The sequence below is a fragment of the Lithobates pipiens genome, unplaced genomic scaffold, assembly GCF_037356315.1.
Source record: "Lithobates pipiens isolate NorthernLeopardFrog02 unplaced genomic scaffold, aLitPip1_a1.2 Scaffold_16, whole genome shotgun sequence".
NCBI lineage: Eukaryota > Metazoa > Chordata > Amphibia > Anura > Ranidae > Lithobates > Lithobates pipiens.
In genome coordinates this window covers 490,311,557-490,383,645 of record NW_027507748.1, presented here as the reverse complement: position 1 = coordinate 490,383,645, position 72,089 = coordinate 490,311,557, and positions in this window count along the sequence as shown.

Genomic DNA, 72,089 nt, shown 5'->3' with positions numbered 1-72,089 from the left:
GACGGGACTACGTTCAGGCTAGTAGCCAATAGCTTTGGTCTAGGAATTTGATCTAAGCATGTGTGGCACTTTGTCCGATTGGAATTCTCTACAAATGATCAGACAAAGTCTGATCGGAACATATTGTCGGAAAATTTTATAGCCCAGCTCTAAAACTTTGTCGTTCGGATATTCCGACGGAAACAGTCTGATGGAGCCCACACATGGTCGGATTATCCAACAACACGGTCTGATAAGACATCTTCCATCGGAATGTCCGACCGTGTGTACAAGGGCTAACAGTGTTCGTGTGTTCTGCCAAATTTTTTGTCTGTTCGCATGTTCCGCTGCGAACCGAACAGGAGGGTGTTCAGCTCATCCCCAGTTTACAATAATTAATTACATGTATTCTATTAGGTATAGATATTTAGCTTTAGATAATTAAAGATGCATTGGGTGGAGAGATAGAAATTTAGCTTCATCGCATTTTTGCATTTTACATTATCTTAGTGCTGCACATGTTTTATATTTAAAAATGTTTAACTTGGTAAATTTTAGGAACATATAACGTAAAATGACAGAAGATTGGATTTTAAGAGGTATTTATTACCTGATAATTAATGTTTATCATTAACTCATTAATTAATAATTTATTTATTTTTTTTATTATTTTGCAAAGTTCTTTTTATAAAGAAAACATACATTAGAGAAATGACTCGGCACAACACTGAGCCATTCACATGGCCAACATGGCCAACATTTACAGGTACATCAAAGATTCAGGCTAGCTAACAATAGCTCGAATTAAGCATTCAAGTGACAACCTTCCCCTTCACTTCTACACATGTAACCCCCGGACAAAAGTGCACCTGTTACTCAGTGTAATACCTCAAGGATTTTTGGCGTAGCGCCAATTAATCTCCAGTAGGGGGCTCAACTTCAATCAGTGCCAAAAATTCCTTGCTGTATATACAACCTCAGTATTCGCTTGGCCACAAGTATCTCCCAATTCCCACACAGATGTAATATAGGTTTCTATCCCACTGTAAGGTCAGAGTTATACCATGCCTGCCACACATTCTCAAATTTCTTCCCACATCCTCTAGCCAAGTATGTTGCTTTATAATACGGCATCATTGAATTAACTAGCCCTTTCCAGACTCTCACTCCGGGGGCCTCCGGCTTCCTCCAGTGTATAAAAATGGTCTTCCTACCATAAAACAAAAGGATATTATTTGGGTTCTGTGAGCCCGAGATGGGACTACCTCCATCAAGCCCAGGAGACACACTCTGATCATCAAAGGGATGGGTACCATTAGGACCTCTGATATGCAGAAGGTAACCTCAGTCCAAAATTGCTGGATCTGAGGACAACTCCAGAAGATATGATCATCAGCAGCTGCTGGCGATAAGGAACATCTCCAGCAACCTGCAACGTCATCAATTTCGAATCCGTCGGACTTTGGTGTGATTGTGTGTGGCCAAGTCCGTTCATTTGGAAAGTCTGTCGGAACTCCGCCAAAAGTCAGTCGGGAAGACCGTCCGTGGCATAGGTCAGAAGGAAAGGACTCAATGCTCTTGTCCATAAACTGGGCCTGGAATGCGTGATGGAATTGAAGATATCTAAAATATTGCAAAGGTCGTGTCTGTGTTTGAGCTGATCAAAAGTTAATAATTCCCCATCTCTTGTGATGTCTTTGTGCAGTTTGATTCCTCTAGACACCCATGCCATGGGATCATCAAAGAAATAAAAGTGTGATAATTTGGGATTTATCCTACAAAGGGGTTGAGGGTGAAAGGCCCTGATAACTGGGGCATGCAAGCCTAACCGCCTCCTCCCATGCTTTGATGGTGGCTTTCATAGATGTTGTAAGGGGAAATTTCAACTTAGTACCTCTATGAATGGCCAATCTTAAAGATTCATGCGATCCCAGGTGAGCTGCCTCTAGTACCATGACTGAATCTCCATGGTCAGAAACCAGCCAGCGGTGAGCAAATACCAACTGGCTAGCTATATAGTATTTTATCCAGTCTGGCAATGCTAAACCTCCCTGACCCCACAGCTCCTGAAGGACCCTTAGCCGTATCCTGGGGGGTTTAGGGGACCAAAAAAACAAGCTGATGATGCCATCTAATTTTTTAAAGAAGGATTTAGGAATCCATATGGGAGCATTCCTTCAAAAATATAAAATAACAGGGAAAATTTCCATCTTTAATAGGTTAATCCTCCTTAGTAATGATAAGGTTTTTTTTTGCCACTCTTGGACTTTCTGTTTAAAGAAGGTCAATAAGGGTATCAGGTTAAGGGGCATGTAATCAGCTACATCCGCCGTGACCTTGACTCCTAAGTATGTGATCTGGGAAACCTACCACAGTGGTAAGTCTGGGTCTGCAACCTCCATAGCACCTGCGTCAAGCGGTAAGATGGAGGACTTGTTCCAATTAACCCTCAAGCCCAAAAATGTAGTGAATTTATTCATAATTAGCAGTGCTGCAACTCTCTTGGGTCCCATAGGAATAGCAACAAGTCATCTGCGTATAGTGCCAGACCTTCATCAATGGTTCCCACCCTAATTGCCTTAACTTCTCTTGATGCTTTCAAAGCTACTGCCAGTGGTTCCATCATGAAACCGGAAGGGTGACAAGGGGCAACCCTGCCTCGTGCCCCTACCCACTGAAAAGAAGGGGGAAGTATTGATGCCATCCTAGGATTACTATACAGGAGTGAGATACACTTTCTAAAGATCAGGCAGAAACCCAATTTCTCAAGAATGTAGTGCTAGCCTATTGAATCAAAAGCCTTTTCAATATCAATAGACACTATGATTCTAGTAAGGGAATCAAGATTAGGAAGTTGTAGATGTGTAAATAGTCGTTTCAGATTTGTGTCCGTAGACTTGCCAAGCATAAAACCTGTCTGGTCAATATCTACCAGAAAGGAAAGAACTCCCGCAAGTCTCTTTGCCAATACTTTTGTTAAGATTTTCAGGTCCATGTTCAACAAGGCAATCAGCCTATATGAAGAACATTCTAGGGGAGTCCTTCCCTGGTTTTAGCAGGAGAATCATATATGCGTCTAGCATCCACTCAGGTAGTCTTTGCTGCTGCAAGTAGTAATTTAAAAGTGGAGTAAGTCTGGGTGCCAATTGGTCTATGTAAGATTTATAAATGTCAGTAGGAAACTGGCCTTATGGGGTGGGAAAGCAAAAATGGGAAAAATGGGAAAGCAAAAATAGCCAAACCCACCTCTTTGGTTGTAATCTTGGCCTCCAAAGCCATCCGATCTGAGTCTGACAAGCTCGGGAAGAACAAAATCCCCCAATAATGCATCCAGGGCCGACTGATCATATTTTGGGATGGGTGTATAGAGAGCTGATAAAAAATCTTGAAGTTCAGCCATAATAGCAGAAGGGTCACTAGCCAACTCCCCATTTCTACATTTGTTGACAGGGATATTCGCAATCTGGGCATAGTCAGCTACCAGCATAGCTAACAGTTTACCATTTTTGTCACCCTATGAAAACAGAGAATTAGCTCTATGACTAGCCTCCGTATGCACCAAGTTATTAAAATATAGGAAGAACAAACACCTGGCTTCTAATAGGGTGGAATAGGGGGAATCTGAGGGGCTACTGGTGTTGTCCTATGCACATTCCCTTTCCCTGTCTTGTAGTGAATGAATCTCAGCATTCTACTCTACCCGTACCATCTTTATAGCAGAAATACACTCCCCCTAACTACTGCTTTGAAGGCATCCCATGCAATCAGAGGATCTGCCGACTCAAGATTATCTGTCCAGTACGCAGTAATAAAATCTAGTAGGTGAGAAGACACCTGATCATTCTGCAGCCAAGCAGGAGAAAGATTCCAGCCCCTCGACCCCCTGCCAGTGGATAAAGTCAAGGAGAGGGAAAGAAGATTATGATCAGATATGCCCCAGCCAAATATTCAATCCCCTGCACAAATGACAGCAGGGCCGGGTTACCAAAAGCCAAATCTATCCTGGCAGAGGAATGATGTGACTGTGACGGATGTGAGTAGCATCTCTCAGTGGGGTTTTTATAGCACCACATTTCAGTCTGCCCAGTCACTGAGGCCCATGATAGAAATTCCGCAGATCCCATACTACCTGGATTCCACCAATTCCACATGTGTCCTAGAAGGACAAGTTCTGTTTGTTTATGTGTCTGTTTGTAAGGCGCATGTAATCAGTAGATGCTGCAAGTGCAATATTTTATACTGTAATAAATTTTAAAAGGATTTTACACCATGTGGAGCATTTTGTTTTTTTGGAGAAAACCTTCCATGTAACATGGTGCCAAGAACTGATCCTGTGCAGTAGAGTAGTCGGATTTGGGTTTTTATCACAACACTTGCGGATTGTTAATTAAATTCACTTTTTATTACAATTAAAATATGATCCGTTATATATGTTTAAAACTAAGCTTTCATTTTTCTTGTTGTGACTTTCAAAATAGCAATGTTGAGCTAGGTGATCAGTGAAAATGAATGTATAATGTCTCTACAGGCATATTTGATGTGCAAAATTTTAATTTAAATTTACTACAGGGTGCAGAAAAACACACATGAATTTTTTAAGAGAATGTGCAAACCCATGATCTAAATGTAAAGAGACAAATGAAAGGAGACTGTTCAAAGTGACTTACTATAAGTGCTTTGTTTAGAAATTGTTCCAGAAGGCTTGCCTTGAACAATGTTATTTCTGTATAAAGCCAAGCCAATATATTTATGATTTAAATTTAGCAAAAGCATTTCTACACTGTATGGGTTCATATCCTATTTTGTCATATCAGATGTTTAATTTCACTTTAACATACAGTTAATCTTATTATCAAATGTCAGAGGTTTGTAAATCCATCGTCAAACTAAACCAATATATTGGAATACATTTTTAAAATATTAAAATTAGATGAATAGAGGAGAAGTCATATAACAGAACAAAATATAAAAATGGAATTCCAAACATATGTTGACATATGCTTAGGTTGTGTGCTATTCTTGTAGCAGTTTTTTTATTTATTTATGTGTGTAAGAATAATCCCAGGAGCCAAAACATACATGTTGGCTAAATAGCATTCAAATAAACTAGGCACAATTGAATGTGCTTTGCGCTATCAAAAAAAGAGAAAATTACACCTTGACTCTGGACCACCATCCTATTCCTTCCAACCATTTCCACCCCTGCAAAGGAAAATGGCAACATTTTATAAACTCCAAGCAAAAAGTGGTCTTCAAAAATAGAAAAATTCAACATTGAGCTATGAAAAGACTAATATTTTTCTTTGGCGGAGCTATTTTATTTGGACATATATTTATATTTTGTTGCTGTTGGGATGTTGGCACAGTCGACAGGAGAGCATTCTTTTAATTTTTTCATAGGTGTTTTGTGTGTTCCTCTTTCCTGTTTTTTTTATATTTATGTCATTTATTTTGGTTTAGAAGTTTAGAATATTCAGTTTTTTTTTTTTTTTTTTGTTTTTTGGGACGACCTGATTCTTTGCAAAATCTTGAGGGTATATTAGAGAAATCCTTTTTCTTTTCATGGGTAGACAGTTTTATCTCATTAAAAGTAAGGAGTGTTATTTTTACACTTAGTTTAAGTTATAAATTTAAAGGAAAATGGCATAGTAAGTGAATATCAAGTATTTTATAAATTGTTAATGCTATATATATTACAATATATAACAAGTTCCTTTGTTTCTGGACAAGATATGATTCGTCTATTTGTTTTTGAGTTTTTGGTATTTTTTTTGGTTCTTGTAATACATAAAAATGTAATGAAAAAAAAATGCATATAACAGGGGATCTCAAAATAAATTATTATAGGTCCCACATACAAAAGGATCTACCTTAATGGAACAATGTTATGAAATATGTCAAATATTGATATGTTTTTGTACTATAGCCTAGCTGACATATTGGTTGCCGAATGCTAAGTTTATACAGCAAAGGTATTCATAAAGAAAAAAACACTTATTTTTTTTTTTTACAAAAGAATTAAATTCACTCTATTTTTAAATAAAAAGTGCCTACTTTCACAATACTGGTGCTGTCTCACTTTAAAATGAGCCATTATATATCAATCTACACAACCTTCATATGAGTTCACAATATGTTTTGTTTTATCATTTTCTACTGACCTTGTAATTGAGTTCTCCATTTGTTGAACCATAGGCCGCGTACACACGGGCGGATTGTCTGCCCAACTTAGTCCGCTGAACCGTGTTTCAGCGGACAATCCGCTCGTGTGTGGGCTTCAGCGGACTTTTTCAGCGGACAGTCTGGCGGACCAAGTCTTTCGGAATTTCCGTAATTTTGTCCGTCCAAACTTGGTTTTGTCCGTCCAAACTTGGTTTCAGCGGACAGTCCGCTCGTGTGTAGGCAAGTTGGACAGACTAAGTATGGCGCATGCTCAGAAAGGATTTACACGGCCGAAGGTTGCATTGCAGTGTATTGGACGTCGTATTTCTAGTCCCGTCATACGTGCTGTATACATCATCACGCAAGCTTTCAGCGGACTGTCTGTTCATCGTGTGTGGTCAAGTCCGTTCATTCAAAAGTTGAACGGACTGTCTGTCGGATTGTCTGATGAACTTAGTTGGGCAGACAATCCGCCCGTGTGTACGCGGCCATAGTCTCTCTGTTTGGTGCTAAAATCCAAGGGCTTCTCCATTTGTTACAATACTTACCTACCTCTGGTAGACTAGAGGACTTTATTTACCCATCTATTCACTCAATACCAACACCTTCTGCTTCTCCACATGACGGGAACCCCTTTATTCCCATTGACCCCTATCAAACCATGTACCAATTCATAAGGAAGGTCTTTGGATCCTTCCTTACCTCCGGAACACTACCTCTCCTCTCTTTTCTCCACTCTTAAGCCACGTACACACGTAGCCATCTGTCCGACGTACTTAGTCTGGCGGACGTCCGCCAAACTGTCCGTCGGAATTTTCGAATGGGCTACTTGCCCACACACGGCACTTTTTCAGCGGACTAATACGGCGTACTAAGTCCGCCGTACTTTCGAAATGAACGTACTCGCCCACACACGCGGAGGAAAGTCCGCTCATTTCGAGTGCGTCTCCAGGTAGGCGGGGCCCGCGAAGGAGACATCGCTGGCCCCACCGCCTGGTATGGACTTAAAGGGGAACCCCCAACGCTGAAAAAAATCGGCATGGGGGTCCCTCCCAAGTCCACAACAGACCCTTGTCCGAGCACGCTACCCGGCCGACCAGGAAAGGGGGGCGAGCGAGCGCCCCCCTCCTTAGCTGTACCAGGTCACGTGCCCTCAACATAGGGGGTGCCTTGGGGAAGGGGGGGCCGCGCGGCCCCCCCACCCCAAAGCACCTTGTCCCCATGTTGATGAGGACAAGGGCCTCTTCCCGACAACCCTGGCCGTTGGTTGTCGGGGTCTGCAGGCGGGGGGCTTATCGGAATCTGGGAGCCCCCTTTAATAAGGGGGCCCCCGGATACCGGCCCCCCCACCCTATGTGAATGAGTATGGAGTACAATGTACCCCTACCCATTCACCTGTAAAATAAAAGTAAAAAAAAAAAAACACAACACACGAGATAAAATACTTTATTGCACAGCTCCGGGGGGGTCTTCCGTCTTCGGGGGTCTTCTCTCCAGACTCCTCCGCTATCTTCTTGTAGCTCTTTTGCTAGCGGAGGAGTCCGGCTTTCTTCCTCGCCGCCGGCCTCTTCTCCCGACTTCGGGGGTCTTGTCCCCCTCTTCGGTTCTTCTGCCGGGCCACCGCGCCTTCTTATAGCTCTTTTACAGGCGGTGGCCCGGTCTTCTGTCGCCGCTGCCGCTGCCGCCTTCCGTTCTTCTTCTTCTTCTTCTCCTTCTTCTCCTGGAGATGTTGACTCGACGCTCTCTCCGGCCACAATGTCAGGGACGCGCTGCGTGGCCACTTATATAGGGACAAGGGGCGGTGTCACATGGCTTTATATCACATGGGTTGGTGTCACATGGTGACCCCGCCCCCTTACGATGTCACAGTCCCCATGTGACATCAACCCATGTGACCAACCCATGTGACATAAAGCCACGTGACACCGCCCCTTGTCCCTATATAAGTGGCCGCGCAGCGCGTCCCTGGCATTTTGGCCGGAGAGAGCGTCGAGTCAACATCTCTAGGAGAAGAAGAAGAAGAACGGAAGGCGGCAGCGGCGACAGAAGACCAGGCCACTGCCTGTAAAAGAGCTATAAGAAGGCGCGGTGGCCCGGCAGAAGAACCAAAGAGGGGGACAAGACCCCCGAAGTCGGGAGAAGAGGCCGGCGGCGAGGAAGAAAGCTGGACTCCTCCGCTAGCAAAAGAGCTACAAGAAGATAGAGGAGGAGTCCGGCGAGAAGACCCCCGAAGACGGAAGACCCCCGGAGCTGTGCAATAAAGTATTTTATCTCGTGTGTTGTGGTTTTTTTTTTGTGCTTTTATTTTACAGGTGAATGGGTAGGGGTACATTGTACCCCATACTCATTCACATAGGGTGGAGGGCCGGTATCCGGGGGCCCCCTTATTAAAGGGGGCTCCCGGATTCCGATAAGCCCCCCGCCCGCAGACCCCGACAACCAATGGCCAGGGTTGTCGGGAAGAGGCCCTTGTCCTCATCAACATGGGGACAAGGTACTTTGGGGTGGGGGGGGCCGCGCGGCCCCCCCTTCCCCAAGGCACCCCCCATGTTGAGGGCACGCGGCCTGGTACGGCTAAGGAGGGGGGGCGCTCGCTCGCCCCCCTTTCCTGGCCGGCCGGGTAGCGTGCTCGGACAAGGGTCTGTTGTGGACTTGGGGGGGAACCCCACGCCGATTTTTTTCGGCGTTGGGGTTCCCCTTTAAGTCCATACCAGGCGGCGGGGCCAGCGACGTCTCCTTCGCGGGCCCCGCCTACCTGGAGACCCGCTCGAAATTAGCGGACTTTTCTCCGGGCGGGAAAAGTCCGCTCATTTCAAAAGTACGGCGGACTGGCATATACACGGCCGGATTGTCTGCCGAAATGCGAGTACGGCGGGCAGATTGTTGTGCAAACCGAAGTTCTAAGTCCGCCGTACTGTCGGGTCAAAAAAGTATGCCGGAGGCTAAACTTCGGGGGGATTGTTTGGCGGACTTGAGTTTGCCGGACTTTTCCACCGAATTGTTTGATCGTGTGTACGCGGCATTAGTGGTACCCTTACTCACCCCTTCCCCATCCTACCCCCTTGTTATCACATCACCCTCTCCCCTCCCCCTGTTCTTTTGCCACTCTCTTCTCTCACCTTCTCCCCCCTTTTATTTATTTGTTATTTTTTTAATATAGATTTTTCCTTTCTCTTTCTCTCTATCTCTTCCTTCACCCTTCTCCTCCCTTCCTCCTCAGTCTCCGCTACCCCAATACCCCAATACCACAGTCACTGTCCTATCCCCCTGGATACTATTATGCTCACGACTTGCTCCTATTGATACTTAGGGGTGATAGTCAAAAAATACCTTGGATTTTTCTACATAATTATACCCCTACCCCACACATTATGTTAAATACAAGAGCTACCAAACAAACCATGCAAAAAGTAACCTCCCTAAACGTGAAAGGGCTCAATATCCCTGAGAAACTCAGCCAAGTCCTCTCCCAGATGCAAAAATTAAAAGCCAACATCGTCTTCCTACAAGAAACACATTTTTGCCCAGACAAGATCCCTAAGCTCGCAAACCATTTATTCCCCACTTCCTATCATTCAACTAACATACTTGCAAAAACTAAAGTTTTAATTCTGATCTCCAAAAACATTAACTAGGAACTCACTGACTCGCTTATAGACAAGGAAGGCAGATACATCTTTTTAAAAGGTAGGATTCAGGGCTAACCTGTAACTTTGTCCAATATTTACAGCCCTAACTTCACACAAGTCAGCTTTTTTGGGTCGATTTCCCAAACCCTGGCAGGTTTTTCCACAGGATTAACCATACTTTACTAATGTCGCCTTATACCCACTATTGGACACCTCATCAGGTTCCACATCTCTACCTTATAGGACCCTATGCCAAATCAAATTACAATTTCAAGCTACTCTTGCATAACACATGTCACACTCTCCATCCCAATGCAAAAGATTACACGTTCTTCTCCGCCCCTCATAGTAAATACTCTTGAATCGACTACCTGTTCCTTTCCCATACGGATCTCCCCTCCTTTCCAACGCTAATATCGAACCAATGCTCCTATCTGACTATCACCCAATCACTATAACATTGACCTTCCCAGACAAAAATCTCTTCTCAAAGATTTGGTGCCTAGATTCAGCTCTATTGACATCAGAAACTGATATGAAAGACATTAGGAAAGCCATACAATAATTCCTCTTAGATAATGACAATAAGCAAACAGCTCTGCTCACCCAATGGGAAGCCCACAAGTGCGTCTTAAGGGGAAAATTCCTTGCATTAAAAACCTCCCGGAAGAAGGCCCATCAAGCCAGAACCACAAACTTGATCCACAAAATTAAAGCCCTGGAGCTTGCTCATAAGCAGACTCAGGCACAACAGACATACCATGACCTTACACAGACCAGAGAGCTCCTAGTTGAAGAATTAAATCACAAAACGAGACGTAAATTTATTTTACAACAGAAACTATTCTATGAATTTGGGAACAAGTGTGGAAAGTATTTAACCAAAGCCATTCAAATGAACAAAGCAAACACCATCAGTCATACTATTAATGACTACCAGGGTAGGCTGAAAGTCATGGCCCCAGATATAGCATCCCAATTTGAAGTACAGTGGTGTGAAAAAGTGTTTGCCCCCTTCCTCATTTCCTGTTCCTCTGCATGTTTGTCACACTTAAGTGTTTCGGAACATCAAACCAATTTAAACAATAGTCAAGGACAACACAAGTAAACACAAAATGCAATTTGTAAATGAAGGTGTTTATTATTAAAGGTGAAAAAAAATCCAAACCATCATGGCCCTGTGTGAAAAAGTGATTGCCCTCTAAACCTAATAACTGGTTGGGCCACCCTTAGCAGCAACAACTGCAACCAAGCGTTTGCGATAACGTGCAATGAGGCTTTTACAGCGTCCTGGAGGAATTTTGGCCCACTCATCTTTGCAGAATTGTCCTAATTCAGTTACATTAGAGGGTTTTCGAGCATGAACGGCCTTTTTAAGGTCATACCACAACATCTCAATAGGATTCAGGTCAGGACTTTGGCTAGGCCACTCCAAAGTCTTCATTTTGTTTTTCTTCAGCCATTCGGTGGTGGACTTGCTGGTGTGTTTAGGATCATTGTCCTGCTGCAGAACCCAAGTTCGTTTCAGCTTGAGTACACGAACAGATGGTCGGACATTCTCCTTCAGGATCTCTTGGTAGACAGCAGAATTCATAGTTCCTTTTATCACGGCAAGTCTTCCAGGTCCTGAAGCAGCAAAACAGCCCCAGACCATCACACTACCACCACCATATTTTACTGTTGGTATAATGTTCTTTTTATGAAATGCAGTGTTCCTTCTACGCCAGATATACTTGGACACACACCTTCCAAAGAGTTCCACTTTTGTCTCATCGGTCCACAGAATGTTGTCCCAAAAGTCTTGGGGATCATCAAGATGTGTTGTGGAGAAATTGAGACGAGCTTTGATGTTCTTTTTGCTCAGCAGTGGTTTTCTCCTTGGAACTCTGCCATGCAGGCCATTTTTGCCCAGTCTTTTCCTAATGGTGGAGGCATGAACGCTGACCTTAACTGAGGCAAGTGAGGCCTGCAGTTCCTTGGACGTTGTTGTGGGGTCTTTTGTGACCTCTTGGATGAGTCGTCGCTGCGCTCTTGGGGTAATTTTGGGCGGCCGGCCACTCCTGGGAAGGTTCACCACTGTTTCATGTCTTTGCCATTTGTGGATAATGGCTCTCACTGTGGTTCGCTGGATTCCCAAAGCTTTGGAAATGGCTTTATAACCCTTTCCAGACTGATAGATCTCAATTACTTTCTTTCTCAATTGTTCCTGAATTTCTTTGGGTCTCGGCATGATGTGTAGCTTTTAAGGATCTTCTGGTGGACCTTACTGTGTCAAGCAGCTCCTATTTAAGTGATGCCTTGATTGTGAACAGGTGTGGCAATAATCAGGCCTGGGTGTGGCTAGAGAAATTGAACTCAGGTGTGGACAACCACAGTTATAGTATGTTTTAACAAGGGGGGCAATCACTTTTTCACACAGGGCTATGATGGTTTGGATTTTTTTTCACCTTTAATAATAAACACCTTAATTTACAAATTGCATTTTGTGTTTACTTGTGTTGTCCTTGACTATTGTTTAAATTGGTTTGATGTTCCGAAACACTTAAGTGTGACAAACATGCAAAGGAACAGGAAATGAGGAAAGGGCAAACACTTTTTCACACCACTGTATATTATTCCACACTATATAACCTCAATATGCAATCAGCTGAATCTACAGCAAACAATGCTCACAGTTCCATTATTAAAAACCTTCTAAAAAACCACTGTCCTAAACCCATTGACAAAGAGGATGCCCGCCAATTAGAAAATCCCATCTCGGAAGACAAACTCAAAAAGGCAATCAAGCAGCTTAAGGCCAGAAAAAGCCCTGGCCCAGACGGGTTTACAGCCACCTATTATAAAACTTTTACAGTACTTTTATGTACTTACTGGTCCTTTCCTCAAGGTCTTTAACACCCTCTCATTCTCCACACTCCCCTTCCACAGACTTCTTGAAGCACTCATTATGATTTTACCAAAGGAAGGGAAGGACATCACATCAGTTACCAACTACAGGCCAATTTCCCTATTGAATGTCGACATAAAACTCTTTGCCAAAATCCTTGCCAACCACTTGCTTCCTCTACTACCGTGTCTAATAGAAAAGGACCAAGTTGGTTTAATTCCAGGATGAGAAGCAAGAGATAACTCTACAAAGACTATAAATCTGCACCACTGGATGACCACCAACAAACATAAAGGGTTCTTCCTATCATTGGACAAAGGCATTTGCCAGACTGGCCTGGGACTACATGGGAGCAGTACTAAGACACTTAGGACTTCAAAACTGAATGTTTAACTCAATCATGTCCCTATATATGACATCAACTGCCAAGGTCCGGATCAATGGACATTTTTTAAAACACCTTCTGCATAACCAATGGGACGAGACAGGGCTGCCCACTCTCCTTATACTATTGGTACTAACCCTGGAGTCACTCCTATGTTGCCTCTGGAACAACAGCAACATCAAAGGTATACCCATAGCAGACCGCACATATAAATTAGCAGCTTTGCTGACGACATCTTTCTATCCCTAAGCGAACCACACATATCAATCCCAAATCTATTGAAAGACTTCAATCTCTTCCAGCACCTCTCCAACTTCAAAATTAATTGTACAAAATCCCACGCTCTTAATATCACTCTTTCACGAAAGACGGTTACACATTTTGAAAATAATTTTCCCTTTCAATGGCGACACAATGCGATTAAATACTTAGAGATCTTCCTAACAATGAACCTTTCTGATCTTTTCACCAAAAACGATATACCCATTCTCAAAACTATATCTGGAGATCTTAAAAAATGGAACAAACCACAATTTTCCTGGTTCGGCCACACAGCAATCTTACAAATTAATATCCTTCCCCATATTTTGTACTTTCTACAAACTATTGCCATTAAACTCCCACATCCTTTTTTCCTATCTTATCGGATATGTACAGGATTTCTATGAAAACAAAAACACCCGAGAATAACATATGACCATTTGATACGACCCAAAATGAAAGGGGGTATTGGTCTTCCAGACCTCAAGAAGTACTACTGGGCCTGCCATCTTTCCAGTATTGTTGATTGGGCACTACATAGTCACTGTAAAGATTGGATTCGACTAGAAAACTCCCTATCCACTCTACCATTACGTTTGGTATCCTGGTTGTCACTTATGCCATATCCCCTCCACACTCAAGGAACACCCTCTCATTGACCCGACACTTCATTGTTTCAGGGAGACATGTAAAAAATTACACATCTCCTCCATTCTGGGCCCCTTTACTCCTATAAGACTTAACCCTGCCTTCCTCCCTGGTATGTGCGTACAATTCCTAACAAATCAATGGCAACACCCAGAAATATTAGCACATCAATTTTTTTGTGACGGCTCTGCCTAATCTCACTAACAACCCTCTCCCACTCTGGACCTACTTCCAAATCCACCACTTTCTGCAAGAGATCAACCATGATTCCTCAATTTCACAAACATTCACGCCATTTGAACACTTATGCTTCCAATATAGCCCCCAACAACATTTGATCTCCAATATTTGTACCATGCTATTTGCAGTATCTCCCCTAAGGCTGGAAAGGCTTGCACAACATGGGAAAAAGAAATACATTCAGAATTATCAGAAGACCAATGGGAATGTATATTTATGTTTGCCTTAAAAGCTCCATAAATGTCTCCATTCAAGAAAAGAAATACAAGACCCTGACTTGCTGATACAGAACACCAGTAATTCTAAACAAGTATAATCCTTCCTTTACCAACAAATGCTGGAGATGTGCCAGAGAACCAGGCACCTTGTTACACATCCTATGGTCATGCCCGTTAATCCAACTATTTTGGTTCCAAGTCCAAGAATTAACAGAGTCGATTTCCACATACTCTTTAGAACATACCCCAGCCCAATTCCTTTTTCATCACTCTAATATGCTGGCAGACCACTACCGTAAAACACGAATTCTACCTCTAATCAATGCAGCCTAAATGTGTATTCCCGACATTGGGGCTCTCCTCATCCCAGAATGGTTCCAAAAAATTTACAAAATTGCTGAAATGGAAGAACTGATTTTCATTGTCCAAGATTCCCCAGCTAAATTCTCAAAGACATGGGCCTGTTGGAACCAGTTCCGAACAATCAATAGATATCTGACATTAATGGGATAACCCCTTACCATGATATGCCCATCCAAGATAAACACTTACTGATTTCATCACATATCTCTTCCAACCCCCCCTTTCTTTTTTACTTTACCAGAGGAAATGGATCTCACACCCCTACCCAAAGGAGGAGTTCGGGAGGTCCAATGTCAATTTTTTTCCATCCACAGATTTCCAGCAACAGGTGACTAATACACCTACTCTCCATCACCTTACTAAGATATCATACCGTAACTACTTATTAGCGGAGACTGAGGAGTAAATTACTAACCAACTAAATTTCTTGAAATAAGATTTAACACAACAGGGGAGTGCAAAATAAATCATTATAGATCCCACATACAAAAGGATCTACCTTAATGGAACAATATTATGAAATTATGAAATATACAAATTAAACAATAACAATATCACAGCCTATTACATTAGGGTGTACACCCCAATGCTCAAACACACATGCCTTTTGTGCAGCCTCAGCTGCACTGGACAGTGAATGAATGGGAAGTGGTCTTTGCTGAGTGGCTTATTTTTCATTCACAAATGGAAGCATAGTAAACATAGTTTACATAGTTTGTTTTTATACACTGCGTTCATTTAGAAAAGGAAGGGGCAGGTAAATTACATATTTACTAGCCCTTTCTCCCTCTCTCTATTCTGAAACATCCCCCACAGTAGTCAGAGAGGAGGGAAGACAGTAGCACTGCTGGGGGGGGGGGGGGGCTGGGCATTAGGGGGAATCTGCACGTAGTGATTATGGTGTGCCCATGCACACCTGGCACACCCCCTGTACTCCTCTGATGCAGATATTAATGTTAATTGTACTTAAACTCTGTATAAAATTCTGAAATATAAGTGCTAGAAATGTATGTTAATATATACTGTATGCATGGGAACACAAAATGAGAAAAACAAAACCCAGTTAATATTTGTTAAATACAATACAAAGTTTATTATGGCAATAATTTAAATTCATAGCAAGACAGAAAAATGTATCTTTATCCCATACTATGTTGCCATGACAATGATAAGGAAAAAATGTTCATTGGATATTGGATCTATCCACAATGGCACAATGTTGGATCTGTGCATTTGCAATGTGTGCAAACGATCGTCTCTGTCTCTATTAAAAATAAGGTTTACTCCCTCTTCACCCCCCCCCCCCCTCCATTCACAGTTTAGCCCCACTGATTGTTTTCTCCCTCCCATTCACAATCATTATTTTATTTCCTCTCAATCCCATTTTGATGCATTTGCTTTGCCCTCTTCCACGATGTAGTTTCCCTCACATATAAGCCCGTCCTCAAACTCATTATGCTACCTTCTCTGAGATGCTCCATAATTCATCTTGTCTTCCCTCTAGCTTCCCAAAATCCCATCCTATTTAGTATCTTCACCACCTCCCCTCTCTTCCTCCTTCACTATCTGGTCTTAATGTCTCCCCATGTAAAAATTGTAAAAATGCAGTTTCAATTAAACTGGACTATTGTTTCACTGTTTACAAAAAACATTAACATGACACCTAAAAATAAAGACATATTTTATTTTATGCTTATAAAGAGTATTAGAAACAGGCCTGTATACACAAAGAAATTGAGCCTAAAAGTCTCACCAACGTTGAGTCTCACCAATGGACATATATTCATCAAAACAATAAGGCCTTCAAATATTGTCATATAATGGTGAACTAATACCATATCAAAGGTAAAATAAGCTAGCCTTTTTTTTTTATTGAAATCTGTTTCTTCGGTAAAGTATTGTGACTGATAAACTCCAATTATTGGTAGTTACAGATCATCCTATGTATCTGAAATAGATCAAATCATTACATATACATAGTATTCTACATATACATAGTATTCCACAATTATAAAACGGTTTACATAAATTATTTATACAATATTATACTTTTTTCATATTCTAACTGCATATGAAACAGGGTTTTCCATGGTCATGCCCAAATACAGCAAATACACCAAGGATGGCACCTGGGAGATTCCATTCATCTACTGTATAATAAAGTGGGTATAAAGTAATGGGATTTGACATATGTTAATGTGTTTTTTATTTATTTTGGTAGGCCAATGGGCATCTCGCATCATGATTATTGTGGAAAAAGGAAACAAGAAAAAAAGACACACAGGAGAGTTCCTAATGGTGTAGTAGTTTGATAAATAATTTGATTAAATGTAGAAAGAAACATATCTGTGAGGTTGTTGAGTCTCATATGGGGGAATCAGACAACCTGGAGTAAAAGCCTGCAGGGAGTATGTCTGTCCCTGTGCAGAGTAAGGTTGCTCTGAATGCTCGGTGAGGTGATCAGGATAATTCTATCCTATGCGCTCTTCAGATTCCAGTGTATTGACAGTAAAAGGTTTATGAGCCCCAAAAGTGGTGTGCAGTGTCAGCAGAGGTGTTCAAATGAAAGAGTCGAGCTGAGGAGTGGATTCTTCATTCATTTGGTATTTATTGCTCACAGAATAGTATAAACACCATATATATATCATAACATTAATAATATTCTATAAGCTCACATGATAACAGCAGCACCAAACGATAATATACACATGCATTATACAAATGTGATCAATCATAAAAAAACAAGCTTTATACTCTAAAACAGTGATGGCGAACCTTGGCACCCCAGATGTTTTGGAACTACATTTCCCATGATGCTCCACTACACTGCAGAGTGCATAAGTATCATGGGAAATGTAGTTCCAAAACATCTGGGGTGCCAAGGTTCGCCATCACTGCTCTAAAATGTCATCATAAACATGTATAAAGCAATGCATATACTCCATTATATAAGGATAATAAAGATCAATATCAATAAAAATATTTTTAAAATTATTTCCTAGTTTATAATATATGTCTAAAATCAATTATCTGTGTTGGCATGTATTGTTAAACTCCCAAGTTGCTAAAAAAATTGATGGAAGTTCAGGTTACTTTTAACTGGTTTCTGCCCAAGCTGAAGTGCAGCTCTCTACCTCCATGCATATCCTCCCACGTGGGTGCCTCCTGAGCACCCCTGGGGTGCGCTGTGCGACTGCTGTGTCCTGTGGACGATCACATGTCAGCTGATCACAGATTGCAGTAAAGGGCAAATCACAGTGGCCCTTTTCCATGTGATCAGTGTCCAATCACAGCTTGTCACATGTAAACAGACTTGCCAGTTGTCAGCATTTCTTTCCTCACACACTGTATCTGTGTGAGAAAGGAGAGCCAATAATTGGCACAGTACATTGTTAAAACTGATAATCAGTGCCCTGATTATCAGTTAACTCCATCAGTGCCAATTGTGTCCATGAGCGCAGGCTATCAGTGCTCATTAGTGCCCATCAGTGCTGCTTCATCAGTACAACCTCATCAGTGCCTATCAGTATTTTATAAATTGTATAACAGAAACTAAGATAAACTTTTTCAATTAAATTTTTTTGTTTGTTTATGAAAAAACTGTGGTGACTAAATATCACCAAAAGAAAGCTCTATCTTTAAAAATATGAATATTTAATTTGGGTACAGTGATGCATGACTGCGCAATTGTCATTCAAAATGCAACAGAACTTAAAGCTGAAAATTGTCTTGGGCAGGAAGTGGTTAAACAGATGTGATCTGTCGCTCATGCTGTTTGTGAGTGTGCTAGAAGGCACACTCTGTCTGTGTGGTGTTTAAATAAACAAATAGCATGCGTGACAGCGAGGAATAGAACTTCCAGTGATATGCGTTCCAGCTGACAGGGCATGCCTGAAGTAGCTCTTCTTTAGAAATGCGCCATTGGGAAATGTGTAATTGTGCTGATTTATTACAGAGGATTAACATTGTATGCACTGGTTGAGAAAAGATCAAAGCTGCTTGTAAAATAAAAATTATCTAAAGAATGTGTGCAGGGTTTTGTTGCAAAGAATGTATTACTGCAATAGAAACAAAAAGACAGCTAATTAGGAGTTCATACTAGTGTTGATTAGAAAATAAGTGAAATAATGCATACATAAATAATGGTAAATAAAAAATGTAAGTCTAAATATATTATTATTAAATAAAAAAAAAAAAAAAAAAAAAAAAAATATATATATATATATATATATATATATATATATATATATATATATATATATATATATATATATATATATATATATATATATATATATAATATATAAATATAAATAAATAAATATATTTTAGACAGGTTTTTTGGTTGTCTGTGGGCTTGTGTCAAGTTAAGCTTGGTCTTTCCCTCAGTTTATCCTTGGGTTTGTTTGTATCTGTTGTTAGCCTTCCAAGCTTCTTACTGCGATGGCCAGCTATAGGTGTGAGCAAGTGGCCTCTTTTTGTATCACTGTTGTGTTTTTTTGGTCAGGTATCGCACTGACGCCTTTGTTGCCATTGTGCTGGGTGTTCAGTGTGCTCCTGTACCTTTAAGAAGGGGTGGCTCCCCTTCAGTCCACCTGCTCTCACCTATCCATCAGAATGCATGTGCCTCCACTGTGGGGACACTTATAAATTAGTGTTAGATACCACAGATACCGGGGTGCATACCAGGGTTCCCCCTAAATATCCATACCAGACCCTTCGGGTCTGGTATGGATTTTAAGGGGAACTTCATGCCAAATTAAAAACAAAATGGTGTGGGGGTCCCCCCTAAAAATCCATACTAGACCCTTTATCTGAGCATGCAACCTGGCAGGTCGCAGGAAAAGAGGGGGGATGAGAGAGTGCCCCCACAAACCGTACCAGGCCACATGCCCTCAACATTGGGAGGATGCTTTGGGGGTCTGTGACATGTTAATGAGGTCAAGGGCCCCATCCCCACAACCCTGGTCGGTGGTTGTGGGGGTCTGTGGGTGGGGGGCTTATCAGAATCTGAAAGCCCCCTTTAACAAGGGCACCCCCAGATCCCAGCCTCCCCTGTTTGAAATGGTAAGGGGGTACAAAAGTACCCCCAAGATTTCATAAAGAAAGTGTAAAAGAATGTTAAAAAGACACACACATCATTGAAAAAGTCCTTTATTAAACATAAAAAAAAATGTAAAAAAAGATTCCAGTGGAGGTAATCCACTCTTGCTATCCAGCGATGGATGATCATCTCTCCGGGGTCCAGCAATGGCTGATCTGATCCAGCGACGGGTGATCTCTCCCTCCAGCGCAGCGCAGTCTATCCATCCTCTGTCTCCATTGGTGGAGACACTGCGGGGATCCCGGCAGCCTGACATTTCTTCTATGAGGAGGGCGGGGCCACCCGTCACCTGACCCCACCCCCTCAGACGCAAGTGGGAAAGCCTGGCTTCCCCAATGACGGGTGGGTGACCCCGCCCCCCTCTGATGTAACGCAGGTTTATGTTTTTATTAAAGGACCTTTTCAACGGTGTGCGTGTCTTTTTTAACATTCTTTCACAGTTTCTTTGTGAAATAGTAGGGATACTTTTGTACCCCCTTACCATTTCTAACGGGGGGGCCGGGATCTGGGGTCCCCTTGTTAAAGGGGGCTACCAGATTCTGATAAGTCCCCTGCCCGCATACCCCCACAACCACCGACCATGGTTGTGGGGATGAGGCCCTTGTCCTCATCAACATGGGGACAAGGTGCTTTGAGGGGTCACAGATCCCCAATGCATCCTCCCAATGTTGAGGGCATGTGGCCTGGTATGGTTCGGGGGGGGGCGCTCTCTCGCCCCCTCTTTATCTGCAGCTTGCCAGGTTGCGTGCTTGGATAAAGAGTCTGGTATGGATTTTTAGGGGGGACCCGCATTCCATTTTTTTAAAAAAAATTGGCGTGGAGTTCCCCTTAAAATCCATACCAGACCCTCTGGTATGGATATTTAGGGGGAACCCCGCATCATTTTTTTTAAATTTGATGCGGGGTTCCCCTTAATATCCATACCAGACCTGAAGGGCCTGGTAATTAAATTTGGGGGAACCCCACGCTATTTTTTTTCTTTTTTTATCAATGACTTTCAACGACTGTTCTCTGTATTACGGGGAACCGACAATTCATTATAGCCACGAGTGATTTTAAATTACTTTTTTTCCTGCAGAAATTACACTTTGTGCAGGGACAGTTCTAAGCACAGGAAACATGTGCCCCTTTACAGGCATACTATAGACACCTCCCAGGTACAAGATTTAAAGGAATATTACACATTTATTGTTTCACTTTAAGTATTATTAAAATCCCTGCTCCCGAAAAAAATGTCAGTTTTTAAAACTTTTTTTTGCATTGATACATGTCCCCTGGGGCAGGACCCAGGTCCACTTTTTAGGACAATAACGTGCAAAAACTAAAGAAATAGTGTATTATAGACGATCAAAAAGGATCAATCATTTCCCTGTGTATATAGGTGGTGAGGAGGTGGAAAGGGTGGAAACTATTTCATTTTTAGGAGTGCATATAACAAGGGAGTCGTTACAGTCACAAAATACTTTTTTTCTTGTGAAAAAAGTACAGCAAAGACTGTTTTTCCTTCGGAGTCTAAAGCATGTTGGATTGCCCTTAAGGCTTCTGGGTAATTTCTATCATTGTAACATTGAGAGTGTTCTTCTCCACTGCACTGTACGGTAGTATGCCAGCTTCGGGAAGGGGATAAGTGCCTGTCTAGTTTGATGAAAACAGCACAGAGGATCATAGGTACAGAGCTACCGAATTTGGACACAGCATATGCCAGTCGATTAACCGCTTGCCTCCCGCTGCCTGTCATATGATGGCCAGGTGGCGCAGCTCTCATTCTGGGAGGGCGTCATATGACGGGCTCCCATTTAAACAGGGCATGCGTGCGATAATGCGCCCGCATCCCTGTTCCTTCGGTGGCGACACCACTCTCCACCGAGGGGGGTGAACAGCCATTGGTGATGAAATCATGGCCAATCACAGGTGGTACCACCCCACTTTGCATGGTGCATGTGCATGATCGGGAGTGCGCTGCCCGTGCACGTTGGTGGCGGCGTGTTCCCAGGAACACTGCTCGTCACTGACGGTGGTAAACAGCCATCACTAAATGCAACCGTGGTAACGAGATGTTACCGGGTTCTCCTCCTCACACACCGATCGTGTGTGAGAAGGAGATTGTGGTAACATCTTGTTACTGCCTACAGTGTACAACAACACACACTGATTGCCCCTCCCCCCAATAAAGAGGACCTGTCGCCACCCATCAATGTACCTGTCACCACCCATCAAAGTACCTGTCACAGTCCATCAGAGTACCCGAGTACCTGTCACAGTCCATCAGAGTACCCGAGTACCTGTCACAATCTATCAAAGTACCCGAGTACCTGTCACAGTCCATATGAGTACCTGAGTACCTGTCACAGTCCATATGAGTACCCGAGTACCTGTCACCAGGCCATCAGAGTAACCGAGTACCTGTCACCAGCCCATCAGAGTACCCGAGTACCTGTCACCAGCCCATCAGAGTACCCGAGTACCTGTCACCAGCCCATCAGAGTACCTGTCATCAGGCCATCAGAGTACCCGAGTACCTGTCACCAGCCCATCAGAGTAACCAAGTACCCGTTACCAGCCCATCAGAGTACCAGAGTACCTGTCTGCAGCTCATCAAGTTACCCGAGTACCTGTCTCCAGCCCATCAGAGTACCCAAGTACCTATCTGCAGCCCATGCCTCATAGAATATACGTTGGGGTGTTTGCTTTCTAAAATTGGGTCATTTTGTGGGTAATTCCACTGGGCTGGTGCTCAAGGACCTTTAAAAGTGTGATAGGAATGAAATGAAATAATATAAATAAAGTGCTAAAGACTTTGAATATTACAATTCAAGTCAACCCTAAAGTGACAATCCAAAGTAGCAAATGGATTGTAATAAATCAATAGTGATCAATATATATATATATATATATATATATATATATATATATATATATATGATATAAAGCAACTTGCATCACATACTTTATCATGAAACTAAATATCTAATAAAATTGTGTAATAAACCATGTGTATCCCCACTGTGCAAATAATATGAAAATTAAAACCAACAGTGCATTAAATCATATAAACACATGAGTCTAACTAAGTAGACATATTAAAATCCATAAATCACCAAAATCCAAAATAAGTGACAAGGTGAAATGTCTTGAAATAATGAAGTGACTTGTGTGAGTTGACTGCAGAAATACACCACCATATGGAGAGAGGCTTACCAGATACTTTGGACCCAACTAGGTATATACCTAATGAGTCTCACGAGCGGACAGAATACGGCCCGGAAAGACGCTGTGGATATCCACCATATAGGATAGCTAAAGTACGGTAGTTCTTCCCCATATAGTATAGACCAAAGGAGAAAAATGGAGCCTCATAGTGTCATACCATTTTAAAACATAAAAAACATATATAAAATGGGTACTCACATGTGTGAAGACAAATGAAAGCATAAAATTACAATCTAGCAATGCAGTGGGATCAGAAAGCCCTTCCCGATGCATTACTCCTAAACAGGCATCATCTGGGGTGAAATGAGATGTGTAATTTATGCTCCTAGAACACCTGAAGGTACTACTTTAATGTTGGTCCTCTGTATGTGGCCAGGCTGTGTAAAAGTTTCACACATGTGGTAATGCCATACTCAGGAAGAGTAGCAAAATGTGTTTTGGGGTGTCATTTTTGCTATACACATGCTACGTGTTGGAGATATATTATAAATTGACAACTTTGTGTAAAAAAAAAAAAAAATGCGTTTTAATTTTTTTCCACGTTTTCCAAAAACTTCTGGAAAAAAATTGAACCATTCAAAATACTCATTCTGCCTCATAGATTATATGTTGGGGTGTCTGCTTTGCAAAATGGGTTCATTTTTGGGAGTTTCCAGTGTCCTGGTGCTCCAGGGCCTTCAAAACTGTAATAGGTGGTTGAGAAATGAGATATGTAATTTATGCTTGTAGAACGCTTGAAGGTACTACTTCACTGGTGGGTCTCTGTATGTGGGCAGGCTGTGTAAAAGTCTCACACGTGTGGTATAGCCATAGTCAGGAGGAGTAGCAGAATGTATTTTGGGGTGTCAATTTTGCTATGTACATGCTATGTGTTGGAAATATTTAAAAAAATTACAACTTTGTGGGGAAAAGTGTTTTTTTAAAACAAAGCCTCTAAGGCTGCTTTCACACTGAAAGCTCCGGCCATTTAGCACTGTTAAAAACTCCGGTTTTGCAGCACTTTCAAAGTGCTTTTCAGGCTAAATACAGCGCTCCAATCCTCCCCGAAGATGCTGCTTGGAGGACTTTTTGGAACGTCCCGTTCCTGAGTGTGAAAAAGTCACAATGAAATGAATCTGAGGTGGTTTTTGGGCACTTAGCAGAAGCTATTTCCAGCGCTAAAGTGCCTGAAAACTGCCTCAGTGTGAAAGGGGTCTAAGGCTTGATTCACATCTATGCATGCTGCTTCGGAATGCTTTTTTCTGTGCTTTCTTTGTTTTGGTAGCCATGATTTGTGTTTTTTTTTTTTTTTTACATTCACTGTATGTAGCTGGTTGCTAAGGAGGGAAGCTGGCCTCTGTGTCCTTAGCAACTGATGAGACATGTCAGCTGAAGGTAAAAAAATAAAATTGGCGTCTAAAAAAAATCACAAAAAAACAGTGTGGGGTTCCCCCCAAAGACCATACCAGACTGAAGGTATGGATTTGGAGGGAACACCCCCATGCCAAAATAAAAAAATGCAGTGGGGTCCCCCCAAAATACATACCAGACCCTTATCCGAGCATGCAGCCTGGTAGGTCAGGAAAGGGAAGGGATGAGAGAGCGACCCCCCCCTCCTGAACTATACCAGGCCACATGCCCTCATTATGGGGGGTGGGTGCTTTGCCATGTTGATGGGGACAAGGGCCTTTTCCTGACAACCCTGGCCAGTGGTTGTCAGGATCTGTGGGTGGAAGGGGCTAATCAGAATCTGAAAGCCCCCTTTAACAAGGGGGCCCCCAGATCCCACCCCCCCTATGAATGGGTATCGAGTACATCGTAACCCTACCCGCTCACCCCAAAAAGCAGTGAAAAAAACAAGAGCCGGTTTTTGACAAGTACTTTAATAAAAAAATAGCTCCGCCTGTCTTCTTCCACTGCCGTCTTTTGCCAGTGCCGCCTACTCCTGGTGTCGTCTTCTTCTTGTACTGTCATCTCTCTGAGCTGTCTTCTTCCACGACATTGTCTTCTTCCTCTCCCCTGCTGTCTTCTTCCTCATTGCCGATTACCTGCTAAAAACAAAAAAGGCTGCTCTTGTCCTCCTCCGTTGAGATGTCCCCAGCTGTCTGACATCTCTTATATAGCCATGGCCATTTGATGATGTCATCCGGAGAGCCCACTCCCTGTGACGTCACAATACCCATTCAGATAGGGGGGCCGGGATCTGAGAGCCCCCTTGTTAAAGGGGGCTTCCAGATTTTGATAAGCCCCCCTGCCAGCAGACCCCGACAACCACTGGTTAGGGTTGTCAGTAAGAGACCCTTGTCCCCCTCAACATGTCAAAGTACCCACCCCCCCATGTTGAAGGCATGCGGTCTGGTATAGGAGGGGGGCGCTGGCTCATCCCCTCCCATTCCTGACCTGTTGGACTGCATGCTCAGAAAAAGGTCTGGTATGGATTTTGGGGGGACCCCCTTTTTAAAAAAAAGATTGGGTGTCCCCCCCAAATCCATACCAGACCAAAGGGTCTGGTATGGTCTTGGGGGGGACCCCACAGCATTTTTTTTGGTGATTTTTTTTAGCCGGCAATTTTTTTTTACATTCAGCTGTTAGCAGGGAAGCCTGCTGATTACCCATTGGTTGTTAAGGATGCGGTGGCTGGATTCCTGGCCCACTCCTTAGCAACCAGCTGAATATAAAAAAAACACAAATGGCAAAACGCAAATCATGGCAAAATTGCGGTAAAAATGCAGTACTTGCATTTGGGATGTGGGTCCATTGAAGTCTATTACATGCAAAATGCTGCATTTTGTAGGAAAAAGAGTCCCAGACCCTTTCTAAAAATGCAGAGGCACAAAAATGCATTTATATCAACATGTTCCATAGGAACCCATGTTTAAAAAATAAAATATATTCCTGCAAAATGCAAAAAGCATCAAAAATGCATTTGTGTGAATCACACGACTCCCGGCCTACTTCGATCCAGAGCTACAGTGGAAGGGGCAGAGATCTCCCTCTGACAACAGCCAGTGGTTATGTGACTGCTGTAGCCCTGGATCAGAGGTGTAGAGCACCCGGGAGTCACATGACCAGCCTGAAGATCTCTGAAAATGTTATTTATAGGCTTGATTTAAAAAAAACACACACTTATACAGTGCATTATGGCTAGATAAAACAGAAGGGCTGGCAGTGACATTTTTCTATGTTTACTTTAGTACTAATTGTGGCAGGAGGGGGGGTGGAGATGGTTCACACAGACACATGGAGCTGACAGGCAGATAGGAAGGGGTGAGGGGGAGAGAGGAGAGTTGCGGATGATGGAGGCATGTAAACTGATCATGGTGTCAGGGATCAGCAGCCATGATAAACTGTGGTCAATTTACAGGGGGGAGGGCAGAACCAGGCAGGTTTAGCCAGGTTTTTTACAGTTTAGAGAGGGGCAGGTTAGACAGCAGAAGCACTGTATTGTTTAGCCTGTTATGAGGGAACAGGATTTCTTTAGTTTTTTTAGGGTTACAAACACTTTAAAGCGGGAGTCCGCCGGGAGTCCGCGTTTTTTTTTTTTTTTAAAGCCAGCAGCTACAAATACTGCAGCTGCTGACTTTTAAAATAGTGACACTTACCTGTCCAGCGCACCCGCGAAGTCGGCACCCGAAGCCGATCTCTCGATCGTCTCTCGGGTGCTGCTGCCGCCATCTTGGGTATGGGAATCAGGAAGTGGAGCCTTTTCGGCTTCATTTCCCGGTTCCCTACTGCGCATGCGCGAGTCACGCTGCGCAATAAGGATGGACCCGCTGCCTCTGGGATCTGTGTTTCCCAGCAGGCAGCGGGGGACTTTCGGAAAGGGGCGTAATCTACGCCCCTTTCCGCAGAGAGCTATCCCGGAAGTGGGTGCAGATACCTGTACTGTACAGGTACCTGCACCCCCCTCCCCCCTGAAAGGTGGCAATTGTGGTGCCAGAGGGGGGGAGGATTCCAATGAGCGGAAGGTCCACTTTAGGGTGGACCTCTGCTTTAAGCACAAGTTTGTTATCCAGTTTAAAGGGACAGTACACTCTTTTTTCACAGTCTGTGTATTCTACTGATATGAAAAGTTGGCTTAATTTGCTAAATAATAGCACATAGTACTACCAAGAAATATTTGTAGTACACATCCAATGTAATTCACCAGCATCTTAAAAGTTTTTCTTTTTACTAAATGTCACTTTTGCTGTATTACATCCTACAGAAAAAAAAACCATCTGGGTTACCTTTAAATATGGGGACCTCAAGGAAAAAGAAAAGAAAATGCAAGAACCAGAATGTAGTATAAATTTTATGTTGAAACCCATCATAAATGGGCAGCATATTGTTATAGATATATACACACACACACATAATAATAATAATAATAATAATAATAATAATAATAATAATAATAATAATAAATATAAATATATATATATATATATATATATATATATATATATATATATATATTAAACTGCTTGCACCCCACTAACTAACCTGCCTAATCTAGCTCAAGTTTTCTCAGGCCGCGTACACACGCGCGGACTGTTCGCCCAACCTTGTCCGCTGAACAGTGTTTGGGCGGACAGTCCGCTCGTGTGTGGGGCTTCAGCGGACAGTTTCAGCGGACAGTTGGCCGAACAAGGTCTTACGGAAATTCCGAAAAACTGTCCGCTGAAACAAGGTTTCAGCGGACTGTTCGCTCGTGTGTAGGCTTGTTCGGCCAACTAAGTCTCGCGCATGCTCAGAAAGGATTTCCACGTCGGAAGGTTGCATTGCAGTGTATAGGACGTCGTATTTTTCGTCCCGTCGTACGTGCCGTTCACGTCATCGCGCACGGTTTCAGCAAACTGTTCGTCCGTCGTGTGTGGCCATGTCCGTCCATGCTAAGTTTGAGCGGACTGTTCGCTCAAACTGTTGGACGGACAAAGTTGGGCCAACAGTCCGCGCGTGTGTACGCGGCCTCAGTCTCCTCCATGTATCATACTACATACGGCCACCATGTAAGCAGCCTTATATAGTGTGGGGCATGGACTTTGGTGCATGCTTTGGCCAATCAGCAACTGTCAATGCACTGTGATGTCGCGGTGCATTATGGGGCACTGCGCAGTGCTCGAATTTGAAGCACACACCTCATATTTTTGGTTCATTTGCAAACAAATGAACACCCAATATTTGAGTCGAACTTACATTTGATTCGAACATCTGGACCATCCCTAACTGTCAGTGGCTTCTCTGTCCAGGGACATTCTAGTTCCACATCTACTGCAGTTCCATGCACCTAGTTAATCTGAATCATTTCCCTCTCTCTCAATATATATATATATACTGGGTATATATAGGATATTCATTACCATTCTTTTTTCACGCTTTTCTGATGTTTGAACAGAGTTTTGTGTCCATACACCACTATACACTATGAGTGGATCCATAGCCGCAATTTGATCCAATAGCCATTTGTTAATCTGCCCATTGCCCCATCAATCTAGAGTAAAGCAGACCTGGTGGGAAATGAGTTCCTCAGTGCTCAGCTCTGTGCAGGAAGCTGCTACATACATGAAAGCTCCCAGCACAGATATGCCCCACTCTAAGCCCTTACATAAAACATACTTGTGTATGCCAAATCAGAGCTGGTTTTATTTACCACCAGTTTCTTAATTTCTTAATCTGTAAACTGGTGATAAGTCTATAAGGATCAGTCACTGCCATAGAGTAGACATGTGTGTCCTTTCCGAATTTCAGATCCAAATTCTGTTACAACGGAAACGTGACTGGTGTTTTTTTGACCAATCAGAGTTTTTCCTTTGCTGCTGAGTGAGGGTAGGGAAAATTACCCTATTTAATATGGGAGTGGGAGACTGGTACTGGTAGTCAGGAGATTAAAAATCGGACAAAATAAGAATGTTCATTAATTACAATTATTCGTTAAGATGAAATTAAAAACCCAGGAAGTCAGCACAGCACAGGGATGGTGGGAGCCCCTTATAATGAGCACAGCACAGGGATAGTAGGAGCCCCTCATAATTGTTACGAAAAGTTAACGAACATAACGAAAATTTATATTTCGCACAAATCCAAATTGAATTTCGGACACGAATTACGAAATACAAATTAATGGCTAATACGAAACGGAACAAAACAAAACATATTTATTGACGGGCACATGTCTACCATAGAGACAGGTTCTTAAAATGGCAGTAGTTAGAATTACCTGAATTTGACATCCATACCGTTACCAACACTGCTTGCCTGAATCAGGTGCATGAGAAACTATTACCAGAAATGTGTCAGTACAGTTCTCTTGATTTCAGCAGACTGTGTTTGTATAGTTCAGCTATAATATATACTGTTTGCATAGAAGGCAGTTGCAATGTGACTATCATTTTTAATTTTCAATTTGTACTTTTGTTAAGTTTTTTATATGTAGTTTTATTACAAAGGAAGAGTACGATTTGTATTATTATTATCTAATGCTACAATGTTCAAAACCCACTGAATGATAAAAATTAATTAACTGAATTTACTACAACAAATAACAAAATAATTTTAGAAGCTTAGCAACTAAGAAAACATACAGTAAAAAGGACGTGTTTGCAGATTATGTCTAAATTTATATTTTTGTTTGATTACAATAACCTGTGAAAGACATTGGGTCACCATGTCTCTGAAATAGTCTGTGAAATAGCACAGTCCTTTCACAGAGTATGAGACATTTGTAAAAATTACCATTTTAGACAAGGCACAATCAAGTGGAAAATTTACAGATGCTATAGGTTACATAATCAGTACCAAGAATCCTAATCTGCCAAGTAGGATATTGTGGCCTATCTGATGAGGAACTGAATATTTCAAGCCAATTTTCATATTTACATTTCAGGTTAAAACCATCTGTCTGAAAAAAATGAATAATACAAAAATGTTACTAAGCCACATCCTGTAAATAGAAATAATATAGTGAATTCTTATTCCCACTGTAAATGTTAATAACCAGTAAGTCTATAATTATAACGCATAGTATTAGGGACATGATATTTCATTATTAAATACCAAACACTAACAATTAGGCATATTCTTGGTTCTTACTTTTTTTTTTAGCACTGTCAACAAGGAAATATAATGTGTGGAGACAAGTTTCAGGACAGGCATATGTATGCTTAGGTGCCATAAAAGTCTGTGTTAAATATTTATCACAGCAGAAGAGATGTAATCACTGTTGACAGCAATTCACCCAATTTCTCATGTAATATCAATTGGACCCTAATCCACTGATCTGTGTACAATAAATACTGCCAACACTTTTCCTTTCATTAGGTTTTTTTTTTCCTTAAAATAGCGATACTCCCTTGACTAAAGGGCAGCTCTCATGGTATGATAATAGTCGGTGTGCCTTTCAGCACATTGACATTCCTAATTTTTTGGGTTGTGTCAGGGGACAAAGCTTTCTTTCAGTGGCATTCCCTTCTACAAGTGATTGGGCTTTCTAAACCAATTGTATTTTCTATTCAGTTTTAAAACAATTTTGTCACTGTTATTTTTATGTACAGTTTTTTTGTGCAACTCGTTGCAAGTGCTTTGACACTAGACATGGGCCAACCCCCCCCCCCCCCCCCCCCATTCTGTTTGCAGCAGAACAGCAAACCCTATTGAAGTCTGTGGGAGCCAAACAGGAAAAATGAAAAGTGCCCATTTTAAAGGCCCATATGCAAGTTATTGGCCATAAAAGGGGTATGGGGGCTTGGGTACTACCCTGGGTGACATGTATCAATGCAACTTTTTTTTTTATTATATTTTTTTTCAGGAGCAGCGATTTTTTTTAATTTTTTTTTCATACATTTTTATTGTGTATCAAAATAGATCATACATACATACATCAAATTAAATTATAACAATACCACATGTTCGGTTTCAAAACTGTATAGTATTATACAACTGAAGTGAAATAAGCTTAATGCAAGCAAAAATGCAATTTTGTAATATGAGAATCATAACATGTAATACTATACACATATCATAAGGGGGCTATATACAGTCATGGCCGAAATTGTTGGCACCCCAGAAATTTTTGTGCCCAAAACTGGCAGTGATATATTCAGGTACCAAAAGTATTTCTCACAGAAAAGTATTGTAATAACACATGTTTTGCTATACACATGTTTATTCCCTTTGTGTGTATTGGAATAAAACAAAAAAAGGAGAAAAAAAAAACAAATTGGGCATAATGTCACACAAAATTCCAAAAATGGGGTGGTCAAAATTCTTGGCACCCTTTCAAAATTGTGGATAAATAAGATTGTTTCAAGCATGTGATGCTCCTTTAAACTCACCTGGGGCAAGGTGTGGGCAATATAAAAATCACACCTGAAAGCAGATAAAAAGGAGAGATGTTCACTTAGTCTTTGCCACACTAAGCATGGACAACAGAAAGAAGAGAAGAGAACTGTCTGAGGACTTGAGAACCAAAATTGTGGAAAAATACCAACAATCTCAAGGTTACAAGTCCATCTCCGGAGATCTAGATTTGCCTTTGTCCACAGTGCGCAACTTTATCAAGAAGTTTGCAACCCATGGCACTGTAGCTAATCTCTCTGGATGAGGAGGACGGAAGAGAAAAATTGATGAAAGGTTGAAACGCAGGATAGTCCGAATGGTGGATAAGCAGCCCCAAACAAGTTCCAAATAAATTCAAGCTGTTTTGCAGGCTCAGGGAGCATCAGTGTCAGTGTTTTCGTCCAAATGTATTTTCGCCTGAATTTCAGGTATTTTCGTTTTCGTTTTGACAATCGATAACGAAAGTGCAGAATCCGAAAAACGAAAGCTCTGACATAAATAAATGCTTTATTTTCATTTTCGTGGTTACAACAGTTCGATATAGAATAGGAGATTCAACGTGACTCTGACAATAACAATCTGTGTCTATTGAACCTGTGGTCAAATGTGCCTAACCTTACCTCTATTAGTCCAAGATTATATAGAGAAAATATTCGACATAGAGAAAATATTCGACATAGAGAAAAGAATCTAAAGTGCTAAGTTTAAAGGCTAATATGTAAGTTACTATCCTAAAAAGTGTTTGGGGTCCTGCCCCAGGGGACATGTATCAATGCAAAAAAAAAGTTTTAAAAACGGACGTTTTTTAGGGAGCAGTGATTTTAATAATGATTAAAGTGAAACAATAAAAGTGTAATATTCCTTTAAATTTCGTACCTGGGGGGTGTTTATAGTATGCCTGTGAAGGGGAGCATGTTTCCTGTGCTTAGAACTGTCCCTGCACAAAGTGTCATTTCTGCAGGAAAAAAAGTCATTTGAAATCACTCGCGGCTATAATGAATTGTCGTCTCCCGTAATACAGAGAACACTCACTGAAATTCATTGAAAAAAAGGGTCTGGTATGGATATTTAGGGGGAACCCCACGTCAATTTTTTTTTTTTTTATTTGACGCAGGGTCCCCCTTAATATCCATACCAGACCTGAAGGGCCTGGTAATTGAATTTGGGGGAACCCCACGCTTTTTTGTTTTTATCAATGACTTTCAATGAGTATTCTCTGTATTACGGGAGCTGACAATTCATTATAGCCACGAGTGATTTTAAATGACATTTTTTCCTTCTGGAAAAACATCTTGTTTTACAGATGAGACCAAGATAGAGCTTTTTGGTAAAGCACATCATTCTACTGTTTACCAAAAATGGAATGAGGCCTACAGAAAAGAATACAGTACCTACAGTGAAATATGGTGGAGGTTTAATGATGTTTTGGAATTGATTTGCTGCCTCTGGCACTGGGTGTCTTAAAAGTGTGCAAGGCATCATGAAATCTAAGGATTAACAAAGGTTTTGGGTCGCACTGTAGAGCCCAGTGTCAGAAAGCTGGGTTTGCGTCCGAGATCTTGGGTCTTCCAGCAGGACAATGACCCCAAACATACGTCAAAAAGCACCCAGAAATGGATGGCAACAAAGCGCTGGAGAGTTCTAAAGTGGCCAGCAATAAGTCCAGATTTAAATCCCATTGAACACTTGTGGAGAGATCTTAAAATTGCTGTTGGGAAAAGTCGCCCTTCCGATAAGAGAGACCTGGAGCAGTTAGCAAAGGAAGAGTGGTCCAAAATTCTGGGTGAGAGGTGTAAGAATCTTATTGATAGTTATAGAAAGTGACTGATTTCAGTTATTTTTTCCAAAGGGTGTGCAACCAAATATTAAGTTAAGGGTGCCAAGAATTTTGACCAGCCCATTTTTTTTTTTGCTTTTTTTACTCCCTTTTTTTGTTTTGTTCCAATACGCACAAAGAGAATAAACATGTGTATAGCAAAACATGTGTTTTTGATATGCACATGTCCCTCCAATCCATACCAGGCCCTCTGGTCTGGATTTTAAGAAGACCCCACAGCAAAAAAAATTAAAAAATGGCATGGGGTCCCCCCAAAATCCATACAGGAACCCCTTATCTGGGCATGCAGCCTGGCAGGTCAGAAAAGGGAGGAATTAGAAAGTTCCCCCCTCCTGAACCATACAAGGCCACATGCCCTCAACATGGGGGTGGGGGTGGGTGCTCTGCCCCAAAGCACCTTGTCCCCATGTTGATGGCCTCATCCCCTCACCCCTACCCATTCACAGCTCTTATATAGGTAAGGGAAGGATCACCTGACAATGTCTCCTGATGGCCCCGCACCCGAGTAAAGTCACCGGCCCAGCATACACTGGGTGATGTTACAAGGAAGAGAGGCATCTCTGGTGTCACCATTTGGAAGAGGGCGTCTCCAGACACCAGGGGCTGCGGCAGCTGCTCGGGTGTAGACGCCTCTGTTCCTCACTTGATGCACCTGTGTGATGTTGGGAGGAGCCCATGGGTGTGTGCCGTGTGTATTTAACATCCTCACTCTGTGCTAGCCAGTCCTCATGGCAGCACCTCCCTGTGAACACTGGACACTACATGGCACTTACTTTTTTATATCCTAAACAGGTAATGACATGGTTTTGATTTTCCTGTTTATGCTCGCTTTTGTTTTTGTCATCTATACCTGTCGAATGGTCTTCTTTTCTTCCCTTTTTTCTTTTCTTTTTCCTTTTCTCTTTCTTCTTCTTCCCCCTTTTTCTTTTTTTTTTCTGTTTTTCTTCTTTTTCTCTCTTTTTTCTTTCTCTTTGTCTTACATATTTCTTTTCCTTTTTCTTTTTCCTTCTTTCTTTTTCCCCTTTTCTTTTCTCATTTTCATCTCTGATATTTTTTTTCGCTTCACACATTTCTTCTTTTTACATTCACTTGTCCACCTGCACTTTGGCATTAGGCTCTAGCTACTTCCTACAATATAGAATATTTATAGTACACCCAATAATATATATATATATATATATATATATATATATATATATATATATATATATATATATATATATATATATATATATATTTATTTATTAGGTGTACTATAAATATTCTATATTGTAGGAAGTAGCTAGAGCCTTATGCCAAAGTACTATATATATATAGTATAGCCCACTCATACCACTACCTGGATTTCTGCTTTTCATTTTTCCATTTTTCCTTGGGGAGATGATTTGTGCACTTGGTCCCTCTCTTGCGGACTCCTTCCACAACTCCCGGTACAGACAATTGGGACAGCCTCCAATTCCTCGTCCCCCATTTTCCAGACTTATCATGATGTAAGTACTCAGAGAGATGACTAACTCTCACCCTTTTCTCTTGTTCAAATTCTCCCTGTTGAGGGGTATAATGCTTGATCATACTGGTCTACTCATGTTTTGTTGTCTTTTGTAGAGTTGCATGCATCTGCCCCTGAAGAGTGGTATCATCCACAAAATGTGTCAGACTTTTAGGATGCATTCTCATGCCTACTGATAGGAGCCTACTTAGACTCATTATCTACAACCAAATGATTATATTGTGCTTCTTACCATTAATTACACTGCATAGTGCCATTTAGATGACGTGTACATATATGAATTTAAATTAATAATTTTTTTCCATGTTAAATCTCTTGTAAATTTTTTATGCTGTCCCTTTGATATGTAATGTATTCATGAGGTCAACACCATGTATGTGTGTGTGTATACATATTAAACATTTTCTACTATGTGCATCATTGTTATGTATTGCCAGACTAATGCCAATTAAATATATTTTCTAATTATCTCACCCCCCCACAAATCAATAGCCTCATTTAAAGTCCCACCTTATTTTTTATCATACTTTGTAAACGTGGTGCTATTATTGCACCAAATTAAAGATTATGGAACTGGGGGTAATTAAAACCAGGTATAAGTTTGTGCACAGAGATAGACAGAATGCCTGTCTCTGTATGCCATGTAGCAGAGGGGAATGCTTGCCAACATTACCTCCTCCCCTCCCCACCTGTCACTGGCTGTTACGGAGGCAGTTAGCTTCACAGCCAGCAACCTCCTAACTAACCAGTAACCAGAATATAAGAGACTATTTCCCTATCAGGTTTGCTTTCTCCCTGTGATTGGCAGCAGGTGGTGGGCAGATTCGATAGCCAATAGCTGGCTGTTTATTGGCCAAGGATCTACACACTGCCTGCTGTCAATCACAAGGGGAGCAGACCTGGTGGGGAACTAGTGTTTGTGACATGATCCATAATCTGTCACCCACACCAACATTTTTTTTATGGGGACACGCATTGAAATCCCTTAGGGCCGGTTCACACTGCAGGCGCAGCGAGGCGTCTCCGACTTGCCTCGCCGCGACCTGCGGCGGCCTCGGCGGCGACTTGCAGAGGACTTCTGTATAGAAGTCAATGCAAGTCGCCCCCGAAGTCGCCCAGAAGTAGTACAGGAACCTTTTTTCTGAGTCGGAGCGACTCGAGTCGCTCCTCTCAGAACGGTTCCATTGTACAGAACGGGGGCGACTTGCGGGAGCGAGGCGAGGCGAGTCGTGTCGCCTCGCATCGCCCGCTGTGTGAACCGGCCCTTAGGGATGCATGACAATCCCCTTCCACCCTATGTATTCTAACCCACAGTCCCAAATGAAACATAAAAAACAATGGCTGCAGTTGGCTGTTTCTTTTTCCTTTTTAATAACCAGATCTCGTATAATTATAAAATCCTGTTCTAAAACATCACGCTACTTTCACAGCATTATTACACTAAGCATTATAATGGCAATAAAAGCTACTCTTTTCATCCTTGCACTATGGATGTACCTCATGCAACCACATCATGTCTGTGTGAGAAAATGCTGTCAGCTTACAGTTACATTAAGCAGGAATAACTACAATGTAATTACATCATTACTTTATAGTTAGTTGCAGCTGTAAGGAAAATATTGAGACATTGTACTGTAATTAGCTGCAGACGCCCCTAAGTTTTTCCCTTATGAAATACTTCCTATCCAAGTTTATTAACCCTTTGATAAAGAGTTTGTTACACCAACACTTCCTATTCCTGATATGTGCCTGATGTGCTATGTATTAGAAAGTATGCTGTTCTCTTTGTATTGCTTATTTTATGTGAAATCCTTCTGCGAGTCCCCTTGCTTTCCTATTAAAAACTAGCCACACTAAGCAGGAGAGCACTTTGTGGTCAGTTCTCTAGCTATGCTGGAAACTCAATGTACTCTCCTCTAATGATCAGACTTGTCCTGACATGCCCTCGCTGCACAGACATTCACTGGCAAGCTCAGTGCACTACTGCTTCTCCTCCCCCAGCTCTTATGCAGCTGAGAACAGAGGGAATATGATAATTTATAAAAAAAAGGGAAAATAGATATTTATGTTTAATATATTTTTTTATATCTATACAACAATGTTTTGCCTTTCATTTCTATTTTAAACTGAATGCATTGTTTTACAAGGTAATCGTTTACAATCAGTTTAAGATAAATTTTTTTAGTGTTGCATTCAAAAACCACATTTTAAAAACCACACCACATTTCTATTTTATGTTCAAAAAACGTCATCCCCTTTGCAACAAAAATATAGTTTTACTGTCAAATAGTGTTGGGTGAATGGTTTGGCCTGAGCATAAAGTTTGGGCTGGACATTTGCCTGTTCGACCATTTGCCGAACATCCACATTTGCAGGGTGTTCACCGGGGTTTGCTTTGCTGAACACCCTGCAATGCACTGAGTGCTGCACAGTGCAATCTGCGCCCTGATTGGGCAAAGCTTTGGTTGTGGGGGGTCTGTGGGTGAGGGGCTTATCAGAATCTTGAAGCCCCATTAACAAGGGGGCCTCCAGATCCTACCCCCCTCTATGTGAATGAGTATTGGGTACATAATACCTCTACCCAGTCACCAAAAATGTGTACAAAAAATAAAAACAGGAGACGATTTTATGATATATCCTCTGTTAAAAACAAACATTTTTTTATCCTTTGATGCAAATCTATCATCAATCATGTTGCCCGCCACATTACCGACCCCCCCCCCCCCCAAAAAAAATGCTCCGCCTTCCAGAATGATTTGCCCCGGAATGCTTCCTCTGTGTGTTGACAGTTCTTATAAGGATGGGCCACCTGCCAACATCACCTGGTGGCCCCGTCCTCCTTGTAACATCACAGACCGGTGTATGCTGTGCATTGCTGGGCATCATTGATGTCTTTTAGTACAAAATGGTGCCAATAAGTGCCCATTTGTGGGCACTGATTAGGTATTCATTTGAACATGTGGATGGCCATGGGGTACATACCTGGCCATCCACATGTTGCCCCCTTCCCTGGTGGTCCTAGTGGCAGCCCGGGTGGTTCAATGTGGTCATCCAAGGGGGACTGCGCCGATAAACAATCAGTGCAAATGAGTTTTTGATATACAAATGAAATTAGTCCTCTGACGTGTGTGTCACTCATACAAATACGTTCAAATTGAGACATTTGATTAAGTGGTGTACCCATCCTAAGGAAAGGTGTGTATAAATTTTTGATTTGTAAATTCATTACTAGGGAGCCCATAATTTGCACATATTATAGGAAATGCTTGAAAAGCATCAACATAGACTAGTTTATATAATCAAACCAAATTTGTAGAAGTCCATGCAGAGAATGAATTCGGAAATTTCCAAGCAGGGTTAAAGGCTGGGTTCCCGAGAAAAGAAAGAAGGGATTTACCAAACCTATCCCAAATAGCCAATGAATGTTTTGTAATGGGGTTAGTAAGATGAGATCTATCTTTTGGTTGAAGCCACAACATATTGGCCACAGAGGTGGGGTCACTATTGATAGATTCAATAGCTACCCACAAGGGTATTTCTTCTGTTGAATGATATTTAGTTAATATTGATATTTGTGCTGCATTGTAATAAGAGGAGAAGTTTAGTAACGCCAACCCCCACACAATTTACTAAGATACAGAGTAGACTTAGGTATGCAGGGTTTAATATTACCCCAAATGAAAGACATGAATTTACGTTGTGTGAGAAGTATGATGGTAAGGAAACGGGAAGTACCCTAAACATGTATAACAACTTCAGCAGTATTGACATTTTTATAGCATTTATCCATCCTAACCATGAAAATGGAAGAGTGGGCCATTGATTCATAACGCCTGTGACTTGATTCAGCAGAGGTAGATAGTTGGCTGCAAAAAGGTTAGAAAGTGAGGATGTGAGATGTACTCCTAAATATGGTAATTGACGAGAGACCTAAATAAATGGTAAAGAAATTGGAGCCTATTGAAGGTCTGATTGTGTTAGAGAGACATTCAGCGCATTTCATTTTGTGAGGTTTACATATAGTCCAGAAATAAGTGAAAATTTATCAAGTATGTTTATAAGATTTGGGGAAGAAATGTGGGGATGAGATAATAAAGGTGTCCACCTAATTCAATACCTTTGACGTCTGGATTGGATCTAATTAATTGCGCTAAAGGTTCTATAAGTAGGGCAAAAAGTAGCGGGGATAGGGGGCAACCTTTTCTCATACCTCTTCTAATATTTGTGCCATCATATTTGATATAAGCCCTCGGATTATTATATAGAGAAGAGACCCAAGTAAGGAAGTGTTTTCCAAAACCCCATTTTTGTAGAATATATTGCATATAGGGACAAGTGACTGAGTCAAATGCCTTTCTAATGTCTAAGGATAGGAGCCAAGTTGGGATGCGTCTATATTTAGCTGCTTGAATGAGTAAGAGTTATAAAACCCATTTGGTCCCGGTGAATACATCGACCTATAATATTATTTAATCAAGACGCCAGGATCTTGGCTAGTAATTTAATGTCTAAATTAAGGAGGGATATGGGGCAATAAGTAGAGTCTGAATGGGATTTGGGAAGCATAGCTATGATGGATGTTAGTGTCTCAGAATGTAACTAGTGTCATGCCAAGAGAGAATTAAGGACTCTGGTCAAGACTGGAGTCAAAATATGCTCAAATGTTTAATAATATGATGCCAAAAACCCATCAGGGCCCAGTCTTTTGTGAAGTTTCAATCCTTTTATAGCATAACTTCAATATTTGTAATGGGGAACGCAAGACGCTCTCGCTGTTCACTATCTAGAGTAGGGAGCTTGATATTAGAGAAAAGGGTATCTGTGTTGGTCAGATTGAAATCTTGAGCAGAGGAATATACTTTAAAAATTAAAGCAAGGAGTGCACATGCGCGGGCGCTCCGTAATGGCTGCTTGAGCCGGGAGCTCCGCATCACCTCTACCCCGCGATAGCCCACAGCGCTGCAGCACCGACCGAAAAGCACAGATAACATCCGCTCCGCACAGGGGATCTCAACGAGACAGTCTCTAAATGCCGGGACCGGCGGCCAGACGCGATCTGGGACCGGACTTTCACAGGGCCGGATCGAACGGGTGTACCAAGATGGCCGCCGTTCAGAATGCTTCACAGACTCACGCGGCCTCCGGTGAAAAGAAGCCAGATCAAAGGCAAGTGATCGCCCCAGCTACTCTCTCGTACTCCCAAGTCACTCAGGGAGGACACCACTACCCCCAAACGCCATCCCCAACCTCCACGGAATCTCTCCTGGGACGCCATGTGGAAGACAGTGCCCTAACTCCGTCAGGGCCTACTTCCCCTAATCTCCTAGCTGTCCACTCTCCATGCCTGCCTGAACAGGATTCCTTATCCCAGCAGGGAGACCTGTTTCACAAACTTTCAACACTCCTGGAGAGGGGCCTAGCTAACACTGCAGCCCAGATCACCGGAGACATGAAATCAGATTTTGCAAACCTAGGTTCCAGAATGGAAGCCATTGAGAACAAACTGGACATTACTGTGTCTCGCACTAACCAAAATGCTGCACACATTCAGACCCTTCAGGAGCAACTGGACGTGGCCCTATCCAGGATCGACGACCTGGAAAATAGATCCAGAAGGTATAACCTTAGGATACGTGGCCTACCCGAGTCCTATACGGATGTATCCGCAGCAATCCAAGATTTCTTTAAGGACTTAATTCCGAATATACCGTCACATCGTTTAGAATTAGACAGGGCCCACAGGACCCTCGGTCCCATGAGGAAGGATGGCTCCCCGAGAGACGTCCTCGTTAAACCACATTTCTATGCTGTGAAGGAGGAGGTTCTGAAGCAGTCCAGACTCCAGCCACAGATAGCCTTCCATGGCCACCAGCTCCAGATCTTCGCAGACCTGTCCCCAGTCACTATCCAGAAGAGGAGAGCTCTGAAGCCGCTCCTTACGGTTCTCTCCAACCAGGAGATCAAGTACCGCTGGGCCTTTCCTTTTGCAGTCAGATTCAACTACAACGGGCATTCCTACGCCTTCTCCAGCCTCCCAGAAGGCGAAAAGTTACTTCTTCATCTCAAACTCATTTCCCACGAAGCACCCATGGAAGTAACGGCCAATGCTGCTGCATCTGCCAAGCGTCCACAACCATCAAGCCCGGTCTCTCCCGTCTGGATCTCGGGGAAGAACAAGAAATCAAGAGAGGGAAGACCACCATAACGTGACTATCTTCACTTTTTCTCACTTGTTTCTCCCTAAAAGTTTTTGTGGGTCGGTTACCTAGGTCAGGTTACTCTGTTCAGGTCGGGGCCCGGAGCCCCCCCTATTTAACCTGTCCCAGTGAGATCCTCTTTTTCTTATTATTTTTCTTTTTCAGTGACTTTTTTTCAGCAGTTTGCTCCATTTTTTTTTTTTCACTTGCAAACTTTTGTGTTTTTTCCCTTTTTGAGGCTGCAATCCCTTTCACTCCCACCAGGGAATTCTTCTGCTAGACTCAATGTCACTGTGGGAGGTGTTATCTTTGCCCTGCATGTCCAGGGGCTCAGGTGTGTTGCAGGCTGTTTGGGGAGAGGGGGTGGGGTCCCTATTATCTTGGGGACCCCCCTCTCTCCTCCGACATCCGAATGGTTGAAGTCATTATACTTGATCCTGTTAGCTTGTGGAAGACTTTAGCTGGGTTTGTAGTATGCTCTCTCTGAGGGTAGTTTTCAAGACTTCCAGTTTAGTCTAGTCTAATTCTCTGGGCCCGCCACAACCCCTACCCAGGGTGGGGGGGGGGGGGTTTGGGTTCGGTTACTCTCAATTACATGTCATAATTTAGTGAATACCTGCCTTGTTATATTCATATATATGGTCATTCCTAATCTATCTCAATTTAATTTCAGTGCTGTTCCGGGTTTATCCCGGGGGTTTTTTCTTCTCTTTTACACAACGGTTTTTCTTTCAGCAGGGGGTAGAGGTGATCCCCTTGCGCCTCCACCCTTCCCGCAGAGACAGGCTTTTGTTTCTGCGTGTCGGGGAGTCGGCTCTTGGTTAGAGGACGCCGACGTCTATTGCTCTGCGGCCCCTTGGGGTACCCCCCCTAGGCACCGTAGATCTTCTTTGAAGATGTCTGTTTTACTTGTTTTTGTCTTTTTCTTCTTCCCCTCCTTCCTCTTCCTTCCCCTTTGGAGCCAGCCGACAGGATGTTCGCGACCCACAGTTCTGATCTCAGTCCGGATCATCCCATCCTCATATGCCAGACCTGATCGGGAGTTGATCTTCACGGGTAAGAGACATCCATTCCTACAGCCTATCTCAACCGAGGTTCTATGACCCACTTAGATAGCTCTAAGAGGCCTCTCAGAATTGCCTCTCACAATGCTCAGGGACTTAACTCCCCCAGAAAGAGGAAACTAGCATTTGAACATTACCGCTCCCTTAACCTAGACATTATCCTCCTGCAAGAAACACATTTCCCAATCCGGTACAGCCCCAAATTCCTCCACCCACGGTATCCAAATTTTTATTTAGCGAACGCTGAGAATAAGACCAGAGGGGTGGGAGTCCTATTTTCTAAATCTTGTAGGTTTGAACATTCATCCACCATTAGAGACCCCGAGGGCAGGTACATATTGGTCAAGGGCCTGATCGAGGGCGTCCTTTATACCATAATCTCATATTACGCTCCAAACAAGGGTCAACCCAAATTTTTTCAAGACCTTCTCAGGGTCCTCCTGCCCCTTACCGAGGGCAGGGTGATCTTTGGGGGAGACTCTAATGTCGCCTTCGATCAGGGGCTTGATAGATCCAGGCCTCTGGGGTCTCAGCTTACACGCCCCACCAAGGCCAGCTTGACCATAGCTAGGAACCTACACACCCACGGCCTGATAGACGTCTGGAGGGAGTTAAACCCAACCAAGAGAGATTTCACCCACTTTTCTTCCCCTCACCAATCCTACGCCAGAATTGACCACATCTTGGTCCCCCCGGGGATGATCCCATCTATCCACAAGGCAACGATTCTCGATGTCTCCTGGTCAGACCACTCAATAATATGTGCCTCAGTACACAATGTAGTGACAAGGGTGGCAGGGTTCCACTGGCGGCTTAATGAATCTCTTTTGAATGACCCCAGCTCATCAAAAGACATTGAGAACGCCCTGAAAGAATATTTCCTCCTGAATGCAGTGGGAGGGATCTCCCCGGAGACCCTTTGGGCTGCCCACAAAGTCGTGATCAGGGATAAAATAATAAACATAGCCTCGCGCATTAAGAGGGAACGTACGATCACCATCAAAAACCTCGAAACCAAATTCAAAACCCTGCAATCCCAACACAAACAACACCCTTCTAGGACTTTAGCGGACTTAGTTGACGCCTCTAGACTTGAATTAAACCTAGCCTTAACCGCCAGAACCGAAAAGGAAATCCGTTGGGGTAGTGCTAAATTTCATAACCAGAAGGATAAGATTGGCTCCATGTTGGCAGCCAAATTAACACCTAGGCATAGTACTCACTCCTTCCCCAAAATTAGAATCCCGGGACAAGCCCTCTCTGCCAACCCCACCAAAATACTTAAGTCGTTTCAAGATTATTATGCCAAGCTCTACAGTTCGACTTCAGGGGATGACCGCGATGCGTGTGGGACCTTACTTAAAGATTTGCCCATACCAACACTCTCAAAAGACCACAGAGATATCATGGACGCCGAAATCTCGGCTGAGGAGATTAAAGAAGTCATAAAGTCTCTTAAATCGGGATCAGCCCCAGGACCTGACGGTCTCTCTGTGCCATATTACAAGACCTTTGTAGACTCCCTCGCGCCCCACATGGCTAAATTTTTTAACTCATTAACTAAAGGTTGCCCCTTAGATCCTCAGTTGAACTCCGCTTACATCTCGGTCATCCCTAAGCCGAATAAGAATTTGGAAGAAGTAGAGAACTATAGACCCATATCCCTAATCAATAATGATCTCAAGATACTCACTAAAATCCTCTCCGACCGGCTAGCCTCCTTTATTAGCAGATATGTACATAAAGACCAGGTTGGATTTATCCCTGGCCGTCAAGGACCGGATCTGACTCGAAGGGCTATAGATATAGTTTCCATCCTGCAATCCAACTGGGAGGGGGGACCCAGACAAGAGGGCATGCTTCTATCCATGGACTTACATAAGGCCTTCGATTCTATAGAGTGGTCTTATATTTTTTCACTCATGGAACGTTGGGGGTTTGGAGACAGGTTTATGGGCATTCTACACTCTTTATATTCCACCCCAACGGCGTCAATTCGCCTCTTAGGTCACTACTCCCAATCACTCAGAATAGCTAGGGGCACCAGACAAGGTTGCCCGTTGTCCCCGTTGATCTTCGCAATAGCTATTGAGACTCTTGCCATAGCCATCCGCACCAACCCCGACATACAGGGGGTTTCCTGTGGGTCTCAGACGCATAAATGTGGCCTCTTTGCAGATGATGTCCTCCTCTTCATAACATCCCCCATCACATCCTTACCAAGTCTATGCAGACTCCTAGACACCTTCTCCAGGGCCTCGGGTCTCCGGGTCAATTATTCAAAATCTCATGCCCTCAATGTTTCGCTTCCCCTATCCATAATATCCACCCTACGGAGCAGTTTTGACTTTGATTGGAAAGACACCTTTTTAGATTACCTCGGGATCAAACTGACCCCCAAAGTTGAACAACTATATTCGGCCAACTTCCCTCCTACTTACAAGAAGTTAGAAGCAGACTTGCAATCTTGGGCTCGGGGGAATCTCTCTTGGTTGGGAAAAATTCACTCGCTCAAAATGACGTTCCTCCCCAGGTTGCTGTATTTATTTAGAGCAATCCCGATTAACGTTCGGTCTGACCACCTGCAATCCCTTCAGAAAAAGGTGATTCATTTCATATGGGGGAAAGCGGGTCACAGGCTACCATGTACTACTCTATTTAGACTTAAGAAGAAAGGGGGCTTGGGCGTTCCAAGACTGTCTTGGTACTTCCAAGCTGCCAGACTTGCCCAATTGTCCACATTATATTCCAGACTCGAAAAACCTGACTGGCTGAATATAGAGAGACAGGCTGCCCCTACATACACTTTAGATTTTTTGCTCTGGATCCCTGACAAGGAGCGCCCCCCCCCACCCTCTCGCCCATTCTGTCTCAATCTCTGGCACTCTGGGATCAATTGAAATCCAACTCTTCCTTGGTCTCAAGCTCCCGCCCTCTGGTTCACATATTTAATAACCGTGATTTCCCACCAGGGTAGGATATTAAAGCATTTAAATGGTGGCTGGATAAGGGGCTGTACCGAATTGGCCACTTTTTCACGTCCTCGGGTCCCATCACTCTGTCATACTGCAAAAAGAAATTGGAGATTCCGAATTCGGAACTCTTCCGGTTCTCTCAAATTCAACACTTCCTTCATGGGCTTTGGAAGGAGAAACCGGCCCCCCCTCGCTTTACTGACTATGAGGCATGGTGCGGGCAAGCCACTAACCAAAGAGGTGGAATTTCGGTAATATACCAGGCTCTAGCTCAGAACGACAACAAGACTTCTTTCATGGTAGCCTGGGAAAGGGACCTCCTATTTCAATGGGACCTTGAGTCCTGGTATTCCTCTCTCGACAAAGCCTACAAAGGGGTTAGGTTCATTTCTCTAATAGAAGCCAATCTTAAAGTGCTGACTAGATGGTATCTGACCCCGTCCAAATTAGCCCGCATGTTCCCCTCAACCAGCCCCCTTTGCTTCAGGGGCTGCGAAATGACAGGCGGTATGGCCCACATCTGGTGGGAATGTGTAAAGCTTCGACCCTTCTGGCGGAAGATGTTCAACTTAATTTTTAAGGTGATGGGTATTCAGGTTCCCAGAACCCCGGTGGTAGCTCTCCTAAATAGCCCTATCCCCCGGATTGGCAAATCTACTAGTTTGTTGATTCACTACATGTTACTAGGGGCCAAGGTCACCATAGCGAAAGCTTGGAAACAGCCCAAAGTTTCGATCCGTGCCGCTAAACGCAAGATCTCATGGATCATGACACAGGAAAAAGTCACGAGCGTATTACTGAATTATAAAGAGAAGTTTGAGGCTATCTGGGAACCTTGGGCCCAACACGTGGGCATCTCCCTTATAACGGGCGTTCCTCCAACTCGAACTAGCTCGGTTACCATTGCCCAGATTTAATCCTGTCGCCTGGCTTCCTATTCCCCCTTCCCTTCTCTAGCCCACTGCAGGTCAAAAAATTTTGTATCCCTTAGGGTGGTCCTTCACCGCTGGCACTAATACCTAGGTACTGGTCGGGTTCCTCCTGTCCCCTCTGGCTCCCCCTGTCAACCCTTTCTCTCTCTTCTGTGTCTCTTCCCATCTAGAACCCCCCAACCCCTTCTTTTCTTCTCTCTCTCCTTCTCTACGCGTATCTACAAGCGTAGCTGCTGGTGTTGCCATATTTGAGCCTCGGGCTCACAGTCTACCCAGAAGGGGCCCCGATTGAATCTAAGTTTGTTTACACAACTGATTTGGGGGTCCTCCCCATGAAGCTCTAGCCATTTACACATAATTCTTCACCGCTCTGTGCCTTTCCCAGATTGGCATTGGGAGCAGTGGGTGTCTGGGGGTTTGGGGGGTGACGGCCCGGCACAGCGAGCTCCCATTAGGGGTGCTGGGCTGTTTCCCCCTGGCTCCCGGGCACCCTTCCCTTTTCTCCCATTTTTTTCTGTTTGTTTTCATGTTGTTCGATTACATGTCGTTCCCTGAGGTTACAGATTGTGGGAACAGAGTGTCGACCTCTAGTGGTTTCAGGGGTTTATAATGTTTCGCCTGTACTTAAGATTCTCAGACGGTGGACTTTTCTAGAATGCATTTATGTTCTGATGTCTGCACCTGATATGTTTCTGTACTATGTCTTTTGAAAATAAAAATTAAAGCAAAACGTGACATTTTCAACCTTATGGAAGTCCGTATTTGAGTTATTGATTTCAAACTTTTTGCCATGGGAGTATCAGATGTATTAGCTTTAAGGTATTGGATATGTTAGCATTTACGTATGAGTTTGTCTGCTGAGTCAACTAAAAATAGATCTAGATCTAAACGACTTTGTCTAGTTTTGCATTATTAATGGCATTCGGGGATGACTGAAAAGCAGAATGACAAGAATTAAAAGTAGCTTTCAACTTTGCAAACATACAATCTCTTTTAAGATGTGTTGCTTGTTGTATCAATCTGCCTCAAATGACCACTTTATGGGCTTCCCATAACGTGAAGCCAGAATTACCTCCCATATCATTAGAAGAGAGATAGTCGCTTAGTGCTCCTTCAATCTCAATTTGATGGGAAGCATGAGCTAGTGTAGAGTCATTAATACAACAAGTGGTATTGTGTTACCTGGGTATTGGAGAAGCAATAGTGGTGCATATTGCACAATGGTCTGTCCATGGAAAGGGGAGAATGTTAGAGGATAAAATTTCAGGAATCATGCTAGAAGGGACTAGAATATGTTCTATACGTGAAAAGATTTATGCGGATAGAAGTAATGTGTAAAACGCTTACTAGTAGGATTAAGTTCTCCCCACATATCTACCAAACCATGTTTAGTAAGTAGATGTTGGAGGGTTAATTTACTGGAACTGGTAATAGGGGCTGGAGGGGACTTATCTAAGAAAGGAAAAACCATTGCATTTGAATCTCCACATAGGACTACAGTACCAAACTTGTGTGTTTCCACAATTTGGAAAAGATGGGATAGGAAAGATTCAGTTTTTTTATTTGGAACATAATATGATACAATTGTGATAGCTATATCCAATATACTTTATAACCTGTGAGCAGTATATATCTTCCCTCTGGATCATTCAGTTGTGTTAAAAGGTTAAATGGCATAAAACGATGAAACCCAATAAGAGTCCCACGTTGTTTAACTGTGGTAGAGGCAGTATAAAATTGTGGATATGAAGCAGAAAGAAATTTATGGGAAGCTTTATCAGTTAAGTGGGTTTCCTGCAAACAAATGATGTGAGCCTTCTTGGCTAAAAGAGACTACATTGCTTTAGTTTGTTTGTGTGGGATAGTAAACCCTTGTACATTCAAGGACAGAATGTTTATAGGAGCCATAGAAAATCAAAACTGACTATCATAACATCAAGAACACAATTAATGACTAGAGCCATAATCACCACCCTGAGAGAAAAAAAGAAGAAAAGAAAGGACAGAATAAGGAAGAACAATTTGCAATCGAATAACCCTAATATGACAATACTTTAACAATAAACAGTAGCAAAACACTAGGTTATGGGAGCATCTCAGAGGAGTAATCAAAAGATTCCAAGAGGCTCCAAAGCCATCGTCAGAATCTCGCATAATAATAGCAAGGGTCTGAAGGTGGCAAGGGGGGCAGCAAGAAGTTCCTAAAGGATGAACTTCACCGGAGAACTACAGGAACCATATAATAATCAGCTACAAGCTATAGCTACAATCTTAAGCAAAAAAAATTAAAAATAAAAATAAATAAATAAAAAATAAAAATTAGGTATAAAGCAAAATTATATCCCTTATAATTCAAGCTATCCAAGAAAATTCCAAAAGATTATTAATATAATCGTTAGAAATAAGGATTAGACTGGAAGTCCATGAACTTGAAACGATAATATTGTAAACAGTGAGTTCCTTCAGTGAGTGTATAATACTGGGGACCTGAAAGCTAACTGATAATATATATGGAGATAAGTCCACTCATTATTAGGTGTCGGATTGTCAAAGTGACCATGCTTATGCAAATTCTGACGTGAAGGGGTAGATGGGTTAGGGTCTGTTTCTGCATTTTGCTGAGGGGATCTGGATACCGACCTTCTACTTGACAGATCTTTAGATGGGGCTTGGTCCACTAAGCCTATTTCAATCAAGGCTGACTGTAACTCCTCTGAAGAGCCACATACAGTACATTCTAAATGCGTGAATCTGAGAGAAAAAGGAAAACCCCAATGATAAGTGATTTGATGTCGTTGAAGCACTTGTAGCTGGGGTTTGAGCACATGTCTTTTAGCCACTGTAATAGGAGAAAGGTCTGCAAAGAGCTGATATACATAACTCTGGAAGGTGAGGGAGTCCTTTCCTCTGGCTGCAGCAAGCAATTGCTCTTTAGTGCGATAATAATGCAGCTTAGCAATTATGTCCCTAGGAGGGCCATTTCGTTTGCGTGGAAAATATTAGCACAACAATTTATGAAATTAAAAATGTCAGTAAAAAATGACCTAAAGTTAATTTTAGGTACACAAATGCATCATATTGCCCATTTTTTTTGGTAAAATGTTAAAGATGATGCCAAGGGGCATAACAGAACAATTTGCTTGGCTTCACCAATGATTCCAAAATGAGGATTATCTTTCTTATTTTCAGGATTTCTGATGGGATGAGACATATGAATACCTTCTGTTGTAAGAAGGCTCTAATGTGCTGCTAATAAAAAATAAATAAACGTGTCAGTTTATGATACACAGTGCTTTACCAAACTAAATATAATACAGCTAGACTGTACATCTTCTTTAAGGCTTTGCATGTTCAATGAGTGACTGCAGTTGCTAGACAGTGGGCTGATGGGAAGAGATAAAAGTGTGTGCATCTCAGAAGGAAATTGCTAGCCAGGAAGCTGAGACTGAAAGGTGATTTATTTCTCGGGTGAACCCCTAGTAAGGAGGAACTATTCTGCATACCAAAAGACTGCTAAGAGACTTTATGATTCTGTCTATATACCTCTAAATAGATTTTCATATATCCCAAGGAAAGAAGTTTATGTTCATCTGCAGAAATGTGAACAAACATTCTTTTCAGCACTGTGCTATTTTAACTGCATGGTCATGCAATACTGTACACATATTACATTTTTAATATTTGTTTTCACACAAGTAAAGCTTTCTTTGGTGGTATTTGATCACCGCTGGGTTTTGAATTTTTTGCAATATAACTGAAAAAAGAATGACAATTTAGAAAAATAAAACAGTATTTTCTACTTTCTGTTATACAACATATCAAATGAAATCTAATGTCATCACACATTTAGGCCGGAAGGTATTCTGCTACATGTCTTTAGTAAAAAAACAAAACCAAAAAAATAAGTGTATATTATTATTTGGTTTGTGCAAAAGTTATAGTCTACAAACTATGGTATAAATATTTAAAATAAGTATCAATTCTGATGTACTGACGGATTTCAATTGTCTAGGCCCTAAAATGCAAGGAAAGTACAAATTCCCTACAAATTACCAATTTTTGGAAAGTAGATAGTCTGAGGAATATAATAGGCAGCATGGCAAGTTTTTTAAAGTTGTAATTTTTTTTTTATCACTATTTTTTTGAAAATGAAGAAATTGAATAACCTTTTTTTTCCAATTTTTTTTTTTTTTTTTACATGTAGTCACCAGTGCAGTGTCATGACTGATGTGGCAGTAATCAGGGACAGTGACTGGTAACAGTATTTAAAAAAAAAAACGTTTACTTCAATTTTTTACACTTTATTTTCATTTTTTAAATTTTTTGGTTGATTTTTCACAATTTATTTATATACTTTCACCAGAGTAGTTTAGTGTCACCATAGTAACACTGTACTTATCTGAGGGAGTGATCTGTAATATGTTTTTTCTTCTTACAGTTTGTTTGCTGTTACAGTGAAGATCGTTGTAACAGCAAAGCTTTCAACTGTCATTATTGGGTTAGATTCACGATAGCTATAATCACTAGTGATCTGTGATTTGCTACAGCTAACCAGATGGTACAGGGTGTTGTGGTTGACTCAGATACCTAGTAATAACTGTGGGCCAATCACAGCATTGGGAACACAGCTGTTATGAATGAATTAATTTATAACAGCTTTGTTGACATTGTGATCATGTGATCGCAGAGCGATCACACGATAACTGGGACAAGAGTGCTGGGATCGATGGGGGATGGAGGAGCACTCTAAGCACCCCAGTGGGCATGAAGCAAGCTACAAAACCGGAGCAGGCACATGACATACATGTACATTATTGTGCCTGCACATGCCGCCCCACCGCAGTATATGTACTGTGGCGGGTTGACAAGTGGTTAACAGTGGCGGCCCGTGCCCCCCTAACACCTCTGCCACTCTCCCCATCCATGTGCCCAGCCCCTTTCATGATGCTGGACACATGGATTCCTATGGCAGGGGCAGGTTGGAGGTATGTTTTTTGAAGCACCTGATTAGAGCCAGGAGCTCTAATAGGCTTCAAAATAGGTTGGCCTTAGGGCGCAGAAAGTGCGCCCTGATCCCACCCCATTGTGTGATGATAGCGAATTAATTTTTGCTTTTTCACACTACAGTGCCCCCCCGCCAATCAGAAGGCAGATCAGTGAGACCTGTTTCCCGAATGGTTAAAGAGACACTGGAGCCTGACCCACCGCTGCTGCTGCCCAGAAGACACAGCCAGCAAGAAGAGGAGGACACAGCCTGCCGGCCCATCGCATAGTAAGTGATGGACCTGGGGGGGGGGGTTTACAAAAGATGGGAAACCACCTACTCACTAAAAGTGTGAACACTGCACCACCAGTTGTATGTGCTTATATGGGTGCAGCGTCACTAATATTGCTGACTCACCAATAAAGTGCGATCTCCGTGACTTGAAACTAACACAAAAAGAAAACAGAGGGAAGAGTCCCCCTGTAAAAGATGTTACAGGTGGAAGGAACAGCTTAAATAGGGAAATGCATTTATTGCACAAATACATTTTATAAAAATACACATCCAAAAACTGGGTACCCACCACCAGCACTTGAATAATTATTAAAAATAAGACAACGTTGTCTAATAAGAACATGACATCAAATCAGACTATAAGCACACATTTTATGCACAAATATTGGATATATTAGCATAGAGTAGGGGTCCGATAGGCACATAGATCCTGGTAGAACATACCTTTAAGATATGCGCATATCACCCCACTGTTTACCTACAGACACACACCCCCCCCCCCATTGGGGAATAGAATGATTGCCAGACAGGCCCGGAACCTTAAAGATACCATAGTTCATTCTGAATATACTAGGACAAGAGCAAAAAGCTGGTTAACTGACCTACCTCCTAAAAGATATGTACGCATATGGACATGGCCAAATGTGTAAATTTGTTGAAAAAACTGTGATTTTCAACGATTCAAATCAATCTGGTTCAATTGATTGAGATAAAAACTTTATAAACTGTGACCTCCAGAGTAATTTATATGTTGGAGTGTCCCTGTAAGAAGTACTATATAGGGAAAACCAAAAGACAACTCAGAATTTGCATTGGAGAATATATAAGAAGCATAAAGAATATAGGCAACGAGGAGACAAAGAAGAAGAAGGAGGATATGTCACCATTTGCGTTACACTTTGCAGACTTCCATGGAGGCAGCACAGCTGGTATCAAGGTCAATGGGATATATATTTTAAATCTCCCATCACAAAAACGTGATACCATCTTGCTGCAAAAAGAGAAAATGGCGATTTTTAGACTTACAATTCTTTTACCTCAAGGCTTGAATACTGAATGTAGTTTTCAGCCCTTTCTTGAAAGTTAGAAAATAGGGTTGGTCAGTATCCCCAATACGAGGGTAAAGACAAAAAGAAGAGTTTATTTTTCTCTGGATTTGATTTGTCCCTGGGAGGAAGATTTATGGAATTTGTCCTTTTAATTCAACTATGCTGATGCTGGTTTGCAATGCTTTTGGTCTGTTTCTTCCTCTGTCCCCTGATCCCGCTTTTTACATACTTTTTAGCTTATCTCCCTGATCCGATATATTGTTCCCTTTACATGAGCCTATCTGTCTAGCAGTAATTTCATGGTGTGGTGTTTAACTGGGAGGTTGCCATCTAGTGATCGTCTCATAATATATTGTTTTCAATTGAGTTCTCTTTGTAAACAAACTGTATAACTAGACGGCTAGTCTAGAGCCCTCCCATCCTTTATAAAGACCATGTGATTGGTCAAAACATGTCGGCTACGACACCACGGCAGTGACGTTCATCACGCCATGCATGACGCACCTTATCATGTCAGGGCAAGCGCACTACACATGTTGAGGACAGCGGGGATCATTTTTGAATAAGGAACCAGGATTGTCTATCCAAGCACAAACATGATACACATTACAGCACTTCAGTGACACAGCGACTAGACCTGCAGTGGCCGCACTCTCTGGATTTTCCAGTGGGACTTGAGCACCAGGAACCATAAGGACTGGGCAGTGAAAGATCTCTCACCAGGTCATTCAAAATAGAGTTACCCAGGATGCCTAGGAACCAGAGAGACTCATGCTTTCCATTTGAGTAAGTGGACCAGTGTTCTATTGATCTAACACCAGCTGTATAGTATCTCTAGCACTGCTTTGTGGCTACTACCCAAACCTGCAGACTGTTTCACTGAGCAACCTCTATTAAAGGGGTGTTCCAGCGGAAAAAATAAAATAAACACTGTAGCTGCTGACTTTTAATAAGGACACTTTCCTGTCCAGGGAACCCATGATAGCGGCCCTGCCGAGGCCGATATATCCCTTGTATCATGTCCCGGTGCCACCATCCTCACTAAAGGTAACAGTGGAGCCTTGCAGCTTCACTGCCCGTGTTCTGGCACACAAACATTTCCCAGAATGGGAAAGATCCCCGTGGAGTAGGAAGAGACAGATTAGGAAGACTGCCTAGCAACAGGGGTTTCTGGTAAGCTAAACATTTTTTTTTTTTTTTTATTAAAAATATTAATGCTATTTTTTTTTAGGGTGGCCCTCCACTTTAATATAGCCTGGTTGGCATCAGCAGCACTGAATTAAAGTGGAGGGCCACCCTAAAAAAAATAGCATTAATATTCTTAAAAAAATAAAAAATAAAAACATTTGAAAAAAAAACATTTTTAACTTGCCAAAAACCCCTGTTGCTAGACATTCTTCCTAATCTGCCTCTTCCTACTCCTCAGTGATCTTCAGTCTTCTCTTCTCCACGCGTTTTCTTCTGGGGAATGGGGCGTGCTGTGTTCTGGGAAATGTTTGTGTGCCAGAACACAGTGCGCCCCATTCACAAAGCATTGCGCGACTCGAGCATGCTCAGTAGGAAACGGGCAGTGAAGCCGCAAAACTCCACTGCCTTTTTCGCTTAGTGAGGATGGCAGTGCCAGGACATGATGCGAGGCACGTATCGGCCTCGGCGGGGGCCGACATCATGGGCACCCTGGACAGGTAAGTGTCCTTATTAAAAGTCAGTCTTTGTAGCTGCCGACTTTAAAAAAAATAAAAAAAAATCTGCTGGAACACCCCTTTAAGGACTGCTTTTGGCTTACACATGCCAATGTATTCAGAGTTCACCACCAACTGGTTTATTCTCTACAAATAGTCCTCTCTAATACTATTGGCCTCCTGGATTAACTTTTTCAGCACCCAAGTCCTTATAACATATACTTTCTATTCCCCAATGGGGGGTCTGAAGGTAAACAGTGGGGTGATATGCGCATATCCTGAAGGTACCTGCTACCAGAACCTATGTGCCTATCACACCTCTACTCTCTGCCTCTTATGCTGATATATCCAATATTTGTGCAAAAAATGTATGCTTATAGTCTGATTTTATGAAATGTTTGTCAGGTCACCTTGAGGCGAGGTGACAGGTACACACCGTAGGATCAGGAGTGCACCGCAAGGTTGTGGACCCTACAGCTGACTGCTGCAGACGGGGGACAGATCCCACTGGGGTTAGAGCATAAGATTCCCCGGGGCGCGGAGTCTAAGAGCCAGCAGGTGTTCACCAGCACCTCTGCTGGTGAGGATGGACTTGGCTGCAACTGGCTCCAAGTCGCGACGCCCAGGGTTCCCCAGCTCACACCCACAGTAGGCAACAGGAGGATAGGGATGGTGAGGGACAAAGCCAAGGTCAGGGCCACAAGCAGACAAGAATAGTCGGGGACACGCCAAAAGGTCAGGATCACAGGCAAACAGGGATAGTCAAAACACGCCAAAGTCGGTAACGGAAAACAGTAGAAGAGCACACGGCAGGAAACAGGAAACTAACACACAAAGGAATACACAATGGTTGATCAGCACTGATGGCCTGCAGTGCACAGGTTAATATAGGGCTCCCTGATAGGGCCTGGGGTGGAGCCATGCTTAGAGGAGAGGTTATAAAAACCACCAGGTGGAAGTGGCTGGCCTCTTAGTCTGAAGACATGAGGGGAGGTAAGCAAACACAGGAAGATCACTGTATAACCATGACAATGTTCTTATTAGACTGCGTTGTCTTATTTTTAACAATTATTCAGGTACCGGTGGTGGGTACCCAGTTTTTGTATGTGTATTTTGATAACATTTCTTTGTGTAATAAATAATATAATAATAATAAATACATTTCCCTATTTAAGCTGCTCTGTCCACCTGTGACTTCCTTTACAGGGAGACTCTACCCGCTGTGCCAGTGCCACAAGTCCCTCAGCCACCCTTGGTGCAGGGGGGTGCATCAGTACCACGTCCCCCACCAGACAGGGGATAGTGCTGGTCATTTGCCCCCCCCCCCCCCCAGATGAAAAGCCGGTGGTTAACATCATTTTATTTTTTTCAAAATTATGGATTCATTAAATAATTTAATAACAATTAATTTAATACTAAAACATTAAATATTAAAACAAAACACCAAAATAAATTTGTACACAAAGTTTATAGCCATCTTGTCAAATGTTTAGGTACAAACTTTTAGAAAAGCTGATGTCTTGAAGTAACGTTAATGCACTTTCTTTCACAACAATTTCCCTGAGAGATAGTAATAGCTGAGAACAAAGTTTTGGTTTCTCTGACCTGCGCTTTTGCTGTTAAAGGTAATATGGCACAAAATGATGTTTTCAAAAACCTCTTCTATATAGCTTTGCAGACATCAGACGCCTGGTTTCATATGCTGTGAAGTGCAATAAAAAAGCAGTGAAGAGAATATAAACTGTGCCTGATTTAATAATGTGTAAAGTAGGAGTAAATTAAACTGTGTTTACTTCAAAAATGCATTCCTTCAAACGGGAATTAGAAGAACTTGCAGTTTATTTTTCACATGGTTATTTCAAGTGCACAGCTATTCTTGGCTTCTAATTATACTTTGGTAAATCATGTCCAGTGTCTCTCCACCTCACTTCACAATATCAGACGCCAAGTCATTTTTTTTCCTGATAAAAAGTATTTGAAGAAAATGCTCAAAGCAATTTCCTGTCCCACCATTTAATTGTTGATCATAGCTTTGCATTCCAGTGCTTGAGGCCAATAAACATGCCTTTTCTAAAGCTTTTTTAAGGTCACACAACCCTTAACAACAAATGTTCAAGGCTACAATCCACAGGTAGTTAACAAGCTGCCTATTTTTCATATCCACAAAAGAAAAATATAATGTATAACATAAGTAAATCTGAACAATTGGCAATTGTTTGTGGACATCTGGAAAAGTACTGTAAGATTTGTGTTACAATTTGTACATAATTATTCAAATCTTGCAGTAAATAATTATCAGTATTATTGGAAAAACTATACAGTAACTATAGCAAAAGAAGCAGATCATGCGACTGCTATGGGACCCAGAAGCACAGAGAGCGGGGCTGCTGTTAGAAATCATGATGACCCGTACCGTGCTGTTGTGTGCCATCATTTCCACCTGATTCTGTTGCTCGATAATCACAGCAAAACTGCACCGCATGCAAGGTGCCATTAAAAATGAAGCACCTAAACATGCATGTTGTGCTATGCCATGATTGCAGTGCCATTTGGAATCACAGCGATTCTGCCAGTGATCACAAATCTCCAGATGTGAACAGTTCATTACCAGCTATTCCTGGCTTTATCCTGTCATCGATAATAGGATTTTCATTCAACTGCGTGTTATAGCTGAAATAATGATGATAGAGGAATGAAAACATATGGTGGTAGATTTATGTAAACCACTAAAAAACATCACACATAAATGATAACAATACCAATGATAAATATACAATGAGAATATTTTATGCAATAACAAAAGTTTTCTGAACAGTACATTTGGGAGTTCAAGTTAGCCTCTAGGTTACATGTTCCATACTTAAAAGAGAAGTTTGGGTTTCCAAAAAAAATGATAACTAGGTGGATGTCCCCTACTGCCTCTACACTGGGAACTGAGTGATCAAACACTGCTCAGTTCTCCCCTCCACTCTGAGCAGAGAGCAGTGACTGTCAGCTACAGGCTTTCTGCTCTGCCCCCTCCAGTACTCACTGAAGTACCAGGCAATGCAAAGTGCAGGAGCAGCTGGCTCAGGCTCTCAGCAGCTGGCTAAAAGGCTCAGTCAACTGCCGGTCCAGGTTTCTGTAAACTCTGGGTCGATCCAGTGCCTGGACCAGCTGAGTGACCCAGCCAAAAGCAGATTTTAGCCCACTGTCAGCTGGAAATGGGTCACAGGAGTGCCCCCATGGAAGGGCACAGCACCGTCACAGGATATATTGAGCTGAGGATAGGTAAAAGGTATAATGATCATTGGAATGAACAACCTTTTTAGGCACAGATACCAGTCCAGTAATATTTTGGAAAACAGTGGCGCATTTATTTGTGCTATTTACAAATTACATACAAGTGCTGTACAATGCTCCAAAACAAAAAAACAAACAAAAAAATATCCAGCCCTATCCCAAAATGAACTACAAATTTACAGCTCTAACTGACAAACTGGTTGTTTGTATTTCACCAACCTTTCCAACTGCCCCACTGCTTGTAGGTTTCAGTTGCCTGCGTCCCTGAGTCCTATGTTCCTGTTTGAATTCAGAAAATTATCTTTCATGGGGAGGTGTATTCCCCAGGGTGGACTAAAAGGTTTTTTTAATGACAGAAACCTGAATGAGATGTAAACCCTGAACCAAAGCTCTCCAGGGTCTCTGTTAGTCACTTTGGATTTGAACATCTGCCACACAGTATCCTAGAATGATCATCCACATTTCCCATCTTTGGTCTATGTTTCACAATTAAACTATATTCCTGTAAGGTCAAAAACAGATGCCCTGATTATCCAGTTATTCATTATGGGCAATCTATTTAACAGAAGCATAGAAAGTTACCAGGTCAAAATAGCACCTTAACAAATAATACCTTAGAGCATCCAATGCCAACTTTATAGCAAAATGTACCTTCTCTGTCTATTTTATTGTTCAGTTTTCTGTTTAGGTATAATACAGGGTGTTCCTCCCCAAATATTACCTGCAGCAACATACTTATACAGTATCTGTCTAAGCTACTTGGAAATTTCTGGGCAGTACAAAGCTGGCTGTGCTCAAAGAACCCTCTTCAGGACTTGAAAAGACTTTTCTTCTTCTGGGGACACACGCTGAGCTGTCATTTGCAGCTTTGCTGTGGAGACGGGTGCAGAGGACACATCCAACAGCGGAAGCCCCATAGTAAGTATATTGGTGACATCACCCCCCATTCATTTCACAGCCATTGTCGGCTGTGTCCTCTGTATAGCTTCAGCCGCTGGAGACTGGATTGGATCGGCTACAAAAAAGGTATGTATACGTATTTCTTCTTTACAGGGCTAGATATGTTAGTGTTAGATCATGGATGTCTGTAGATGCAGGGATTTTAGCACTCGGGTGGACTTAACCTTTAACTACTTCAATACTGGGCACTTTCACGCCCTTCCTGCCCAGGCCACTTTTCAGCTTTCAGTGCTGTCACATTTTGAATGTGTACCCACATGACTTTATTCATTTTTTTGAGACATATAGAGCTTTCTTTTGGTGTTATTTAATCAGCACTGAGTTTTACATTTTTTGCAAACAAAAAAGGCCAAACATTTTGAAAAAAAAATGTTTTTCTAATGTGCAATGATGAGGCTGCACTGATGGGCACTAGTGAGGCTGCACTGGTGGGCACTGATGGGCACTAAGCAGCACTGATGAGGAGGCACTGACAAGGTGGCACTGATGTGCACTGACAAGTGGCACTAATGGGCACTGATGGGTCTGAACTAATGGGCACTGAGGATGCTGCACTGATAGGCACTAGTGAGGCTACACTGATATGCACTAGTGAGGCTACACTGATGTGCACTGATGAGGCTGCACTGATGAGCACTGATGGGCACTGATGAGGATGCACTGATGGGCACTGATGGGCGATGATGAGGCGGCACTGATGGGCACTAAGCAGCACTGATGAGGAGGTACTGATAAGGCGGCACTGATGGGCACTGACAGGTGGCACTAATGGACACTGATGAGGCTGCACTAATGGGCACTGATGAGGCTGCATTAATGGGCACTAGTGAGGCTACATTGATATGCACTAGTGAGGATGCACTCATGTGCACCGATGAGGCTGCACTGATGAGCACTGATACAGCAGCACTAATGGGCACTGATGGGCAATGATGAGGTGGCACTGATGAGCACTGATAATCTGCACTGATGGGCACTGATGAGGAGGCACTGACGAGGCTGCACTGATAAGGTGACACTGATGTGCACTGATAGGCGGCACCGAAAAGCACTGATTGATGCCACTGATGGGCACCGATGGCCACTGATAAGCTGTACTAATTGGCACCGGTAATCAGTGCCCTGATTATCAATGTAAATGAGCCCTATCAGCCTTGACAGTTAACAGCTCTCCTTTCCTCACACAGTGACAGCTTGTGAGGAAAGGAATGCTGATAACTGGCAAGTCTGTTTCCATGTGATCAGCTGTGGTTAGACACAGCTGATAACATGGTAAAGTGCCCTTTACCTCAATCTGTGATCAGCCGTGGCTGAAGGACACAGCAGTCACACAGTGCTCTCAATGTGCATACTAGGGGTCACAAGGGAGGTGTGTTCTGGGAGGATGTCCATGGATGCCCTCCCAGAACAAGAGAGCTACACTGTAGCCTTCTTTCAGCTTTGGCGCGGTATTGAGGTGGTTAACTCCAAGATCAAAAGTGTAGCCTATGTGCTCCTCTAAACCAATGGCACACGTTTGGGGATTTGCAGTAAAACTTGCTTTGGAGAAAGCATCCATCACAGGCAGGGCACAGGGCAAGTGCGATTTCCAGTAAGTGCAATGGCTCACTATGTAATTCAGATACATTATAACATACTGTTGATGGGTTCTTAGGGTTCTTTCCATTGCCTTTTGGAATGTGGTGGGAACATTTTGTAACCCAAAGGACTCCTTTTTTTTTTTTTTTTTGGGTGGATCCCGCAGGAGTTAGTCTTTTCTTTAGCACTTTCAGTAAAGGATATCTGCCAATATCCTCTTGCCAAGTTCAAAGCTGTCAATAATGGTTTTTTTTCTCCCTGAGACATTTGAAAAGTGTCAAATTTTGTCACTGATGTGAGTTTCCTAAAATTGTTACAAGGGGGTGTGGATACTTCTGCCATCCCATGCTTCTTTACACCCACTACTTCCTGCACCAGAGCAGCATCCTCCTAGGTCAGTATGGCACACACAGCCATATCCTTTAATCAGAAGGTAGGACAATCCTTTTCATACACTACCACCATTAGGTCCATATCACCCTTTGAAGCTAGCCTCTGCAGGATTCCAGCCTGTTGTCTGAGGCAATCTTCTTCTGATCCCTGATGTGGATAATATGCTAGTGGAACTGACGAAGGGTGATACACTCCCCTCACAATCCATGAGCCCTGTGTCTTAACCAGAAGGAAAACTAGGAAAATTCCTCTTCGAAACTCGGGCAGTCACCTGCAGAGTCCCTCAAGGCTCTCCTTTGTCACCCGTTCTCTTCAACATTTACATTCGCCCACTCCTTCAAATCATCAGATGCTCAGATCTCTGCTTCCACTCTTACGCTGACGACACGCAACTTAATTTCCGGATAAATGGAAAAAAAGATCACCAACAACAACTTGAAAACTGCCTCAAATCAATAGAGGACTGGATGACCACTAACTCCCTCCAGCTGAACGAATCAAAGACAGAGCTTCTTCTCTTACACCCAAATCATAAGCCCGCAACCAAAACCTCCTGGTCTCCACCAACCGTCTTTGGGCCGACTATCTCCCCAAAGACCAAAGCCAAGAGTCTCAGGGTTATTTTAGACGCACAAATGTCAATGGATGTGCAAATAGGAGCAGTAGTCATTGGATCTCACCATCTGCTGCGCATGCTTCGCAGACTCATCCCTTTTATCCCAAAGAATGACAAAGCAGTGGTAGTTGGAACAATCATTAATTCATGACTGGACTACACAAACTCGCTTTACATAGGATAACCACAATATCAACTTGCGCGATTACAACTGATCCAAAACACGGCGGCAAGGCTGATAACAGGAAAAAAAAAACTGGGAATCCATCTCTCCTTCGCTTAGAAGCTTACCTTGGCTAACCGTAAAAAATCAGATCACGTTCAAGACCCTTTGCCTCACCCGTAAATGCATGCATAGAGAAGCTCCGCAATACCTAATGGAGAAAATAAATCATTACACACCAACCCGCAGTCTTCGATCAGCCAACAAAAACCTCCTCCTCGTGCCCAAAGCCCGGTATAAATCCAAGGGGGATCGGATATTTGCTGTCCAAGGGCCTCGGCTATGGAATGCTCTACCAATCAACATCCGCCTGGAAGAAAATCACCTGGCTTTTAGGAAAAAAACTCAAGACCTTCCTCTTTTAGCAGATAATCAAAGCTCGCTACAGCGCCTAGAGGCGATTCAGTTCGCATTGTGCGCTATACAAGTATTTCATTCATTCATTCATTCAGAAGAATCACTGTGATCAGGTTATTTAACACTTTATTACAGAAATCCCCTACATCTCCAACTGAACTGCATAGAGTACACAGGGTTAATGTTCTGGACAAGTGGAGAGAACCCAAAGGTTAGGCATAGGGGTAAGGCATAGTGGTCTCATCAGACCCCAGGACATGGTTCCAGTAATCCATGTCCTTAGTCTGCTTGTTTTCAGAAAACTGTTTGCAGACTTTCTTGTGCATCATCTTTAGAAGAGGCTTCCTTCTGGGGTGACAGCCATGCAGACCAATTTGATGTAGTGTGCGGCGTATGGTCTGAGCACTGACAGGCTGACCCCCCCCCACTCTTTCAACCTCTGCAGAAATGCTGGCAGCACTCATATGTCTATTTCCCGAAGATAACCTCTGGATATGACGCTGAGCACGTGCACTCAACTGCTTTGGTCGACAATGACGAGGCCTGTTCTGAGTGGAACCTGTCCTGTTAAACCACTGTATGGTCTTGGCCACCATGTTGCAGCTCAATTTCAGGGTCTTGGCAATCTTCTTATAGCCTAGGCCATCTTTATGTAGAGCAACATTTTTTTTTTCAGATCCTCAGAGAGTTCTTTGCCATGAGGTGCCACGTTGAACTTCCAGTGACCAGTATGAGAGAGTAAGAGCGACAACACCAAGTTTAACACACCCGCTAACACACCTGCTCCCCATTCACACCTGAAACACACTACTCACTTTTCTTGCCAGCAGTTTAGACATTAATGGCTGTGTGTTGAGTTATTGTAGCAAAGTCATTGTAGCAAAGTGTATATTGTATATACATATATACACACACACACAAAATAAGATACAATACAATTTCCAATGACAGACATTTTCTACATCTTATATTTTACTTGGATCTTTATCATTTTTTGATTAAGCACAAGAATAGTATATAAGCACATCTTCCTGCAATTTTTAACTATATTTTAGCTTAATGTAGCTTTTAAAACACAAATTAACTATTGGACATATTTATATTTCTTTCAATAATGCTACAATGCTAGAAGTCTAAAAATACTATTCTTTCTATTGGCACATCAAAAAGAAAAAAATACTTTTTACCCTGAGATTTTCAAGAGAAAGCTTTTAGGCTTGCTTCCAGAAGGACATAGATGAGGAATTGAGAACAAGTCAGGTTGCTTTTGTTCACAACCTTTATGATCTGTAAAACTAAGAGCAAGAAATTCTAACAAGCTCCCTCAAAGCTAATGCTAAATTGTTTGATCCCCACACAAGAATGACACTTGTAAATTAAACACTGATGTTCTAGTGGATTTCTAGCTAAACCAGCTTATATTTTTTAATTAAAGTAAGATTTTTTTTTTAAAATGCACATGTCATGCTTGTTTAACAATCAAAATAACAGCATTGAATTGTTTTGCCGTTTGTAGCTGCAGAATAATTACAATTGCATTATTATGCATTATAAATTACCAATAATATTTCATTAAATATTGCTTACATTCTATGTGAGGATGTTGTTTATTGTCAGTTTGTAGTTTTCTTATTTTAATTAGGTTTTAGAATGAAAATTGAAAATGTAATTAATAGTTTGATAGATATATGCTAATAGTTTCCCCACCACAACTTTGTATATTAGCATTTGTGTCAGTTCAAATAATATGTACAGAGTATATACTGTAAGAGGTATCTCTAAAACAGGGATATGCAATTAGAGGACCTCCAGCTGTTGCAAAACTACAAGTGCCATCATGCCTCTGCCTCTGGGTGTCATGCTTGTGGCTGTCAGAGTCTTGCTATGCCTCATGGGAATTGTAGTTCTGCAACAGCTGGAGGTCCGCTAATTGCATATCCCTGCTCTAAAAGATCCAGAGAGTCACCAACATATATTAAAGAGGAAGTAAACCCATACCTCCTCTTTCATTCCCGGCAAAGGCAAAGCATAATGGACTACTATGCATCGCATAGTAGTCCATTATGTGTCACTTACCTGACACAGGAGCCAGCAATGTCACCACTGTTCCCCGTAGTCCGGAGCATCCATCTTCTCAGTGGGGACTCGCTGCTCCACCGCTGTCATTCGGCGAAGCTGCAATGACGTCACTCCCACACATGCGCACGGGAGCTGACACGCACGGCATCTTCGTCCTTGACGATGCCGCGCTCAGTGCGCCTGCGTGCCGCTGTCTACGGCGCATGCGCCATAGACAGCGGTGCCTGTCTTTCGGCAAATATCTCCTAAACCGTGTAGGTTTAGGAGATATTTCTTGGACCTACAGGTAAGCCTTAATCTAGGCTTACCTGTAGGTCAACGTGTGTTGTAAGGGTTTACAACCACTTTAATGACTTATAGGAAACAAATACAATTAAAATGATTGTAAAACAAGGACATGAAATATGAACAATGCATGTCCTTCAATACTGTGTAATTATACTGAATGTGATTTCTCCCTGCTGCCTCGTTCCTCTATTATCTGCATGAGTCACTTCTGGCAGCTTTTTCTGACACCAAGAGATAAAAAGGTGACGGGGGAGGGGATCTCCAGCACAGAACTTAATCATATCCACAGATCTGCATGTTCTTCATGTATTATGAGGAGGTTGTGTGTCCCTTCCTTCCAATCAGGGGTCCTCACTGAGGTCTGCAGTGGGGGACTTCAAATTCATACCTCCTGCTGCTAGAGCTAAGAAGAACTCCTTTCACCTGTGTGTTTTTAGACCTACAGAAGAAATGCTGTAGATAAACAGGTAAAACTTATGTAGGAGGATTTGTTTTATCTCTGTGTATCACTCGAGGCTAGTCACTTCAGTGGGTATATGTGCCGTGACGTAACGCGTAGGACATTCCAAACTGGAAGTGATGCAAGAGACTAGCAAGTCACTGTATGTACACTGAATAGAGCGTTTTTAACTGTAAGAGTTACTATTTTGATAAATTATAGATACTTTTAAGCACTACACTATGGAGGAATACTTTCTTTACCCTTAATATATGGGGTGAGTGCGGGAACGTGAACCCAAAAGGGATTGCCTGGAGATCCCTGGAAAGCCTGCAACAAAGCAATATCATCCTGGATACTACAAATATAAGGCTTTATTATAGCCCTTTTAAGGTTAAAGTTCTCTGAGCACAGAGTGGGCACAAGAAGGTGAAATCACACTGTTTTGTTTATATATAGTGGGAAAACAACACGTTTGATATATGGTCGCTGCAAGAATGAACTATCTTATTTTATATATATTTTTTATTTATTTTATACATATATTTATTATTTGACCATACATGTGTATCTTGCACTGCATGTTGTGGAATACTATAAACAGTATCTCACAAAAGTAAGTATACCCCTCACATTTTTGTATATATTTTATTATATCTTTTCATGTGACAACACTGACGAAATGACACGTTGTTAAAATGTAAAGTAGTAAGTTTACAGGTTATATAACATATCCTTTCCCCTCAAAATAACTCAACACACAGCCATTAATTGTGTGTAAAAGACAAGTGGCACCTTCCTAAAGTGCTATGTGCTATAAACTAAAAAAACTACAAACTATAAAAAAAAGAATAATTAATATGCCACAGCTGCTGTACACTTCCAGTGAATTCACCCCACCATATAACTTATTCATTAATGAAATATAAGTGCAGCGCTATTAATCCATCATGTGAAAAAATACAGTGATATCAATTAATAAATAAATAAATCAATCTATATAATAAAAAGTTCTATTAAAGTTCACATATATGAAAAAAAAACGTCTGCGTTGAATTATTGTGACTTCTCAATTATTATGACTTCTCAATGCATATATCATCCCTCACTGTGTTTCTTCATGTCTTCTGAAGATAATGATATTATGTGCACACCATCACCAGCCGTTATACCTGCTCACCTCATACACGAGTCAGGTAGAGTCAGAAACAATTCCTTTACTTTCATTCAGCTATGGTCTCATCTCTTCGACATCCAACCTGCTACTTTGTATCCACTTTCAAATCAGCAGCCTCCCAGGGGGATTGCGTGGATCGCGATAATGATCTCTCATATATACCACTCCACTGCTTCTCTCCTTCCTCCACGCCAGAGTTATTGCTCTATATTCCTGATAGGATATAGCTCCAAATTCATGCAACAATAAATAGAGGATACATAGTGCTCTCTGTTTGTAACATTTGTTAAAATGCTCCAATTAAAATACCCTTTCAAGATATTTTATCAAAATCGGCTCTATGCAATACAAATACGTCCGTCTAATCACCACTGTGGCTGCATGACATCACAGGCTCGGCTCCTCCCTCTACACGTGTATCATAATCTGATTGGGCTTTTTCAATGAGCTATTAATGTCTAAACCACTGGGAACAAAAGTGAGTACACTCTTAAGTGAAAATGTCAAAATTGCGCCAAATTAGCCATTTTCCCTACCTGGTGTCATGTGACTTGTTAGTGTTACAAGGTCTCAGGTGTGAATGGGGAGCAGGTGTGCTAAATTTGGTGTTATCGCTCTCACTCTTTCATACCGATAACTGGGAGTTCAACATGGCACCTCATGGCAAAGAACTCTCTAAGGATCTGAGAAAAAGCATTGTTACTCTACATAAAGAAGGCCTAGGCTATGAGAAGGCCTTGCCATGGTTGACCAAAAAAGTTGAGTGCACGTGCTCAGCATCATATCCAGAGGTCTTTAGGCAATAGATGTATGAGTGCTGCCAGCATTGCTGCAGAGGTTTAAGGGGTGGTGGGTCAGCCTGTCAGTGCTCAGACCATACTCCACACATTGCATCGAATTGGTTTGCATGGCTGTGGTCACAGAAGGAAGCCTCTTCTAAAGATGATACACAAGAAAGCTCGCAAATAGTTTACTAAAGACAAGCAGACTAAGGCCGCGTACACACGGGCGGATTGTCTGCCCAACTTAGTCTGCTGAACCGTGTTTCAGCGGACTTTTTCAGCGGACAGTCTGACGGACTAAGTCTTTCGGTATTTCCGTAATTTTTTTCCGTCCAAACTTGGTTTTGTCCGTCCAAAATTGGTTTCAGCGGACAGTCCGCTCGTGTGTAGGCAAGTTGGACGGACTAAGTATGGCGCATGCTCAGAAAGGATTTACACGGCCGAAGGTTGCATTGCAGTGTATTGGATGTCGTTTTTCTAGTCCCGTCGTACGTGCTGTACAAGTCATCGCGCAAGCTTTCAGCGGACTGTCTGTTCATCGTGTGTGGTCAAGTCCGTTCATTCAAATGTTGGACGGACTGTCTGTCGGATTGTCTGACAAACTTAGTTGGGCAGACAATCCGCCCGTGTGTACGCGGCCTAAGGATACGGATTACTTGAACCATGTCCTGGGGTCTGATGAGACCATAATAAACGTATTTGGTTCAGATGGTGTCAAACGTGTGTGGTGGCAACCAGGTGAGGATTACAAAGACAAGTGCGTCTTGCCTACAATCAAGCATGATGGGGGGAGTGTCATGGTCTGGGGCTGCATGAGTGCTTCTGGCACTACAGTACTACAGTTCATTGAGGGACCCATGAATGCCAACATGTACTGTGACATACTGAAGCACAGCATGATCCCCTCCCTTTGGAGACAGGGCCACAGGGCAGTATTCCAACATGATAATAACCCCAAACACACCTCCAAGATGACCACTACCTTGCTAAAGAAACTGAGGGTAAAGGTGATGGACTGGCCAAGCGGACCTAAACCCTATTGAGCATCCTCAAATGGAAGGTGGAGGAGACCAAGGCCTCTAACATCCACCAGCTCTGTGATGTCATCATGAAGGAGTGGAAGAGGACTCCAGTGGCAACCTGTGAAGCTCTGGTAAATGCCATGCCCAAGAGGGTTAAGGCAGTGCTGGAAAACAATGGTGGCCACACAAAATATTGCCACTTTGGGCCCAATTTGGACATTATCACTTTTGCTGCCAGCAGTTTAGACATTAATGGCTGTGTGTTGAGTTATTTTGAGGGGACAGCCAATTGACATTGTTATACAAGCTGTACACTCCTTACTTTACATTGTAGCAAAGTGTAATTTCTTCAGTGCTGTCATGTGAAAAGGTGTAAAAAAACATTTACAAAAATGTAAGAGGTGTGCTCACTTTTGTGAGATACTGTATGTATTTGGTTTTGATATTTATATATTTTGGTTGAGACACCACATAGGAAACATTGTGTGACATATTTATTTGCAACATTTAGGCCGCGTACACACGGGCGGACTGTTCGCCCAACTTTGTCCGCTGAACAGTGTTTGGGCGGACAGTCCGCTCGTGTGTGGGCTTTCAGCGGACAGTTTCAGCGGACAGTTGGACGGACAAGGTTTTTCGGAATTTCCGAAAAACTGTCCGCTGAAACCTTGTTTGAGCGAACAGTCCGCCCGTGTGTAGGCTTGTTCGTCAAACATAGTTGCGCGCATGCTCAGAAAGGATTTTCACGCCGAAAGCTATAATGCAGTGTATAGGACGTTGTATTTTTCGTCCCGTCGTACGTGCCGTTCACGTCATCGCGCACGGTTTCAGCAAACTGTTCGTCCGTCGTGTGTGGCCATGTCCGTCCATGCTAAGTTTGAGCGGACTGTTTGCCGAAACTGTTGGACGGACAAAGTTGGGCGAACAGTCCGCGCGTGTGTACGCGGCCTTAGTCTGCTTGACACCATTCCACTCTTAATCCACTCAGCATGGACTCTCATCTCTGGTCTCCTAATCTAAATATCCTAATAACACATATTTTCATTGTCATTCGTTTAGGCATAGCAAGAAAATGTAAATGCGCCCACAATAGTTGAAGTAATCCGTATATTGAATAAGAACTGCCTTATTGAATACATTTTTGCTAAGGCAAATCTAAAATTGAAATCTTTCACAAAAAAAAAAAAAAAAAATGGAAACCCTGACTCCTCCACCTGGAAGGACCTGGCGAACTTAAATGACTAATGCCGTGTACACACAAGCGGAATGTCTGACAGAAAAAGTCAGATGGGAGCTTTTCATTGTATATTCCGATCGTGTGTATGCCCCATCAGAGTTTTTTACGTCAAAAATTCTGACGGACCTAGAAAGAGAACATGTTCTATATTTTTCCGATGGATCACATTCCTATCGAGAAAACTGCTCATCTGTATGCTGTTCAGACGTACCAAAAACAACGCATGCCCTGAAGAAAGTGTGAAACGGAAGTGAAATCGGTGTGGTAAAACTAGCGTTCGTAATGGAGATAGCACATACCTCACGCAGCAAATTCTTTGATCTTTTAATGCAGTGCATTCTTTTGTTCTTTATAATGCTAGAATAATGAAGTTGTTTTGCTGCTGATATTCACACAAACTTATTTTTTAATTATTTCTCATGATCTCATCAATAATCTTTAATTTTTAAAAGCCCAATCTCCATAATAATGCTTAGAATTTTTTTTTTTTTTTTGTATATTTAAAATTGACAGCACTAGTGGAATAAAGTGCTAATATAAAAATCAAGTGAAAAAATAAATATGGTGCTAACATAAAATAGAGTGCTAAACCACAGAAAATTACATTCATATAGTGCTCAGTGTCTTTCGTGATGATTCAACATCAATAAATAAATAAAATATTTAACTAAAATAATAAAGTTCATCTATTAAGTGCTTTATGCTGGAACGTCAGTGTCAACGGATAGGCTTCAATGCAATTTGGCTTGGAAGGTCTCCCCCTAAGTGTCCCCACTCATCAAATTTGATGGACCCCTAGCTTTGCAGTCCAAGGGTCATGGTAAACTTGGGGATAATATTGGTAGAACCTGAATATCCAAATGGAGGTAGTATCATAAGTCTGAAGCTGTTTAGACCTGTCATTGTAGCCATTCTAGGTGTGCTTCTGTTTAATCCAGTATCCAGGGGCAAAAGAGCAGCTCCAATATAAATTTCATCAAGATCTCTTTTTTTTGGACTATTGAGAAATTATTTTCAAGTGATCTCCATATATCATTTTATTTTTTGTGTGTCAAGTTACCACAATAACATTATTATCTTATAAAATGGAAGGAAGGTGGGAAACAGAGAGACGTGCTTTTATGAAAAAGTTTCTATACAATGTGTACAATATGAACTCATTATGTTACTAGTATATTATGTCATTATAATCATTGTCATATTTTGTATATCCCAATGAACTTTGTTCTATATAATGTTTACATTATGAACCTACTATGTCAATATTTTATCATGATATTACTATTATTGTTATATTTTTATATTGTAATGGAAATTTGTAAGTTCTGTATATAATTGTATTCTATTTTGTATGTATTGCACACTGCCCTCACTGTGCACACGGCACTAATAATGTTTTCAATACATGTTTTGCATTCTTTCGAGTCCTGATTAGAATTAGCCTGCCTATGTAACGCCCCTTGTTACCATAAACGTACAATTGTAATATTAATGTGATGCCTACATAATCATGTGTATAAAAACCTTCAAATGCATCATAATAAAGGAGAACAGTTATTTGGAAAGATGCTGAGTGTATATTTTGTCTCTGTTCCCTACTGCAGTAGTTATTATTAATTTGGAACCACTAATCAATATGAGGATAGGAGTTGCCTATCTACAAAATATCCATTTCAGGTGGCGAGCTTTGCCGAGGAGGGGTTTCCAGATGACCCTGAGTATCTGAAACGAGGAGCTTGAGACGATCTGGGAATTTCTGATAATCAGCCGGCCGAGGTAAGCCTTTTACTTACATCTGAGTTATCAGACTTCCTTGATCGGTAAGGCATTTTTGGGACAAAGGGTACCTATTTTACTCCCCTTAATCCAACTGTATTGATTGGTGGTTATATGTTATGTTGTCACTGCCTACTGTCTTTTGGAGTATTATACATAAAAAAGGGAAGAATAGTGCTGTTCGCAGGTATATGTAGTACATCTCCTAGATAAAGTAGTTTAGAGGCACACGTAGAGAAGACTGGCCAGTCACTATGGGCATTAAATAAAAGGGAATGAAGGGTAAGAGACCCTCAAAAATGCCCAGTGCAAGCGGTGAGCTATATATATGAACCGAAGAATCATGCAGAGTAAACAGCTATCTATGTGAGCAGGATGCATCAAGGGTGACCATTAACACTAGACAGAAAGAGACTTTTTGATGTTAAGTTGTGGGATTAATTTGGGGTCAGGCACTACAACTAGTAAAGTCAAGAAACAGTAATGAGAGTTAAAACAGAATACTTTATATGTTGTCAGAAAGGGAAGATGGGATGAGCACTATGGCTGCCCATCTGATCATAGAAGGTACAGTATGTGAAGTATGGTATTACAATACATTGGATGCAAAAGGATATCAGAACGAAATAAAGAAAGCACAAATTAAGCAGGGAAATTAAAAGAATTAAAAGAAGGTGAGGGCATGATATGCATGTGTTGTGTACAAATGGGAAAAATGAAAGCGATTTTAGAGAGATATTCGTGTATGTTTGTGAATGCTGGAACCTTTAGTTCTATCGCTTGTGTGTGTCATGTACGCAGATGTGACCCCCTCCTTTGTGCTCTCCTGAAAGAATGTAGCTGGGATGAGAGGTTGGTGATAAGCTGGAAGGACACCATGCCAATTTCAGTTTTTTAGACAAAACATTTATAACAAAATGTGCCAGGTTATCAAATCTAATGATAAACAATGTGATCACAATTATTTTTGAATCTATTTTCCAAACATGGTAAATGAAGGTTACATTTAACCGTGTCTTACACAAATTGAATATCCTTGGATAGTGGAAACAGTACATTTAAAAAAAAGGAAATTGAGTAAAATTAAGTATTATGTCCCCCTTTAAGGACATTTATCTGTGCATATATATTAGTGTGTAATATTGAAATTATCATATTTATTTCTAATATGAGTTTAACAATTTTATTAATAAATATAGATATATTGAAACTGGTTTAGACAACCTTTGGTTGGAAATGAAATCCAGCTTAATGGGGAAAAAGGTAAAAATGGGATTAGTTTACATAAAGATAAGAAAAAAAGATTAAGATGAGGTTGTTGATTGGAATACAGCTGCCATAATGTTTAACAAAGCCAAGATGGATGGTATACATAAGAAGTTTTCCTACAAAAATGAAATCTTAAAGTCTGATAATAACTTGATGTGCGGTCCATGATGTGAGAGTAATAAATAACATTTAAATATAACAGACCCATCACATCAAGTCCACACACCCTGTTAGGATAGATTCTGCCTGCAGCCAGTTGTTTTATAGATTTGGATGTGGCTGAGCGCTTTGTTTTTATGTATTTTTATTTTTGAAATCCAAAGCAGAAAGTGTGGATTATGAAATGACGTACCCCTTTTCCTTGTAAGTGCCGTGGCTATAAGCAGAAGAATATTTTGGAGTTATGGACATCTCTGCATGACTGCAGGGTATTGTAATCATTTATTATAATATTGGCAGGAAAAAGTTGTCTTTTTGAAACATGAAACTGGAGTTCTTACACCAACAGCGTGATAGAAAACAAGCCATTGTAATATATTTATGCATGCTGGACCCAGTAATGAAGGGCTCACCCCAATATATCAGAGCTGTAGCTTTATGCAAAGGTGATATTAGACAAAGTTACAGACATTATTTTAGTCAAATATTTAATTTTTAATGGTCCGATCTTCTGCGCAGCAAATATATAACTAACTAAATGTTTGTC